The sequence below is a fragment of the Mizuhopecten yessoensis genome, unplaced genomic scaffold (genome assembly GCF_002113885.1).
Source record: "Mizuhopecten yessoensis strain PY_sf001 unplaced genomic scaffold, ASM211388v2 scaffold717, whole genome shotgun sequence".
Classification (NCBI taxonomy): domain Eukaryota; kingdom Metazoa; phylum Mollusca; class Bivalvia; order Pectinida; family Pectinidae; genus Mizuhopecten; species Mizuhopecten yessoensis.
In genome coordinates this window covers 91,677-163,765 of record NW_018403686.1, presented here as the reverse complement: position 1 = coordinate 163,765, position 72,089 = coordinate 91,677, and the positions used below count along the sequence as shown (strand labels likewise).

The 72,089-nt window shown below is 34.4% G+C and overlaps 2 protein-coding genes across 2 annotated transcripts; both read right to left on the bottom strand.

Moving 5' to 3' along the window:
* Positions 1 to 28,543: 28,543 nt before the first annotated feature.
* Positions 28,544 to 35,420, bottom strand: LOC110452010 (homeobox even-skipped homolog protein 1-like). The gene is made up of 3 exons (XM_021500268.1): positions 34,973 to 35,420; positions 29,698 to 29,855; positions 28,544 to 29,534 (listed from the first exon to the last, which is right to left on the bottom strand). The coding sequence occupies exons 1-3, from the start codon at positions 35,184 to 35,186 to the stop codon at positions 29,001 to 29,003; spliced, it is 906 nt and encodes a 301-aa protein (XP_021355943.1). The 5' UTR covers positions 35,187 to 35,420; the 3' UTR covers positions 28,544 to 29,000.
* A 26,407-nt stretch (positions 35,421 to 61,827) lies between these two features.
* On the bottom strand, positions 61,828 to 70,384 carry LOC110452153. Its single transcript, XM_021500518.1, has 7 exons — positions 70,037 to 70,384; positions 69,794 to 69,859; positions 68,744 to 68,872; positions 67,901 to 68,041; positions 64,081 to 64,228; positions 63,121 to 63,290; positions 61,828 to 62,784 (listed from the first exon to the last, which is right to left on the bottom strand). Exons 1-7 carry the CDS (start codon positions 70,350 to 70,352, stop codon positions 62,159 to 62,161), a joined length of 1,596 nt encoding a protein of 531 aa, XP_021356193.1. The 5' UTR covers positions 70,353 to 70,384; the 3' UTR covers positions 61,828 to 62,158.
* Positions 70,385 to 72,089: the final 1,705 nt, after the last annotated feature.

Sequence of the window (72,089 nt, the reverse complement as noted above, 5' to 3'; positions counted from 1 at the left end):
TCCGTTAAATTATTAGTCTGGTCTCCAATAGCAATGTTCCCAGACTGTCACCCTTAAGGGTACAGATGCAATTAATAATCTCTCCCCTGTCGTATAGCCACTGACACGAGCGAATGATGTTAAAAATGCCTTTTTTTTGTAAAACTAATCTCCTTTTATTTTCTATAATACCGTGCCAGATATTGAAATTATAAATCAAATTCTAAACAAGAAGACGCGTGCCTCATCAACCTTGTCAACCTGTGTTATGTACGGTATACTAAGTTAGACAGCATGTATGGGTATTGTAATATAGACAATGGGACAGATGATATGTGTAGCATGTGAAATGTTTGTTAGCCGTAGTTAGCCGATCGTACCTCATATTGGTTTTCCATAGTTTCACCATTCATAATTAGCATTTGTTTACCGTGGTATAACATTAATACCTACCACTTGCTTGCCTTGGTATACCTTTTGCACATAACATTTGTTTGTCGTGGTATAACATTAATACCTACCGCTTGCTTGCCTTAGTATACCTTTCGCCCATAACATTTGTTTGCCGTGGTATAACATTAATCCCTACCGCTTGCTTGCCTTAGCATACCTTTCGCACATAACATTTGTTTGCCGTGGTATAACATTAATACCTACCGCTTGCTTGCCTTGGTATAAAGATCGAACCACACTGGATGCACTTCAGCATTGTTTTGACGATTCTTTATCGTGATACAACTGCTGATTGTCTTACAGTTAGTGATTATGATACTTTTTCGAGATATAACTGTCGTTTGTTGAGACAAGTCATTTTAATACTTCACTGTGATATAGCCATTGATTGTTTAAGATTTAATATTATTAAAGCTGTTTGTTTTATGCGAGGTTTTTTTATCATATTTTGCAAGAACTAACTAATGATTGTTTTTGAATTGCATACCTAGTCAAGGTTCTACTACAATTAGTTAACTTACTTTAAGACGGCATCTTTTCTCGGACGTCTTATTTCAGCGAGTTTTACATTACTGAAATGCGCTAAATTATGAAGTGCTTAACTTATTTTCAGTAATCTGTTTGTTATGGTGTATAATGTGGATGCGCTAAATTTTAGTACGCTGAAATAAGAACGTTTACAGTATGTTAAGATAATTCTTATTTTCAAATATTTTCTTTTTAATTATGTATTATTAATATAAGTATTTTCCGTGCGTGCTACCTGAAGGTGATGACTGGGTAGTGTTGAATTTATTTTCAGTTTTGATCACTATTTTAGCATAAATTTTAATTTCACCTAAATGTATAATAAATCTTTAAATCTTTGATACGACTAGACTCTTGACCCACGGTATCTGTTTGATTTTACTCCACGGTAAGATGTTAAAGTTGAAGCTCTCCTGTTTCCTAATTTAGAATTTAAACCAAAAAAAACACATAAAATTATTCAAATTGTGTTAAGAAATGTTCGAATTAAAGATGAATTATAAATCTTTAAGCTAGTGAAGCAAGATTAATACGAAGTCTCAGTGTTCACTACAAAGACCTTCTACAACCCTCGATCATAAGCACACGTTTAAATGTTTATACAAATGAAAGAACTTTTTAAAATTATTACTGTATTCTGATGTTTAGTAGTTTTATATAATAATTTCTTATTTTTGTATGTAACAATGTGGATTGTACACGCTCTGTATTTACTTGTTATCTATTCTGTAATGTATATTATTAATATAGTACGTAGATTCCGTAATTGTATGAATCACGTGACGATGATGTGACATATAGGTACGTTAACACTATATTAATGTTATTTTTACTAGTTAGTTTTATAGATATTGTTTATGATTTTTTAATTGGCTACGTTGATTAATTTCAACGCCGATATTTAATGATTAAAATTTATATCAACGGAAATTTACGAACTATATCGGCCAATCATAATCAAGCGGTCAGATCAAAAGTAAATTCCTTGTTAGCGGTGAGGAGTTTCAGATTAGACAGCTGGTCATTCGGACGTAATTTGACTATATCCAAGCTCACCGATCTCCGACAAGAAATATAAAAAATACGCTGTTTGATATTACTACAAAAAATGTAGGAAATCAATGAATTCCTCCAAACCTTCCTTAGGACAAATGCCTTTGTGACATGGAGTTGATACTCTAACGAATAAATGGAATATGGACATGATACCAGGTGTATGTGTTTATTTTTACATGCGACATGTAATACACGTAGAGGTTATGCTATATCTTAATTGTATACATTTATAGCAAACGTTACAAATATCGTTGTATTATAGGACTCTATATATATCCATATATGTTTATGCATGAAATACAATTGAAAACATATATAAAGAATGAAGGAGTGTTACAACAAAAACACCTACATATAATACACAATTTTATTTTAAATGGATTTACTTGTATACTATGTATACATGTTTATACAAATCCATATCCTGATATTAAAAAAATAGCTGACTTATATACAATATATACCTATACAATTGTTATACTTAGTTCAATTGAAGTTCACTTAAATAGCAATGTAGATAGAAATTATTATTAAGTCAGAATATATATATGGATATATATATTGCCTTGTAATAGTTTATGTCTTTGTGGTGTGATGTAAATGTATACAATATGTGACGTTTAGTTATAAGTAATGTTTGGTTAAAAAAAACACTTCTCAGATACTGAACTTCAGAACTCATCCCAAGCAAGGAAAACAATCAAAGATGTGACTCCTGTGAGAGGATATGTTTACATGATATATGTATACTCATATGATATTTTACATGATGTATCTGTGAAGACAAAAAAAAATGTTACATATGTTATATATCCATTATATATGTACCAGGTAATTGATCTGTTAATAAAACAAGTTCGATAAACGCATTGAGAAATGTAATCGACGTCGATTTTCAATGTTAAACATCACCTATAAAACTATACCTATGTAGAAGCTTATGACTTTAACGACACTATCAAATTAAAACCACGAAACAGCAAGTAGTTTATTGTAGTGCGATTTTTTCGTAGACTTACTGTAGATATAACATTAACATAATCACGATATTTGCTAATTATGGTTTGAACGATCATGCCTTCTAATGCACTTATGTTCGTAACGTTTAATCATATTCACCTATAATAATAAAGAAATATGATAATTTATGTTGCATTCTAGATTAAGTGTCGTTACTGTCAACCCATTATTTCATATTTTAGACGTGTGTTAATTAAATAACACTGACGACTACATCACCTAATTTCCGTGTTTTCTATGAGTTTTTTGTATTCAACATTAATGAGTGCACTATTATCAGTGTTACGTAATGGGTGAATACATTACACATTAATTTATCTTTCTGATGGTTTGGCGGTGAAGTTTTGACACATATTAATCTCAAATAATTCTTACGTTAATGAAGAAGCGTGCAGGTAAACAGTTATATCCACTCAATTATTGTCCCATTATAAATACACATAATTTTGGATGGGACAATATTTAAACATTATGCAAACAACATACATATACTGTAAATGCGATTTTGTTCATCCCATTAACCTTAACATAATTGGTATGATTATTATGAAACTGTCTGTCTTTTGTCTTTTTGAACGTAAATGTGATTTTGAATTCGTTAAGATCTGCTTGTGGGAGAGGTCAAAACTTTCAACGGAACGGTTGACACGTTTTACATAAGTGTTTTGTTATCGTGTAACTCATCCTAATCAAACTTGTAAGAATTAACTGGCTTGTATGAAACCATTTCTTTTGTTTTATTTTGTTAGATGGACCATATTTATTTACATGTATTTAGTTGGACAGAAACTCAAATACAATGAGTAGAATATAACTTTTACTTTTTTAAATGAATCTGTGACAAACCATGACTCATCACTTATTCGTGCCATTATAAATGCCTGAAATTAGATATGATACATGTTAATGTTTAATAGCCAAATTAATAATACAAATTATAAGCAGGGGTCAGTATTACCTCATGGAAATTAATGAAATCATGTGTGATAAGATTTTGTGGCATATATATGTGAAATTCAATGTTCACTTTTTGAGTTCTCATTTGAAAATCCTATAGTATGTTAGAGTACAGAAGATGATGTGTATATGACGGTTTTTCTTTCGTCGAGCTGGTTTGGACAGCTTTCAAGAAGTAGACAATGATTGTATGTAATTTACGTAGTTTATTTCTTCACACCTTCAAGCCAATCTTTAGTGTTACCTTTCAAGTTTATATACGAATTAATTAGTTTTCTACTCCAGGAAGTCTTTTCTCCAAACATTTATCGGGCTTGCCTTGGGTTACGTTAAATTGGGGTTTTAACACCAGGGCAAGGGTTAGATAATTTCTAGTGATAATGTCAAAAGTGCAAGAATGCACCACTGTATTTCACTTAGATATGTCACAACAGGACCTTTAGGAATGTCAAGATCTGTTCAACATTCACCGGTACGCACTAGTTATAACATTTATGTGTGTGTTTGTAAGCGACAGTGGTGATAGTACACCGTTATATATGACAGGCATGCATCCCGTACATCTACGTACACGTCCATGTTTAAGTATCAAGTGCTTTTACCGACGACATCCATGTAATAACTTACTTTCAACAGTGAACTCTTAATACAACTTTGGTGGGAATGCATCAGTTTTTTCCTTAAATTTTTATATGCCCCATCTGTTCCAATTGTTGACGTCAAGTATTGATTGTATATCCTCGTCTGTGGATGCCGTGGAACATATCCTAGAAGCAAATGAATGCAAAAACAATAGAATTTCCAATGTTGAAAACAAAAGCAATCTATAATTTGTTGTAGTTCTCTACACCAGCCACCCACACATATTTCAATTATCATAGGACATGGAAGGACGGATCATAGAAACAATAATAAATAAAATTAATAAACAATCCCTTATGTAGATTAGTCTTTCAAACTGAGGAACGTAGGATTGATCACACCATAAATAAGAAGAACTCGATTTTCTCGGGTTGAAGTTATTGATGTATTCTGGTTTACGTTTTTCCCATAGTATTACAATGTAATGACAAGACCATGATGTAAATTAACAGTTAAAAATTATGTACAGTTGTCCACATTTTATTGACAACGTAAAATGACTTCGATCACGACCTACATTTTAACTGAATTAATATGCAACGTATTTTGAAATCGTACCTCGATATCGAGATGATAACAAAATACGTTTTAAGTAAGTGGACAGATATACACAATTGATTTCCGCTATATTCATTCATACGATGATTTCTTTTTCCAACCTTAGCATTGATATTTATTCTGAAATGACGAAAAACAACCCATCATCTGTCCTCAAAATTGTCTGAGATATAAGTTCCTTTGTCGAAAATCTCCCAGATTAAATCATCTTCCAATAGGACCCCATTTTATTGATATGTTTTAAATAATTATTGTTCTTTCGGCTACTCTATTCGATAACTATATCACCTGATACCCTTTCATCTAAAACTCTAATGGAAGAAAGACCAAGATAAATCTTTCGAATCCCATTCTAACTGAGGTGTTCCCATAAAAGGAAATAACTTTAATTTCCTCCCATCAACACCTTGATGTATAGACCATATTTACTATCAGTGCTAATAATGTCTCCCGGCCATTTCTCCCCTGACCCTGGAAGTATCAAGCTAATTTATCATCTAGTTACTGTGTCCAGTGTTTTCAAGAACATCATCACTGACCAGTGGTCAATTTATTTACTGAATACTTCAGAAGTTCGCTTCAAGTCCTTATATTAACCTTGGCATTCCAGCGCGTGACCTATTGCCATTACACCCTCCCCCCATACAAACGCTGAGCACATGACTGGAACCGCCTCGTTTGATCGGTAAAAGTCCCATAAACAAATGGATGAAAGGGACTTTATACGACACAATCCATATGATTGAATCTGTTATTGGAGGTACTTAATCGTTTTGGGGTTCTCTAAAGGCGGACAAACAGTCTTTTGATTTTCCCAATTTCGGTTGCTGATGCAAGTATGTTGCATATAGTATTTTATGAAATACCATGGTGATAATACAAAAACATATTATAAAAAACTCATAGCATATACATACTATGACTTTTCAAGACTAGAATTTGGAATTTTGCAGTATTCACAAAAATGACACAGACTGTTACAGATGCTCAAGCTTACATCATCCTACACCTATAGCAATTATCTCCAACTTTCGCTACCTGTATATGAACAATACACTCAGATACACTCGTTAAAAACATAATCTATAAGTTTTTGTTGTTAACTTATTTTGTGTTGGCTTTTCAACATAATATTTACTATTTCTGGAAACTAGGGTCTATCAGTACAGCCATTGTATTTTATCTCTAACATCAACAAAGTAATAGAATCGCTGCTGTAGCTATCCCAGGGCAAAGGTTTAAATTTCCCCGATTGCGCCTCTCTTGTATGTGTTGCTAATTCACTTTCTGGTTGTTTGCATCAAAACAATTTCCAGAATAAGAAGTTAAAATAGTCTAGTTAATTTTAATCATGTGTTATTATCGTCCACACTGTAAAGTACTGAGAGGTACCGGTCGTCACCAAAGGCTATTATGGGCCATTAGCTGGTCAGTATTAAATGTCCAGAGGAAAAACTACTGACCAATTTTAATGGTCAAACCAAAGAGTGGTCACTTTAGATACGGTACAATGGCGATTATTTCATTTTGTTATCTTAATCTCTTGACCACTCATTGAAAATCATCTGCTCATCTCGCCCACAACAATGGTCAAACCGTTTTATCATGACCGCTAGTCAACACTTTAACTATTACCATCTACAAATTTGGCATTAGAGCACGTCATAACACATAGATGGAGAAAGGTACGATACCGGTCATAATTATATTGAGAAAAGACGACGGTGTGGTACTGCCTTCTTTCAGCGCAATTTGCTTGCATAACCCTTTGTCCTGTTGGGATTTATTTGTTGTTAACCAGTTAGATATCTTAAGTGCAGATATTCGATGACTTCCGATAAGAAACTCCATTACAACATAACATAAGACCCCCAAAGAGCCATTTATTTTCCAGATAAATGTGTGATAGTGATTTAAGTAAGGGTTTTACTTCGAAAAGAAATATTTACTCAAGGGTGGCCACAATTTGAATGACAGAAGTACATCCTATGCATTACATTTCTTTCAGTGTTATCATTCTCGACTTTAATTGATTTCGATTGGATAAAATGTTATCGTGTGCTTCCAAATACAAAAGGGGTTGACTGCATTCTAGAAATGTAAATACAGTTTCCTACACAGTTATTAATAAATCTAATCAGGTCCAAATTATTTCAGTTACCCAGTAAATGTTATTGAATACATGTTAGAAAAATCACTATTGATAATAACTAAATAATTGCATCTGATTTCAGTTCAAACATGGTTTAAGCTTGGAAAGAGGAAATCATGTTCCCCTCGGTTGCTACGATCGATTACAATATCGAGAGCATATTTAACACTTTTATCTAAAATTCATGTAGTAAGAGGCTTCTTAAAGAAGTTCGTGCTAACAGCTTTAATTCACTGATGTTTGCCTTTTTTGAAAGACGAACGTGAGACATACATTAATGATTGCATCTTTAAAACTTGATAATTGCTAATTGCTGTTTCATAACTTAGATATACATTTAGCCCTGATAAGGGTCCAATACACAAGTATTATAATTTATAGATTGTATGAAAAATAAATACTAGCTATATTAATACTGATCATACATATACATTATGTATGTTATGTTTCATTAAAAAAATTAGCCTTTCATTTCTGCAATTGACATGACAATCGACTTCGTTTATAAAGTGCATGCCATCCTTTTCATTCATTGTTCAATCGTTAAGTCAATTTTCGCTTGGAGCAAAACGCTTACACTGATTAATTAATTAAATATGTCTTTCAATCTTTAGCAACTATATTTTAAGTAACATCTGTGAATAACTATCGTTTAATTATTATGAAAATAAGGTAGATTTATTAGTTTGATATCATACAATGTGATTTTTATTTGGCCGTTTAAGTTTCTGAATTAAGCGATGCTTGGTGTGTGAAAGTACAGAAGGGTTACAAACGATTTTGTTTTTCATACATCTGTGACATTATGTTTGGAATTAAGGTATAGTACATTTTATCGTTCCCTCCACAAACAGATAACAGCACGTCGGACAATCAGAAGCGAAAGCAGGTCTAATCTGTGTCGCCACGCACGTGTTGTAGTCCTTGATGCACCCGCCACATATTTCTCGTGATTTATGGTCCGATAGTCATCAACGTCTTCATTGTCGTAATCATGTCGTGCTGCGACCAATTTGCGACAAAAATGGCGTTCTTTTTCTTAAATTAGTTTCAATGACATTTTACAGATTATGAACTTTGAGGTTTTGTGTTTGAGCCCATCAAGGGGTTTGCAAAAGAATGAGAAGTGTTCCATTTAGTCATTTATCAACCTCAAAACTCGATCGCAGTACAGAAGTAATTTGAATTTTATTGCTTGATTCGCACTGATTTTGATAGGCCGATAAACTTTCTCAATTTCAATTTTCGTCTCGTGTTTCTTTCTCGACCCAAACTATCTGTTAATGTATCGACATTAAATCCCTTGTTTGACTCCACTAGGGAAGCGGTAGAGATTTGGAAAAAAGATTTGATAATCGATAATAATGACTGAAACAAATAAACAATTAAGACCTTACGGGGTGATACAACGTCACTAACTATACCAGATATTGTGACACATGCTATACCAGATAGTGTGCCACATGCTATACCAGATAGTGTGCCACACCAATTATAAGAACTTTGTCACACCCTTCATCAGATAGTTTGCCACATGCTATACTAGATAATCTGCCACACCCTATAATATTTTTTTTGTGACAGCCTTTATCAGACAGTTTGTCACATGCTATATTACATACTCTACCACATCCAATAACAAATACTTTGTAACACCCTTTATCAAACAGTTTGTCACATACTATACTATATAGTGTGCCACATCCTATAACAAATACTTTGTCACACTATTTATGAGACAGTTTGTCACATGCTATATTAGATAGTGTGCCACACCCTATAACAAATTATTTGTGAAAGCCTTTATCAGAGAGTTTGCCGCATGATATACTAGATAGTGTGCCAAACCCTATAACAAATACTTTGTCACACCATTTATCAGACAGTTTGTCACATACTATACTAGATAGTGTGCCACACCCTATAACAAATACTTTGTCACACCCTTTATCAGAGAGTTTGCCACATGATATACTAGATAGTGTGCTACATGATATACTAGATAGTGTGCCACACCATATAACAAATACTTTGTTACACCCTTTATCAGAGAGTTTGTCACATGATATACGAGATAGTGTGCCACATACTATAATAGATAGTGTGCCACATCCTATAACAAATACTTTGTAACCCCCTTCATCAGAGAGTTTGCCACATGATATACTAGATAGTATGCCACATCCAATAATAAGTATATAATTTGTGACACCTTTTTATCAGAGAGTTTATCACAAGCGATACTAGATAGTGTGCCACACCCTATAAGAAATACTTTGTGACACCCTTTATCAGAGAGTTTGCCACATGATATACGAGATAGTGTGCCACATACTATAATAGATAGTGTGCCACATCCTATAACAAATACTTTGTAACACCCTTCATCAGAGAGTTTGCCACATGATATACTAGATAGTATGCCACATCCAATAATAAGTATATAATTTGTGACACCTTTTATCAGATAGTTTATAACAAGCGATACTAGATAATCTGCCACACCCTATAACAAATACTTTGTGACACCCTTTATCAGAGAGTTTGCCACATGATATACTAGATAGTGTGCCACATGATATACTAGATAGTGTGCCACACACTATAACAATTACTTTGTAACACCCTTTATCAGAGAGTTTGCCACATGATATACTAGATAGTGTCCCACATGATATACTAGATAGTGTGCCACATCCAATAATAAGTATATAATTTGTGACACCTTTTATCAGAGAGTTTATCACAAGCGATACTAGATAATCTGCCACACCCTATAACAAATTATTTGTGAAAGCCTTTATCAGAGAGTTTGCCGCATGATATACTAGATAGTGGCCACACCCAATAACAAATACTTTGTGACACCCTTTATCAGATACGTTGCCACATACTTTACTAGATAGTGTAACACATGCTTTATCAAATACTTTATCAGACAGTTTGCCACATGCTATAACAAATACTGTTTCACACCCTTTATCAGATACGTTGCCACATGCTATACTAGATAGTGTAACACATCGTATAACAAATACTTTATCACACCCTTTATCAGACATTTTGCCACATGCTTTATCAAATACTTTATCACACCTTTTATCAGACAGTTTGCCACATGCTTTATCAAATACTTGTTCACATGCTATACTAGATAGTGTAACACATCCTATAACAAATACTGAATCACGCCCTTTATCAGACAGTTTGTCACTCTATAACATTGATTTGTAATCCTAGCATTGTTGTAATGTTTAGATATTGTACGAGTTAACATTTAGTTATGTCTAGGGAGTGAGATACACGAGGAAACATTTCCAACGGTAATCTGATAACATGATAAGCTGTACTAGCGATGTACGATGAAATAGTATTTTTTTCAAATTGATGGATAAAGGATGATTATTTTTTTTAAATCATAATTCCTTTGCGTCTTCGAATGATTGGCTGATATGCAAATATATGTACACGTTTCACCTTGCTAACTGGAATCAACCTATCAATATTTGGCGTATGATATTTATAAGATAAAAATGTTCGTTGTAACCGTGGATCACTCATCTGTTTTTTTCTTATTTTCCAATTCAAGCACTTACATTTTGAATTTGATAACATTGATGATGTTTATGTGAAATTCACTTGATAAAGTGCTAAAATAATTTTTTTAAAAATCCATTTGTGAAATCAATGTTATATAGCCCATGGAATGTAGTGGAATATCTGGTTTCTACAAGGTTTCTGATAGGTAATCTATACCAGCGCATTGTTGTAGCGAGTTTTTGTCTGAGTATTTCATTGATTGATTGATTGGTGGGGTTTTACGTCCTTGTTCCAATATTTTCGAGCCAGGAATAGAACCAGGAATTTAATGTGGTAAACGGATTTTTTTATCTGTAAAAAATAACAGTTACGGCTATTAAAGTTTAACTTTTCTATACTAACGTGGTTGAGCTTATATACACAAGTGGAACAAAATCAAAATAGAAACAAATATATGCATAGCGTCAACAGAGGAGGACAAAATCAGTTCGCATTATCAACACAAATGACAACAAAAGGAACCGAATAAATATATATCAATAGTGTCACGTAGATCTGCTTCACTATTTCATTATTAAAAGGAATATACAAATTATTTTCAAGAATTCACCAAAAAGAAGAAGGATAATCACATTTGTTGAGTATATTATTATTCTCTTTATTTCCTCCAATTTGAAATCAGAACCTATTTTTCTGTGTATATCCACTTATTACAGATACTTCTGTTTCAGCATGGAAAAGAATACACACAAAAACACAAGAAAATAAAACAAATCTCCTTGCTTTGTATTTAAAAAAACTTTAAAACGACAAAGAATCGTTCGAATGTTTACGATTTGTGTCATACGTGGAAATATGCAGGAAATGGGATGTTTCACATTTAAAAACAACAAGCTTTTAAAACCCAAACTTGGCAGCCGTATAAAAAATGAATGAAAATTATTCGATAAGGATCCAAATCCTTGTTGACCATCAAGAAATGTACCCGTTTTACCTTAACCTCGACATGACAAGGGTCACCGGGTCACAACAAGATCTCGTGTAGTTTCGTACGTCGCGTTATCTTGTATTTCATTGTCAGTGACCCGTATTTTTTAAAGGTTAATGGCTTCTCTTTACAATTGTGTAACTTCCAAAAAGAAGCTGATATTTCGATGATGGCTTTTTTGACTAATGATATTTTACATGACATAAGTTAAATGTCTTTTCAACATGTTGCTAACACATTTGAACAAAAAAAACTAAGCTTAAATTGTTCAATACATTAAATAATCATTCAGGAGGTTTAGAAACAAAGTGTGAGATATAGTATTTTAAACCTGAAGGTGAATCATTTACTGTATACGATTGATCTATAGTAAACAGCAGGTTTATAATGTACGTCTGTTCAGTGTGTTTTCCTTATGAAAAATTCAAGTTCAAATGTGAAACTCCATGAAACGTGATAGCCTGGTTTTCTACAGATAGTTTATGATGGATGTGTTGGGCGCATGAAATAATTAAAGGAAACAAAGAAACGGAAAGACATTGACTTTTAGCAGTATTAATATACCATCTTAACATTTCTAATACAAAGGTATCAATAATGTGTTAAATGACCTGTAAGACAACATGATCTGATAGCCTGTAACAGATTCAGTCGGCATGACAGAAATGTGTCAAGCACTAAGTGTAGTGTAGAAAACACATTAGGCTATTTAAACGGGTACGTTGGGTGCAGGCCCAGGATAGTTTTCACCAGATTATGTAGGTAAATGAATTTCTTTTATATGTGTTGCGTTGCAGATGGGCATTTTTTCTTGGGGGTCACTCGGGTACAATTGTGAGTCAGTTGTTAATGTATTTGATAGGTGTAAAATTCGCTAATAATGGGAAATGTCATTACGTTAATGACTTAGGTTTTATAACGCTAAGGCAGCACATGATGACAAGAGTTAAGACCTTGTAAAATAAACCGGATCGTTTAGATAGCATACTTTCTAATGCTAGCAGTGCACACGATTTTAATGGATATCCTGATGTACATATATATAACCACCGGTATAATTTATATTGGCTGTTTGAAGCTTTACAGATCTTCATAACAGCTATTTATTTGGTAGAAAAGAACTTTCACCAATACTAATTCGTCAGGAATTTGCAGACATTGTATTACCATTTTATTATTAAATCGTTATACTTTTGGGGTAAGATGGAAATATCAAAAACAGTGTGTTTTATATCTATAATGTGCTGCCCATGCATTAAGTGTAGAGATTAGTAAAAACATTATATTACGTAATCGTTTTAACATATACGGACCACCATGCTTGAAGAGCTAGTATTACTTTCTGAAGCTAGTAAATATCCCATCATCTTATTGTGTTATCCCCCCTCTCTTTGAATACAGATATAAGATAACATGATTGGCATGTAAATTCCCTAAACAATACTGTTTTTTTCCACATTTTGCACAATGTTATTTTTTCAAAATGATATGACTACAATACAAAAAAAACGATAAAAATTGAATATTGCCAACATAATTAGAAAGAAGGAAAATTCGACGTGCACATGGAATAGATATTCAGGGAGAGAAAAAAAGAAATGCATTACCCCCATCACCAACTCCAAATAAATAATTAAATAAACAAATAAATACAGAGTAAATAAAAAACAAATGGAGGAAAAACACACGTGGGTCTTGTTTGCACATCATATAGTTGAGGAATGTCTTATGAAGCAATGGTATTTCAATGGGAAATCGCACAGTTGAGGATCTCAAGCAATGATACATCAATGAAATATATCAGCTGAGAAAGAGCATGCAACGTTTACTCATTGGAAATCTCACAGATCAGGAAACTCTAGCAAGGTAAATGCAATTGATAAACTCATAGAAAGGAGGAACTCGATCAAAGTTGAAACGGGGGATATCTCAAATCGAGGAAAACTCAATCAAAGTTATAATTGGGAATTCTCAAAGTTACGGTTTATTAAAACTTAAGATGGTTGAAACAAAAGAGGCTGGACGCCATAACGCCGTTATCAAGCTCAAACTCAAGTGTTGTATTCAAACAATTTTTCTTACATCTTTGTTTTGCGTCAAGATCAAAAATAAGCACAAAACATAAAATAGTATTTATCAGCTTATAGTCTGATTTTGTGCATGAGAACGGTTCCATGACATCACAGTTTGTGACACAACTGTTATATTTACAGGCCCCAAGATACCGGCAATATTGTTACGATACAACAAATTAGATTATGTTCATATCTGCTTTAATCAAATAATAGATAGGAAAGTAATGTTTTAAATCATATGTATCCATCCTCATCCTCACCCGATCACGTGACAATGATACGTGTCTGTTGTCCTACGACAGGAGTAAAGATACCTCTCTGATGTATACTTGGTGTATGTCCGTTCACGCGAATGTCTTCTCATCTGTCAAGTTCTATTAACATCTGTGTGTGGGTATTGACTAACACGTCTCTGTTCTGTGAATGAAAATAATCTATTTTAGGAATTATTCTCACGGCTGTAGTAGGGAATAGCAGGTTCAATGAGCGCCCAGACATTTGTGAATGAAATAATTACAAGGGAATGAAGATGGGTACGCATTCTTTCAGTATCACAAACACCCATGATATATGTCGTTAAGCACGAACCCTGTCCTACAACGTCACATTGTACTGTCTGACCGGGAAACATTATCCGTGTTACGTACTGTCTACTAACCTCTGTCAATACAGACATTTATCATATGTTCGTATCCTACTATTTCAACCATTGATATTTTTACATGAAATGCCTTAATATTTTACACATTGCATTGTGTTAACATTGTGTGTTACACTTTGTGAATGATAATTTAATAGCGTTATAACCGTTTTCAAATTATACCATAGGGCTATACAATTCTCTTCATATGATAAAACTTTTCATCTAATATATAATCATTCAGTTCAACGTGGATTTTGAATGCTATAAATGTATTTTTATTTTTTGTTATTTTTACGAAATTATATTAAAACTTCATTGTAATTTAGGTCACACAGGAGTGTTAATGAAAAATGTATCTGACAGTGACCGATGCCCAAAAAAAATATTTCTACAATTAATACAAATTATCTACAGGGATCTGAAGAATTTGGCTGAACTTTAGCAATTCGTATTTGCCACCTTCAAACTTGTATACGATACATATCAATAATACTCAATCGTTTGCTTAACAGAGTACCACTACCTTGGATTTACCTGATTAAGCAGACTATTCTCCTTTAAACTCACATCTTCTTAACCTCCTTGTTTTTCTATCAACTATTCGTGCGCATATATATGTGTGTTCGTTGATAAGTTCAATATTTTCATCCTTTTCATATATTGTATATTATATATTATGATTCCACATGATGTGACCAAGCACTTAATATAATAAAGGACCGCATCAATTTTTTTCTCTCCATTTAACAGAAACCCTTCAAATGTTAGTAGATGTTTCTGTATAATTATACTGGTTAACACTAACTGGCATATTTGTTATTATTTATATCTAACTTCCTTGCACTCAGGTCGTTAATCAGACTTTGATAAGATATATCTCGTTAATCAGAACCGTGGCTAATCATAACAATATGTTTTCAATACTCATGTATGCAACACATTATGGATTAAATTCATGTTTCCTTTTTCTTGTCTATGGAAATTGTTCAAGAACTTTCTGGAAACCGACGTATACAGCAGGCACAGTTACATTGAATAAAACGGCGGTGGGCATCAATATTTATCTATTTCTCGTCGTTTGCCAGTACATTGTCTCTGCTTAATTAAGTGTTGAACACATATTAGAAATGAAAATGCAAGAGGCGATTAATTGAGAGAAACAGCGAGAGTAAGAAACAAAATATATTTATGGCATGTTAACACGCCATTAAGACATGTGTTAACAATTGCTTCAATGATGTGACATTGATCCCGTCAAACACCAAATATAATTCTAAGGCAATGGTTGATAACGACCGACTAATGTTATCGGAATGTATATATACCTATATCAAGTGCAGAATATTTTCACATCGAGTTCACATATGTCTATAAATAGTTGCATGAAAATTTATAGACATATGTGTAACTGTTTATTATTACTTAAGTCCATCCATCCGTAACGAACGCTGCATCGTAGTACATTGAGGGGAGTAGGCGCCAAGCGAAAAATGTCATATCATCTTTCTCATTTACTGGGAAACCTCAACTTCTAGATGTTATCATGTGAACGGTTTTAGAAATGTTTATATTTATTTGTCATACGCGTTAAGTGTATTTATTGATATTATCATAGTTTCACCTACTCATTTTTACCGATGCGTGTCATAACCTCTGATACAGTTTGATTAGCTATTCACATGATAGTTAAATAGTCGCAGAAAGTATAATTTATATCTAATGGTTAACACATAATGAATAAAACATTTAGTGGGGAATCCTGTTAATACGTAATAATATTTTCCGGTAATATGCTGCAATAACTATTAAGGAAACATATTTTGCTTGCTGTAAATTATTTATGTTTCTGAATAAACAGTCTGGATTAAACATCTCATTATTTAGCTGAACATCAGTGTGAAAATTATTTTAAGCATTAAAAACATTAAAAAAAATCAAAAATTAACTAATTCTCTTTTTTGATGTTAATAAAACAAAACAAAAACAAACAAAAAACAAAAGACAAAACAAACAAAAAAGCAACATTTTTTTTTTAAAACAAATCAAGAACAAATAACATGTTTTGTTAGTCTCTAACGAGACGCAAATGTAATAGAACACATATTTCCCACAATATCAACAACCATTGTCAGGGTTCATGTTAACAAAGTAATATATATTCCCCACAATATCAACAACCATTGTCAGGGTTCATGTTAACACAGTAATACATATTGAACCGCTTTACCTCTAAGGCACAAACCCAACACGATTTACAATACCACGGTCAAAAATCAATAACAAATGGCGCTATCCTCGTTGTTGACTTTTGCATAATCACACATGATCAAACGTTAGATATGTAGAGATTTCATCGTTATTATAGTATTTCTTTGTTTTACAGAACCAAAATAACTGCATGTAGTTTAGAATCACAGTAGGCGTTTGTTGTCCTCTCTTTAATAGTGTTGGTTTTCTGATATCGATTAAAATGCACAATCATCTTCTCACTTCAGTGGAATGGTTCACAAGTATTCGCTGGTAACAGAAAATAGAAAAATCAAAGAAGTTTATTAATTTGACAATCATTTCTATGTGTATTAAGTTAAGTTTTGTGTTTATAATCAACAACATATTCCCTGTAAATTTTGTCTGAAATATCCAATATTAAAATTACAAAACGCTTCTGAAAATTCGAATTCCTTTTAATGTATTAGCAACCTTCATCAAAATCAATAAATAATTATGACGATGAAGATGCTGTTTTCCCTTTCTTCCTTCTCCTCTGTCCCCTCCTGTATGAACATATAAAGGTTGAGGAAGATCTCATACAATCTTACATCAATAGGGAGCATCAGATCTGAGGAAAACTCTGGACTACAGATGTTTAGAATCCAGGATATTTGTCGAAAGTACATTAAATTACACGCTATTCATTTAGAAAATCTTCTTATAGTTCTTATATGCCTCGGTCGCGTACATATAGAAAAAACTCTAAATCAAACAAATGACTTCATTTACACGGAACGTGCGGTGGTTTTCAAATCAAAGTATACCTCAAAGGTGTCGCAGTGTTACATATTTGTAGAGAAAAAAAAAGTTTTTATCTGCAATGAGAATGCGAAATTGTAAGTTTCCCATCAGATTAAGAAACGACATAGATATAAAAGGTACATATAAAATACATATAAGTTAACAGAGGCTAACTATATAAACCTCTTATAACCTTTTGTTGACATCGTGATCAACTTGTCATAACTAGTGTATCTTCTACTTAGCACAGGTACATGATGACGTCATAATAAATAGACGTTGTCAGCTTAACATACTTTTCTACAATAATTAAACAGTTCCTTGCGCCGCTTATACATTCGTGGTTGGCTTACGTCTTGAGGAGGCACATTGAATTCCAAATATATTAGAAATAAACTTGCCGAAGGTATTTGTTTATGATATTTCTTGAAAGATTAAAACGTTTGTTATTTTATAACTGAATTATACTTAATAAACATATTCAACTTAAGGTGAATGATGTACTTTATTTAATGAAAATATCACGAAGTGTTCACAAAATGCTACCTGTTTCGATTAATGAAATGTGTTACAAAAAATTGTAGTTTCAGTAGACAATTGTCGTATTTCCATTGATATTTGTTAAACAATATAGTCATTTCTGTGCATTCATAACTGAGAGAAAATCGAAACTAAATGTTTTAAAGCTAACAATGCATCAAACGGTGTTGTGGTTTACCATCATCTACATTAACACGACTTAAATTATCCGTGAAAATTGTGTGAATGTATCTACATCATGTATGTGTCACCGTTGAGTCAGATGTAGACGATGAACAATTAGGTGTTTTAACGTATACCTATGGAAGTTGAAAGTGTTACGTAGAGGTACATTATTGGTTTCTGATTAGTCTCATTATCTCCCCCAGCTATCTGGTGAGAAACTGCCCCCTTCAACTCTCTCATAGCACTTCAGTAGATTTGATAGATTCCCTGCTAATGTTAAGAAACTATATAAATATATAAGTATTATAAATACCCTGTGTGCGATATCAAAGTCATCAAAGACTGTTATTAAACACAAATGATTAGTCTAGGAGAGGCATGCATAACTAAATAGACTTTCGTACTTTATCATATGTATTGATAAAAATGGTGTGAAAACCTCTTAAAAATGACTCAGCGATCAATATGTGAATATAATGAACCAATTTTGTGTAATTTTCTCTAAACTGAATTGTTTTTGTTTTCCAATTGTAGACTTCAGCATAGGGTGGTTATGTTTTTTAATTGTCTGTCACCATTTCACAGTTGCTTAAATTCTGGTGTGACGTTTACACAAGGGATTAATTCACACAATAAAATTATCAGAAAACGACAACCGATACAGGATCATGTATATGGAGATATCTTGTTTGTACATAATGCTATGGACTCAATTTAAACTGACAATGAGTCCACTATTAGAGGGATCTAAATAGAAATGTAAAATAATCACCTGATTATATGGGTTCAGATTGTTTTAGAGAGGAGGACTAAAAATCTGTCCATAATTAATAATATAAGGAGACAGCCTGAAAACAGTAAAATGCGTTATACCATTATTTTTTGTACAGAGTTATCACATTATACCATTATTTTTTGTATAAAGGTTATCACAGTATACACATACATGTACTTGCAAATTAAATAAAGAGCCACCTACTCGTCAATTAAATAAAATGAGCGTTTTTGTTTTCCCCTTTTTTTACCTGTTTTCCGCTTAAGCATTGATATTTTTTCCAGAATATTGTAATTTTTATATGAATGAAATACGAATTTCAGAAAAACATAATTATACTGGATGTATCATCAATACCTGTGCAATTCTGTTTGGTTTACTTATAATGTGTACGGGAACAAAAGCCAAAATGTTAATAAAACAATGTGAAAAAGTTAATGAAGTTGTGGCTACATATCAATTATTATAAGGACTCTTTTCAATATGTTTCTATTTCCCACAACACCGGCGCCAACATGCGATTGTTATGTAATTAAAGTGGTATCAATACTTAGTATTTTCACAGTCAATTTTATAATTTAGGAAAAAATATACAAAAAAATAATGATAATAAAATAATTTCATATGTTATTAACAGAGATTTTCTATGTTTTGATTTTATCTAAATGGCTCAATTAAAATATAATAACCTATGTTTCCGCTTTTAAAATTATCTTAACAATTGCAAAGAAGCCAACAAACGTTTTTTTGGCTTATTATTTCATAGTCATGGTCTGAGAAAGTAAACACATAAATTGATGTGACTTTCCTATCTATGAGTCACAGTTTACATCGGCTACAAACTTGTTTTGTAAATAAACCATGAACAATTTGCGATACATATATTGTCTGTCCTAAAAATCAGTAATAATTATTATATTATTACTTGTCACTCCTTGAACATTTTTAAACATTAATAAAATTATATAAAAGCAAAGAATCGTAGTTAACGCCTATTTATTAAAGATTTTCAGTTCTTATCATTAATTATGCAAAGATTCCTCTTTTCCAAATTAACTGAACAAATAACATGTTATCAATAGAATTTCTTTAATGAATTCTACAGACAAACGAGATAGCAACACAACAAGAACAGCAGACCCATATTTACCATCAACAGATAATGGGGTCTGCTTCCAAACTATAGTTTTGTTATATTTGCAGGTAATAAAGACTGCTTCCAGACCATCATTTTTTTGTTTGATGATTGCATTATGAGAGCTTGCAGTTTCTGTTAGTAAGTTACTTCTAAAGTCATAAGGAAGACGATTGTTTAGTAGAATTACTCTCCGGGAGTTCGTTAAAAACCTTACGTTCGTCTCCAATAAGGACATCTTGCTGTTTAAACGTTGATGGCTATGTTAAACTATAAATAAAATATAACGGTATCAATTTGACACGAATTGTGCAGGTATTTGAATGAAAATAATTCTGAATTTATATATTATGAAGCTGGTGCTTCATTTTGCAATGTAGATTACCACACCCGTCAATAGTGAACAGAGACATTATTCCCCAGACAGGTAAACCTATCTTGATTGACGGAGATTTGTGTCTGGTTCACCAATGTGCTAGAGGACAATGGAGCAATTAGTTGAGTCTAGTGACCACCGGCGATTGTGAAATGTCTACTGACCACTGGCTATCAGAAGGGACAGTGCTTTGACTATTTCCGCCAATATTTGTCACACAAAAATTATAAATGTGTGCCAGAGAAGCATACACCATTGACCGCGGTGGGGTGACACTGACGATAATGGTGTATAACTGACATCCACGGCAGTGTCTCCTCGTGATTTTATTAATATAGAAGATTATAGATTTCTTGCGGAAACGTCGGTCACACGTAACACTACGTACATGGTTATGGAATTATTATAAAACATTATTGAATAAAAGTGCTTAACGTTGGTGATCTAGGCTATGTTTTAATAGATACGGTTAAATGTGCCTGTGGTATTATAGTTCAATGTTAGACAAACACAACTGGTTGCACCTATTTTGGTAATAGATATAGAATGTCAAAAAGCGGATAGCATTGCATCATACAAATGTTGGGTCCTTCTAGGACTCATCTGTGATGCTAGGGGCAAACAATAGTAGATAAAAGTGTTAAACGTTGATGATAAAGTGTATGTATCAATAAGTACGAATAAGTGAAGGAATGTTATTATAGATAATAATAAATATATATATTATATATATGTATTGACAATGTAAAAGGTTTTCAAAATAGTCTTGATAATATTTATGTGTTGATATATAGTATTTACCCTATTTATAGATAATGCTTAATATATTAATAGATATTTTTAATTGTATATATCGCTTACCTTATTGAACATTATCGATACTTGGATTGTGCTTTTAACGAAATCAATGAAGGTATAAAAGTTAACACTTGAAAAATACCAGAAACGGTTGGTGCATTTGAAGTATATTATGACAGTGGTTATTCTGTTAGGCTGCAAAACGACTTCTGTAAATAAACATAATTAGTATCAGTATGTTAACAATAAGAGCAGTTAGAAATCAATGGCAAACATGAATTAATCTATTCAGTACGCTCATTGTATCGGCAGTCACGTATATGTAGATTGATATGTTAGCTGATGATAGGTGCATGTAAGAAACGCTTACACTTGGGATCCTTTTGTTTATCATGTTTATGTTTCAAATTTCTTATGCGTCGATATAACATTTTTAGAAATCTATACAAAACTTATTAGCATCAAAACAATTCATTTACCCTCCCGGAGTGAGGGTTCATGCTGTTTTCCTTTTGCTTTGATGTCTCATTATTGGCTCCTGTTATGAATCGACTTTTGTGAGTAGACTCTGTTATATATTTCCATTGTGTTTTGAAAATAAAGTTTATTTTCACTTTTGCTGAAACTAGTTTATTTTCCCTTGTTCGTTGAAACTGTGGTATATATTTTTATCTTTTGTATTGAAACTTTGCTATATGTCCATTGTTTGTTGAAACTGCTGTATGTTTTATCTTTGTGTGTCGATGTTGTGGTACATCTTGTCATTGTTTGTTGACTCTGAGGGACAGTTTGTGCTGTAAAATTTTGTCATTTTGTGATTGTGCTGTGTAGTATTTTGTCCTTGTATGTTTGTGCTGTAATATTTTGACATTTTGTGATACTGCTGTGTAGTATTTTGTCCTTGTATGTTTGTGCTGTAATATTTTGTCATTTTGTGATTGCGCTGTGTAGTATTTTGTTCTTGTATGTTTGTGCTGTAATATTTTGTCATTTTGTGATTGTGCTGTGTATCATTTTGTCCTTGTATGTTTGTGCTGTAATATTTTGTCATTTTGTGATTGTGCTGTGTAGTATTTTGTCCATGTGTGTTGGTGCTGTGGCAGATTTTGTCCTTGTGTATTGACGTTACGGTTGATATTTTTCTTTTGTGCTTTCGCTGTGGAAGATTTTGTGCTTGTGTATTGACCTTTTGGTAGAATTTGTCCTTTTCCTTGTTTGTTGGCACCGTGGTATACTTTATCATTGTTTGTTGGAACTGTGGTATACTTTATCATTGTTTGTTGGCGCTGTGGTATACTTTATCATTGTTTGTTGGCACTGTGGTATACTTTATCATTATTTGTTGGCGCTGTGGTATACTTTTTCATTGTTTGTTGACACTGTGGTATACTTTATCATTGTTTGTTGGAACTGTGGTATACTTTATCATTGTTTGCTGGCGCTGTGGTATACTTTATCGTTGTTTGTTGGCACTGTGGTATACTTTATCATTGTTTGTTGGCACTGTGGTATACTTTATCATTGTTTGTTGGCACTGTGGTATACTTTATCATTGTTTATTGGCACTGTGGTATACTTTATCATTGTTTGTTGGCACGGTGGTGTACTTTATCAGTGTTTGTTGGCACTGTGGTATACTTTCTCATTGTTTGTTGGCGCTGTGGTATACTTTATCATTGTTTATTGGCACTGTGGTATACTTTATCAGTGTTTGTTGGCACTGTGGTATACTTTATCATTGTTTATTGGCACTGTGGTATACTTTATCAGTGTTTGTTGGCACTGTGGTATACTTTATCATTGTTTGTTGGCACTGTGGTATACTTTATCATTGTTTGTTGGCGATGTGGTAGTGTTTTTTATTTGTGTTTTGACGTTTCGGTATCTCTCCTTGTGTGTTGGCGCAGTGGTAAAATTTGTCTTTGTGTCTTGACGCAATAACATATTGTGTCCTTGTGTGTTGACGCTGTGACATTTTTCCTTGCTGGTTGACGCTGTGATAATTAAATAATTAATGGGCATTGATATCTTTGCTGATTCATCCATCTTTGGCCCTACGATCTAGATCCGTTTTTCGTTGGTATATATTTACATATGGTGTGGGAAAGAAAAAATATCACTTTCATTTCTATCATATATAATAAGATTTGTTTTGATCTTAATGAAATAATGTGTGTTTATACTTTGTTTTGCATCATGGTTTAGACGTTTTGATTTTCTTTTCTCGAAAACTGTAACAATCACACTTAATATGAAGGAAAATGAATTAGAGGTTCATTATAATTTGAGCGTCTATATTGACTGAGGTCACGAAAGAATTTAAAAAACTGAAATAAGTGCGAGAAACCACAAAAATACTACAAAGTATTTCTTTTATTAAGAAAATATAAAACTTGAATTTCTTATGTGTTATTGCATCTTACCTATGAAACATTTGTCATTTCATCATAGGAAAAACAGGGTTGAACGACGATAACGTAGATGAACTTAAGATTGCTGAATATACGAAAAAACATGTAATGGATGCTTGCCAACATTGGTATGATTCCAATACTCTTGGTACATAAATTCATATTTAATTTACCTATAAATTGCCTCTTAGAAAATATTAGTAACAATTTCTCACAGTTGTTAGATGATAATCAAAATTTTTTCTTTTCTTGACACGCAATAAGTAATAGATACTTGACTAATGAGTGTGTTTATTGCGATGTGCAGGATGACAATGTATAAGATAACTCTACCGTAACGATCCAATGGAGCCTGACTGCACGACTGATTTCGCAAACACTTTCTTTAGAAGAAAAAAAACATATGTATTTAGAAAGTATTTTTCTACCGGGTCACGTACGCAAATCGATATATGCGTGTAAGCCGATGTATCACCAAAATCATCCCTAACAATCAGAACCGGTTGAACACCGAAATACCCCCCAACTATCAGAACTATTGGATGTCACTGTTAACTTTGAACGTCACTCATGTGAGCCTTGCACGTCACTCATCTTGGCCTTGACCTTGAACATCATTTCTGTTGGACATAAACGTCATTATTGTTGGCCTTGACCTTGAACACCACTGCTATTGGCCTAGAACGTCACTCCTGTGGACCTTTAACGTCACTCTTGTTGGCCTTGACCTTGAACACCACTGCTATTGGCGTAGAACGTCTTTCCTGTGGACCTTTAACGTCATTCTTGTTGGCCTTGACCTTGAACACCACTGCTATTGGCCTAGAACGTCTCTCCTGTGGACCTTTAACGTCACTCTTGTTGGCCTTGAACGTCTCTTATGTTTGCCTTGAACGCCACTCCAGATGGCCTTGAACGTCACTCCTATTGGCTTTGAATGTCACTCAGTTTTACCTTGAACGTTACTCTAGATGGCCTTGAACCTCACTGTTGTTGGCCTTGAACGTCACTCCTATTGGCTTTGAATGTCACTTTTGCTGGCCATGGACGTCACTCCTAATGACATTTAACTTCACTCTTGTTGGCCTTGAACTTCACTCCTGTTTGCCTTGAACGTCACTCATGTTGGCCTTGAACGTTACTTCAGAGGACATTGAATGTCACACTCCTGTTCATATAATTTACAATTTTTTGTTCCCTCTTGTTGGCCTTGAACTTCACTCCTGTTTGCCTTGAACGTCACTCATGTTGGCCTTGAACGTCACTCCAGAGGACCTTGGATGTCACAATCCTGTTCATATAATTTACAATTTTTTGTTCCATATTTCCTTTTTAATTATTTTAAACATTATAAAATAACCCACTTTATCTTTTTGTGATTCTGACGATAAACGTCCATAAATAACCGCCGTATCTCTGGTGCAATATCGTCTTTCTGAACAGTCTTTCTAAACAGCTAGCTATAGACAGTTTGGATCATTCAACAACACTCCATTTTGGTAATGCTGACAACGGTAATTATCAGTGTTCATTTTAGCATATATTTAGTTAGACTATGAGTTCACGAATGAAGAAACTTAAAGGCCTTGACAAAACCTCGTCCTCCCATAAAATTCGTGATCGATTTGGTTGCCAAGTAGATAAATCCTCGTGATGTGACCTACATTTGACTTCGTTTTAAGCATGACTTGATAATTAGCAATTTCATGGTAAGCATGTTAGATTGAGTCGGTTCCTTTGTTTAAATGTCTTTTAACTGTTTTGAGATAAATGATATATACAATATTTGAATTATCTTGTGCTTTCCTTGTCAGCAATGAATAGTCTTGTGATATTTGAATTTTCTTTTGTTTTGTTTTTTATAGTCAGTAATGAATAGTCACGAAACATCATAATAATTCATAGATATACATGCTAGATATATATATATCTGTAGATGAGAGTGAGTGAGAGTTAAAAACAAGCTATATAAACGAATCATCTATGAATAAATAATGTTTAGTAAACACACGTGGTCATTTTCAGCGATCCTAGGTGAAGGACGTACGTGTCCACTACTTTGACAATAAAACGTGACTATATTTTACCGGACATAAAACGTTACGTGACCTCAGAAAACATAAATACTCGATGGAAACGGTTTTACAAATTATTCGACACGAATAATGAGAACTGAACTAATACGCTATATCAATTCAGATGAATTATAAACGGATACATGTTTTTGTGTTTAACTTCATTGTCAATTCCCCAATAATTCATCATAAATGTTTACTTGCAGCGGCCAGTTACTTTTTGGCAGACATAAGAACACATGTAGTACACCGAAGTAACCCTATTCTTTCGTATGATCAAATCGCATTTTCTGCTTTCAGTTAAACGCGACTACCCTATCTTTTGGACGCTATCTTAAACAATAAAATATAAAAATAACTTACAAAGTGAAGGTCTATTTAATAAAAAATACATCATTATCAAGGTAAGATTCGATTCATGAGACAGAATGTGGAGGATATTTAATGATTCCCCGTTGATTACATTATAAATTTCACGAGTATAATACGACAAAACGACCAGTGCGAAACCAATACACATTTTAAAAGAAGAAAATGATGGTTTGTCAAAAGATAAAGAGAGTAATCTTTGGCGTTATATTGCAATGATTGGCCAATAACTAAAGTAATCTTTTCACACAGTGACAGTATCGCTTTTGATATCTATCTTCGTGTGAAAATATCAGTCTTTTTATTTTCATATTATCCAATACCTCACTGGCTAGCAAGAAATGGGAAGGTACACCAGAGGGATCATATATCTTAGTATGCCATAAATGGTGGTTGTGAATGTACATTGAACTTGTGTAATATTGCAGTTTAAGCTCTGAGCCAGATTTCTTATCATTATCTACCGCATCTGTTTAATATTCATAATTGTTACAAACTCTACGAAAAGGAGAAAATTATGTTTAAAGTATACAGATTTATTTATTTACCTATTTAGAAGAAAATTCATCTTAGAATTGAAATTACCTGCAATTCATTTCTTTTGCATCATTTGAGTCACCCAATCATTTCTACGATTTCTATGATTTAAGTGGCGTTCCTGGATAGGGAGAAAATATTTCTGTTTGTAATTATAAAACCCTGATCAACAGTGGTTGTCTTCGGTATAATTATACATAAATTTTATTTCAGGAACAGAATTCTATTTTATGTCATATATACTCCAGGTTGAACGTAACACACTACAAACCACAACAACAAAAATGGCTACTATAGATCATCTTATATATATTACTCTGACGTTTGAGTTAGGGAGGTATTGTAACTATATAATCAATAATCAGGAAAGACGTTTTATCATTCATGTCATCCTCTATCGGATTCGAAGAAATCGGACAATTTTAAAGTTGAACACAAAATACACAGATTTTAAGAACATTTTTTTTTTTATATAAGTATAGCCCTATATTATACATTTCATATATTGTAGATTTCAGATTCATCACAGTTTGTAAAGCAAACTTATATCCTTGATTAATTTCAATGTTGCTTCTTATGAATTTTGATCATTCCTTTGTAATTCTAAATGTCGTTGTCAATGTACTTGCTCCCTCCATCAAATATGTATATCTGTCACAATCCTAAAGTTACCATGTCCAAGAATCGTCATCTAGCCATTCATATATAACACTTTTTACAACAAAATATCACTAGACCACATCCCAAAGTAGAGGTGCTACACTCCACATCCCAAAGTAGAGGTTCTACACTCCACATCCCAAAGTAGAGGTGCTATACTCCACATCCCAAAGTAGAGGTGCTACACTCGACATCCCAAAGTAGAGGTGCTACACTCGACATCCCAAAGTAGAGGTGCTACACTCCACATCCCAAAGTAGAGGTGCTACACTCCATATCCCAAAGTAGAGGTGCTACACTCTGTAGACTCATGACGAATATATTGGATGTCTTTTACTGATGTGTAAAGTAATTATCACAAAATGTACGTTACTACTAGTAAATTCTACTACAGAAAAATAGCTAATTCCCAAAGGTACAACACTGTTAAATGTATTTTTCTCGAATAAATGAGAGGAAAGACTGTTATTACCATGCTCACATCCCCAATGACAATGATAAATCCAGAAAATAGTAAAACGAAAGTATGTTATGCGACCGAGATTTGACGCTCAGAAGTTGATCAATGTTTCAGTAAAGCTAGATTTAACTTGTTCTCCGATATACGAATCATTTCGGTGGATTTTATAAGAGTGTATGCATCAGTTATTGAATCAAAAATAACACATAGTTTTCACAACTCAAATTCAAGATGCTGATCAAATAATTATCTTAATTTTGTCTCAAAGTTATTTTCAATTCCAAAATGCAAAATGTGGGCGATATATTTACCATTTGAAGATCCGGCACCTAGCTCTCGTAATTGGCAGTTTCTGATGTATAATATACCATGTAGACAATATTCTATGTAGGATATAAAAAATGCATATGCATGAGTCAGTATCACGTGTAATTGCGGTGTTAAGTTATACTTTGTTAACAATGTAGTTCTATTGTAACTGAGGCCCCTCGCGATCTGACCTACAGTTGTGTCCATGGTCCCTCACGATCTGACCTACAGTCGTGTCCAAATCCCATGACACTGCGTCCCATCATAACAAAAACAACTTGACAGAAAGTTTAAGATTCATTTTGTTTTATTTTTCATTTTCATATTTTCTGTTTCAAATATATATATAACAAAACAACAGGGTAGTACATAAATACATTTTGTTTTAAGATATGTACATATTTGTGTCTCACTGCAATTGACAGAGCCTGTGCAGCTCTGTAAGTTTATCATTATATACATGGATTTACTTTACCCTGAATACAGCGACTGTCTCTATAGACAATGTGACGACATGGGGTGCATGAAGTCATCCTGTCAAAAAGTAAGCCATTATGAACAGATAGAAATGGCCACTAAGTCTTCTTTAAACATATGCACTATTCTTTAAACAACATTTTAAATTCCACTTATACTTAATTCAAACACTCATCATATTTATAATTATTACTTTCTTCTCCAAAACGTATCAAGCACACTCTCTGTGTCATATGTTTATATAACAATCACATCAACATTCATATATAGTCTCTTTTATCTCAGCATACACACAAAGTTTGTTTGTTTATCACCGCGACGAACTCTCCATTTCCCGTTTATGTAACAGGGGATGTGACGAACTGAGGGAGGTGGACAACAGCCCTGGTGCTGGTGGGGGATAAAGTCCGAAAGAAGGAGCCGGACACGTACACGGTTTTCCTGAATTCGCATTACATATGCTGGGAGAATGCTCCATCCAAGGAAAATGCATTCTGGGTGGGAAATGAAGGCTTGGTGGCGATGTGCTGAAGGACGGACTAGTGTCTAGACTTGGAATCGGTCTGTAGAGAGGACTTGGCATGGAAGATAAAACGTCGAGTCTGGGCGGAAGTGGACTTGATACAGCCATTGGGGTGAAGGCTGAACTTGTTGAGGGCTGGAGTCCATGAGGGAGACCCATGCTTGGATACGGAAGTGCGGCTGGGTGTTGGAGATTGTACGGGTATGAAGCGGCGGCGGCTGCAAGGTAGGCATACAGCTGAGGATCTGGGGGAATACCGTAGGGCCAGGTGAGTGCCATTCGTTGGCGTTTGTCCTTCATACGTCGGTTTTGGAACCAAACCTGTAAATGTGGAAAAGTAAAAAGTATTAAAGCATTGTCTTTTTTCATAAAACCATTGCCTCAATTATTTCTTACAAAGATAAATTTCAATTCTGAACTTAACTTTTTACATATTTGTTTATAAAATATTAATGTATCTGCGCTAGTGTGTTCGTGTAATTACCTTAATAGTGGATTCAGAAAGTCCCAGGGATGCTGCCAGTTCGCACCTCTTAGGGCGGGATACATAGTTTTCCTTCAAGAACTCTTTCTCCAAGCGGTTGAGCTGGTCTTTGGTGAAAGCTGTTCGGTATCGGCGGATTTCACGTTCTTGGGCAGTTTCTGGAATTACAGAATTAAAATAACAATTAAGTAGGAGTTATAGCCACACATGTCAAACACAAATTTGATATAAAATAAAACCACAAAAGGCTGTAAAGAATGACATTACAGAACATCTGTACCTTGATGTCAATTGTTTACTTTTTAGGTGGTTGTGTTAAATGACAGAATAGCATTTACACTGAAACACAATAAATGTCAGGTAGCACATAACATTACAATGAGAAACACGACCCAACTTTTAGTGTCGACAGAAATTGTCGTGATTCGCGTGTTCTCTATGGAACATTGGTGTCAATATTTAAGACATGCTAATGAGCCTACGCCTGACATAAAGGGTTGATCAGACAAGTACAGGTTAACTACCCCGAATCTTATTGGTCATTTTATGTCCCTGCTCCTGCTCAACCTGAATGGTCAGATGTAAAGTATTCATTAAGTACGTTTGCCACACGGGATACCTTATTGGTCACTATTTAAAACGCTATTTTATTGACCAGTTCATATGGTCAGTGTCGTTTGAAGATGGAGAAGATCTTAATCGAATTTTATCATCGAACATCGACATTTCGACTTTCATTGCCACATTTGAGGGCAGGTGCTCGACGTCAACTTGTTTTAATTTAAGAAAATCTTAAATATCTTTTTTTTTGTTCGAGGCTCCGCCTTCTTACAAAAGGTCAATAGGTACACTGTTTTGTCATTTTCTTTGAAGCTAGTTCAGTTCTGACTACCTTTAATACAAAAATCGGTTATGACTGTTCCCAAAAGTGGCTCTCGTGTAACCATGGTATATGTCTATTTGACCACGCAGGCGTGAAAACGACACAGCTATGATTATTCGACAAATTGAGCTGTTTCGTATGATCCATGGCGTCCTTAGCTGAAATTTGGATCGCGAGATCATAGATTTCTAAAAGTTCAAACAATAAATTTCAAGTAGTCAGTGTTCCGTTACTTTTATTCAAATGAGGAACAATTGATTCAGGTATGAAAAGTTTCAATTATATACATTTATTATCAGATAATGTATCGGGCTAGGACCAGATTTATTCTTTCCTGTCGTAAAAAAAGGGTCGATCATTTGGCGCGTAATTATTTGTATAATTTTTATCCTACATCCGTCAGTTCCTACCTACTAGCAATATTTGAACTGCAGTCTAGAAAAGTCATTTAAGGAAGCTGTCAGCTATGGGCATTTTTACCTCCAAGGTTTGAAGAGTTCTGATTAAAATCGTGATCTACTGCTTACGTAACTCAAGCGGCCGGATAATTGAAATTATTTTCGGTCTCTTTGATCCTCTAATTACTTTATCATATCAAAATATTCCCATATCAATTATTCCCAGACAATGTTGATATTGTGTCCCAATAAACCTTAAGCTTCACCTTGCAGAAACAGGTCGAACTATTTACCCGGCGCGGAGTGACAAATTGATTTGAGAGTTTGTGATGGGGCAATTAACACTGCAAACAATTACAAAGGGCTAACGTTTACTAATAGTTACCGGCCAATATTTGATTTTACCTAAAGCACAACCATATTACTTCTATAACCAATAAATCAGTACATCAAAACAAGAAGTTATTTATATTCAAATATAATAAATCTGTTTGCCTTCCCCATCATAGCAATTGAGTAAATCTGAATATATTTCAAGTCGCGGAAAAATCGCAAATTAAACATGTTGTATAAAGAAATGTATTTGCATTATATGCAGTTTTGTTTCATTTGCACATAATAATGTGAACGATATCATTGGCTCTGCTTTAGGTGTTGACCTTGTCGGACTAGTGGTTGGAATAAATGTGGCTAGATCTGTTCGGAATCGAACACAAGAAAAACACCTATTCTAACAATAATCGATTTTAATTCCAATTTGTCGGTTGAGCTAAATATTTTCTTTTAAATTCTGATCAGAAGAATGGGAGCTTTATACTAGAAAATTAGCTTAGAATAGCAAAGAAAAACAGGTTTTCTTCCAAATTGAATCTAAATAAAAATGTTTACGTTGTATAGAGAGCCATTCCAATTTAGCTACGTCCATAAGTATGATAATTCGTGAATTAGCCCCCTATTGGGACTTAGTTTGACTTTCATTACGGGTCTAAATACAAACATCACAAGTCCTGTTAATTCTATTCAAGATACCCTAACACGTATACAAACTCCCTGCGGTGAAAAAGAACGAAATCGATTTTTTGGCAATGAATAGAGAATTCGAACCTGTTTGTCTGGTCAGTGTAGCGGTCAAATGTTAGTACCCCTAGTGCCGAAATGGACAGTAAAAACGAGACTCGGACAATGGGAAGAAACCTAACTGGCCAATTGACCGAAGGACGATAATTAAATGCGCGGTAAAATTAGACAAGCTTGTAAGATTAGGTGCGGCGGTGCCTTTGATCCTGAACAGGTAGGCGCTAGATTTTCGTTTGGTCTATCTATGTGTTTGTATACAGAGTTGATCACTCTCCTGATACCGTTAACCGGTTTTCTACCGAATCTTTTAAAATGTACTTTTCCGTCAGATCAAAACTTGAATCCATTCAATTAAATGTATTAGTGTACAAAATTCAGTGATTACCCGTCGAATTTATAGCTCTATTTTCCTGTTTGCGTTGACCAGATCTACCTGTACATCAAACAGGGGATTCTTAATAAAATCGCTACCTCTAGAGTCTATTTACTTGTGAATACGACTTTTACTACCCACCCTTTCATAGCACATTTAACATATAGCATCTTAGCTGATCAGCTTCAATGAAGTCGTTACGAGCGCGCAAAGATGAAAGCAACCGTGTTTCTGTATGGGTGAGTCTAAAACGAAAGTTTTCCCGACTTCAAAAGAACCCATTAAACTTTGAAACGTTAAAATAAAATCGAAGCCTTTAAAACCGTGTTCATTACTGTATTTTTAGGAGTTTACTGAAAATATGTAATTTTCCACCTTACCGGATGTTTTCTGTACAGTACAAACGCTGTGACGCATTTAATCTAACGTCAGCTACATTTACTATGCTTAAAGAACTTATTCAACACGCTAAAGTTTATTTGTGAAATAACACCAATTCACATTATTAAACGTTAATCTTGTGAAGACATTATTCCTGATGTTGGTTAAACATCATGCAATGATTTGAAATCCTCCGTAGACCTTACATAATTTGTTCACGGATTCTGCATTCTATTTAAAATATAAAAGACTTCTTACAACCGAGGGAATTTCTCACTGAACACCGATGATAGCCGACTTTCATAATACTTGTGAATGTAACTTTTTGAGTGAACACGAATTATTTGTGCAAGAAGATGGAATTTTAATTTCCTTTTTTTTCTCAAAAATATTGAAATATTTTACTGCAAATAAATACTTTGTCCTAAAATTGTCCTTACATTTAAAATATATACTTTTTCACCTAATTTTACCAAACAAGATCCAAATAATAAATCTACAATATGTATGAAATATCGGTCTTACAAATTTGCTGTGCTAATTGATATACAATAATATGATGGCAAACATTTTAATGGTCATCTCACAATGACCAGTACCGTAATGTGTTTTTATGACAAACTGGTCAGTGTCATCGATGACCAGTGAAGCTGATTTATAGAGAACACGACAGAGACGGTGTCCGAATGTCCGATTTCGTGTTGCGACCATGTCCCGCGGACAGGGCGCTGATAGGACTACACAACGCCGGGCATGTAGTTCGAATTGACACTACAATCTCAACATACCATGTTCATGTAACTGTCCAAAATTACATACATCACTGCTGCCATACACTCATTTTTCATATTTTGAAATGCGATTGTTACGATATCTGCATCTATATGACTGCTTTTACCAATGTTTGTAATAATATCTATTAAAAGTAAACTGACATAATCAGAGTATTCGTCTTCACAAAGAAAGTTCTTGATTTCACCCAGGAGAATTTTGGAATCTAACCATTACAATAACCCGATAAATGGATAATTCTGCACGAGTGTTACAGAAAATTAAACTTTTATTCCAATAATTCATTTTGACACTAATTTTTTATAACGTGCTAAACTGTTTCTATATTTTTAACAATGCTCACGCAGCATTAGGTAAGAACACTATAGGTCAAAATATATCATCCTTAATGGGAAAATACTTTCCACTTAATTATATGGGTGATTTAATCTAATAGCAATGTAGAACATTAGAAGACATAACACCTTTATTCCCAATCCTGATTAAAGACAGGGTTGTGTGACCTAACCCGTTAGGGCCATAGAAAAACACTATCAATAATAGGATATGCTCATTGAAGTAAAACTTGTTCGTGTAAATAGGAAATTATTTGTTCTTGTCAAAAGTGATTTAATTTATACACATTACAAAATTCTTTGTGCAAGATAAAACTATTCCAAACAAAATTTGGGAATTGAACAGATACATTACATTTGTTAATAGACTTTATACCTATGTTTCCTACCTAGTTGTTAATTTATAGAGAACTAAGAAAACATTATTATTATTTGGCATAAACTTACACTGGTTATAATTTCATTTTAAGTTATTCGGATTTACTTCTAAGATTTATTTTATATAAGCGTGTTCTTCGAGTAAAAATTGTAAAGAAACTGACACTCATAAAAAATGAATGAAAGGTAAAAGTTATTTTAAGGTACACTAATCACATGGCAGCTATATTGTTAGAATGTGGCTGACTATCAGGGACCACTAGACTGTTAAATTGATGATGTTGATCCTGATTTGGTTGTATTGTTCTGTCGCCCTACTTAAAGGAGAGGCTGCCAGTACCTAAACCCCCAGGCTAGTTCTGGGCTCATTAAAACAGTAATTAATAACGTCTTAAAAAGGTTCCTTTTTAGAGTAAAAGTGTGTCTAATTTCATCGTCTAGTGACAACGCATGGAACAGATTTAAATGATCCGATTAGAAAAGTTGTGTTGATTATACATTTTTAATTTGTATATCAATTGACGATGCTTGCGACATCTTCGACAAGATGTTATGCATTTAGAATTTGAAGCATCTTGATGGAATCTTACAATAAAGAAGAAAAAAAATGCAAATTATTCAAATTAATGAAATTAATTTAAATAATTATGAAATTTACCTTTCATCTTGTTTTTGTAAAATCTGTTCGGAGTGCCTCGGTCGCTGCCGGAGCTGTCGGAGGAATGGGACCGAGGAGAGTCTGGATAGTCCATCGGTTTGTTCAGCTTGAATTCTCCAAGATCTTTTTCATCTGGAAATGGTCGAAGTCCATCTTCGTTACTGGACGTATCACTGGAGGAAAGGCTTGGAGAGTTAGGCAAGGAACCATCCATCCTAAAATGTCTCTTTTCGAGATATCAGATATTATAGAAATCCAAATTAGGTATTTCCACAAACGTTCTCAGTTATATCCAGTGCTTGTATTGTCGTAAAGTATGGTTCACAATGAAGATCCGGTAATATACAGTCACATCAAATTCATATAAAGATGTCTTGACATGTGTAAGTCAAGGTGAAGTTGTGTGTGCTGCTGTGTTGAGCTAGTCGAGTGTTTATGATGTCTGAGATATGATGACGGCCTTTTAAACACTCTTTCCGCGGGTAATCAGCCGTGACGAGTCTAACAACCTCATTGACTGGATAATAGCTTCTTTCAATAGCACTTAATAAATCACAAACAATCCGATTGAGAAATTACTATTCTGATCGGCGACAGATAATCTTTCTATGACGTTTGAGGCGGGTCTTAGCGGAGCGCGGCGGTTAGGCGTCTTCTGATTGGTCAGTACGAGGGATAGTTGATAGATCATTACGCCTCCGGAGGCGTGGCCTACTGCTCATCATTGATAATTGTATCACTGAACTTATCTAATAATAGGACTAACTAGGATTAACGTGCCAATATTGTTTCGGTATAATTATCATCCAGTGATTATTATGAATACAATTATTGTATTATTGTAGAATTAAATTGTCAAAGGTTTACTCAGACATTATTCCAAATCAGAAAGTGACATGTTTCTGTTCAATAGAAAATTCACATCACTATATCGTTTTGTTGAAAACATACCAGAGGAATAAAATATTATATATATATATGTATAAATATATGAAAATAATTACTTTACAACAGTAGTGAAACAAGTTATTTCAATTTTTATAATAGGAATAAAATATTGAATAATTAGCATTTCATATAATCTTGTATCATTATATAGTACATTTTGAATATCAAATGTTTAGAAAATATTTTAACTAATTTGTTTAATTTGGATGAAAAAACAATCAGAAATGCAATCTTATTCTATGACCAATCTACTTTTATTTCAATATTTTGATGCACTTAAGCTTAATCGAAAGGCAAATGAAATCGGTTCTTGTTTGAATTTTTTAAATTATTTTCTTCAGTTTATTGTTCCAATCAAATATATAATTGAATACTAGTGTTTGTATTCAAACATTGAGAGATGGAAGGCATTGTGTAACAAATTTACTCCACCTGCCATTTAGAAAATTTTAGCCTTATTGAAAATCGGTTCTTGTTTGAAGTCTTAGTTTTTTTCTGTTGCATTGTTTCATTTAAATCAAATTTATTACACCTAGAAAAACAGGGTTTTCATGCTGTGTAGTGTATCGAAAAACTGTGAGATGTAAAGGATCGTGTAACAATTTTATTACACCTGTCATTTAGAAGGTTAGCGATATTTACAGGTAGGTTACCTTTGGATTATACAGGTAAACAATTGTACCGAAATGATGAAATATACAACGGTAACCGGTTATACAAGGGTACAATATAACAGGTCATCATCAGCGTACCTAACCGTAATAAAACAAGCCCGGATCAAACGACTAACACAGGTACCAAACATCATCATCCCTTTGATCTTTACCGGTATTATTTAACTCTAAATGAGCGTAGATTTAACATCCCCACGTGAAGAAGTTTCCGGGCTATACATCTGGAAAGGAATCGTGGAAATCTGTCTATTTCTTTAGCTTGTACAACTCTGGGTGTTATTGTAGTTAATCTAATTTGGTTTTTATAACATTCGTTTCAATAGATAGGATAGTTGATTTAATTCATCTTTTACAATGGGCGTTTCAATGCATGTATACCATTCACGTTAAAAAAGACGCTGATGGGATTTTGTCGCCTCTATTGTGAATAATGTACTTTGGCAAGGGTTCGACTATGGATCCGAACAAAAACAGATATATACAACAGGTTTACGGACTTCAGAGCAATTTGTTGTAGGTGGTGCATTTTTACATTTTTAGTAAATAAAAATAAACGTAAATTAAATCGTTCGTCTTTCTGGTACCAACGCATTTAGATAACAGCCAATGCGAATGAGGAAATGTGTTTATATTTTGTTGAATTGATGAAAAATTGCACATGCATATTTAAAGACAGAAACTAAGAACAAATGTGAAAAATACTTGTTTCGTATGTGTATGTGTATACGCACGTGATCTTTATCAGTTATAATTTTAATATAAATTTGGAAAAAAATATCCACTAGTGCAGTTAATGTGGCCAAGTCAGGAAACCTGTTCTATTTTTGCTTTCAAAGAAACGGTTGAGGTTTGATTGAAGGAAATGAGAGAAATGTGACGTTTTGAAATTGAATTCGAATAACGTTTTAAGTTTTTTTAATTAGTATAAAAATTTCTTATAATATGCATAGATAGAAATAGCTAAAGACGTATAATATTACACAGTTTTACGTGTCTGTGGCGGTAAGATTTGCAGGCAAGAAACTCAAATGAAACAGATTTGACATCGTAAAACTATTCAGAAGTACGTCTTTATATGAAATATTGCCTTAGTAAGTTAGATATTAAAGTACCCGTATACAATCTTGCTGACAAATCTGCTATTAGCGCGGCGTGAGTTCTATGTACTCCGTGATTGTTTATTGACATAGGTCGCTGTCTATCTTGTCCCCCGATAAATGCCCGGGTTCTGTAAAAACACACGTTTCAATGATCGTGTTTACCGTTCGCTAATACCTTAGTCAGGTATTTTCACCACAACACGGAATAGTTCAAATCTCCTGGGATAAACCTCTAATGTTTAAACAATAATTTCATGAGAATTTTATCACAAATAGCTTTTCCGAATGACCTTTTCGAAAAAGTGGAATACAAGACTGAGTTTTATTACAAGGAAAAATTATTTACTTCAGTGCAGTTTCATTTTGTGTTCATTATACAATCGATCAGTTGATTAATTATTTTTTTAATGATTTGAAAGAATTTCTATGTTTATTTAATGTTTTGTCCCCCGATATGACCTGGCCTCCACGTTGAAAGTACAGACCAATTTAAAACCACAAACTGTTGTTAGTAGTTTGTATCCTAATGTTCACATACATATTTGATTAAAGGAGGTGAAAGGATGACAGTGTATTGTCACCATCCATTTCTACTTACACTTTGCATATAATAACATTAAACGTAAAGACATTGCCCCGACAAAAAAGAGCTATTCATATTTAAAACTAATTGTTATATAAATGACATTTTTATTCGGGCAATCATCTTAATGAAAAAAATAAGAACAACAGTAAAATCATAAACCATTACAATATTTTTAATAATTTCATTTCAAGGCACACTTTAAAATAAATGTTTTGTTATTTTTCTTAAAATTGTGTGCTTTTAATTTTTCTTTAAACCACCGCAATCTCCATCATAAATCTGCGTAATTACTCGGCCATATGATAGGGCTGGAGGTCCCTGACGTAAAGCCCGACTTTTTGTTCGCTAATTAGGGTTGGTCTCTAGTCTATACCTAACGTACAATACTGTTGACCACTTATTTGTTAAAACTATGACACCTCCGGCCGTACAATGATAAGGAATAATTCGGCCAAATTGACCTGATAGAGATAGAATCACCCGTCGCGTGGCTCCGGGTGGTTTAGGGTGTCGGACCTATTGAACCGGGACACGATAACACACCCGAGATTACCTCCCTTGATAGAAAACCTAACAACACTCAAATCTAATTATACATATTGTAAATTATTTATAACAAGATGGAAACTGAGCGGTTTCTTTGATGGGTCAATAAATGACTGTTACATTGGAGTAAACAGAACTTGTTTTGTAAAGGATGTTACTAGTATGTGTAAAAAGTGATTTATTTTTTCTTTTGGGGAGAAAACAAGTTTTATCTTGTTCAATTAATTTCTGTTCTTGCTTTAAGTGTTGGGACACCTCTCACGTCTGTTATAGAGATGACCTGTTCATTAACATTTTCGCCTGGGCTGGTTTTTGTACAGCCGTATAATTCATTGATTTATTTCATTGATTTATTTAGTAGATAATTGATGAATTTAGGCATTGTGATATACACGTATTCTGTTACTGTGCCAGTTATAAAGCTTTACAACTCAGTATCTAAAATTAATTCAACATCCCATTTTCTAAAAGAAAACCGTCAACCAATTAACATATTGCATAGGAAATTAGAGAAATCGTGTAATAATTTGTAACATGCCATCGTGTTGAAAATGGAAAAAAAGTAGCTGTGAAATGAATATAACATGCTAATTTATTTGGAAACATGTTTATTTTTCTGCAATACCGTAAAACGGATTGTAGTTCACCAATCCTAAGTAAATGGTATACTGTTATAGACGAATCTGGCAATTTGCGTCATAAGAGCTATCATATACATATATGTAATTTATATGACGGACAAAATATGACACTCAAATTAGTACACAGAAGTACAAATTGATGACAAATAACAATTTCATTATTACATGCCATTTTTATTTGTTAACCGTGAATAAAGATCGAGGCTATATACACGACCGTGTGTTTTGCCGGTCCTCCTTTTTAGCTACACTGTTGATATTATTTATGAGACAAACATGACACACGTATTAGTATGAATTGTCTGTAAAAGTATCGCAAACAAATGGGGTATTAAAATGCCATGTTGATACCTCGATCTGACCTTTATGTCTGACCTTGGGGGAACATTACCTGTGACACTGACAGGTGAGCGGCCGCCATGTCATGTTCCAGGGGAGATAACTCGGATTGCGTGGATTGGATTCGTACTAATTGGTACATGAATAAATAATTTCATGTTTAATTAATAAAATGGTTAATTTTGGTTAATCATTCTCTATATATTCAAATATTATTATTATTATTTTTTTTATACTATGACGGTTCATTGGTTCAACCCTAACCTTTACTGTATAACAAATAATTAATGCGACAAGATCCACATCGTTCAGACGTAAGGACAAATCCAACAATCTAGTTGATAACGATTTAAAAATGAAAAAAAAATCAATAGAACAGAATCAATTCGAAAACATAAAACCCCTTAATTTATTAATTTCATAAATTTAAAGTATTGGTTAATTTCAAATTAATGAGTTAAGTGTGTATATAATAAACCGTGCCACCACTCAAGGCTGTCAAGGTTACGGCAAACCTCGGGCACTACAAATCCACTATTGAACTTCTACACAACTATCTTTGCATTAAATTATATTTCATTCAATACAGATTTACTTTGTTAAGTATGAAGGGAAAGCAACACAATCTCAAATATCTAATGAAGTGTATTCGGAAACATCAAACTGTTCATTCTGTGAAGTTTGATATAAGGGACGTAACTCTGATCATTGTGAAACCAGGAAAATAGGTGTTCACAAAAATAAGGTGAATAACTGTAAACAATTACCATTTATTTCATCTATATCTTTTTTTTAATCTTTACTTCTTAGTATGTTGTATTTTATAAAGCGTATTCTAGCTTACCTGGGACGTACGGTCAGTAGTGTAATTGTGTAACAAACGAGAGTACAGTGAGGTATGGGCTTACTCCCATATTATGGTAGAAAAAAGCACTGAAACGCGTCCCAGAACTAAAACAGAAGTTAAGTTGTTTACGAATCAAACAGACATATTACAAAACATGACAGCTGTTGTCACATCATTAGACATGTCTAGTCCACAGATAAAACACACTATTTAAACGCGCAGGTGTCTGTGTGTAAGTGTGTACCAGAAATAGATGTGCATGTACCAGAAATAGGTGTGCATATACCAGAAAAAGGTGTGCATGCACCAGAAATAGGTGTGCATGCACCAGAAATAGGTGTGCATGTACCAGCAATATGTGTGCATGTACCAGATATGTGTGCATGCACCAGAAATAGGTGTGCATGCTCCAGAAATAGGTGTGCATGTACCAGAAATAGATGTGCATGTACCATAAATAGGTGGGCATGCACCAGAAATAGGTGTGCAAATACCAGAAATAGGTGTGCATGTACCAGAAATAGGTGTGCATGTACAAGAAATAGGGGTGCATGTACCAGAAACACGTGTGCATGTACCAGAAAAAGGTGTGCATGCACCAGAAATATGTGTGCATGCACCAGAAATAAGTGTGCATGTACCAGAAAAAGGTGTGCATGTACCAGAAATAAGTGGGCATGTACCAGAAGTAGATGTGCATGTACCATAAATAGGTGGGCATGTACCAGCAATATGTGTGCATGCAGCAGAAATAGGTCTGCGTGTACCAGAAATAGTCGTGCATGTACCAGAAATAGGAGGGCATGTACCAGCAATATGTGTGCATGTACCAGAAAGAGATGTGCATTTACCAGAAATAGGTGTGAATGTACCAGAAATAGATATGCATGTACCAGAAATATATAGGCATGTACAAGAAATAGATGTGCATGTGCCAGAAATAGATGTGCACGTACCAGAAATAGGAGTGCATGTACCAGAAATAAGTGGGCATGTACCAGAAGTAGATGTGCATGTACCACAAATAGGTGGGCATGTACCAGAAAGAGATGTGCATTTACCAGAAATAGGTGTGAATGTACCAGAAATAGATCTGCATGTACCAGAAATAAATGAGCATGTACCAGAAATAGATTTACATGTACCAGAAATAGGTGTGCATGTACCAGAAATAGGTGTGCATGTACCAGAAATATATGGGCATGTACAAGAAATAGGTGTGCATGTACCAGAAATAGATGTGCATGTACCAGAAATAGGTGTGCATGTACCAGAAATAGGTGTGCATGTACCAGAAATAGATGTGCATGTACCAGAAATAGGTGTGCTTGTACCAGAAATAGGTGGGCATGTACCAGAAATAGGTGTGCATGTACCAGAAATAGGTGTGCATGTTCGAGAAATAGGTGTGCATGTACCAGAAATAGATGTACATGTACCAGAAATAGGTGTGCATGTACCAGAAATAGGTGGGCATGTACCAGCAATATGTGTGCATGCAGCAGAAATAGGTCTGCGTGTACCAGAAATAGGTGTGCATGTACCAGAAATAGGTGTGCATGTACCAGAAATATATGGGCATGTACAAGAAATAGGTGTGCATGTACCAGAAATAGATGTGCATGTACCAGAAATAGATGTGCATGTACCAGAAATAGGGGTGCATGTACCAGAAATAGGTGTGTATGTACCAGAAATAGGTGTGCATGTAGCAGAAATAAATGAGCATGTACCAGAAATAGGTGTGCATGTACCAGAAACAGGTGTGCATGTACCATAAATAGGTGTGCATGTACCAGAAATAGGTGTGCATGTAGCAGAAATAAATGAGCATGTACCAGAAATAGGTGTGCAAGTTCCAGAAATAGGTGTGCATGTACCAGAAATAGATGTGCATGTATCAGAAATAGGTGTGCATGTACCAGAAATAGGTGTCCATGTACCAGAAATAAATGAGCATGTACCAGAAATAGGTGTGCATGTACCAGAAATAGGTGTGCATGTACCAGAAATAAATGAGCATGTACCAGAAATAGGTGTGCAAGTACCAGAAATAGGTGTGCATGTACCAGAAATAGGTGTGCATGTACCAGAAATAGGTGTGCATGTACCAGAAATAAATGCTCTTGACACGAAACGATAGAAATTGTATCTATGGATATTCCGTCTCCATGTTGTTTCTGAAGCTTCAACCGAAACCCAAGAAGCACATTTTCACTTTACAACAACTTAAAAGCAGGCCATATTGACATTTTACTTCAGAGGAAAAATTAGTGTTTTTTTTTTTTATTGAGAACTTGCAGCAGATTCGTTGTTTTTTTCATTTTATACACACTTTGATATAAGTCATAACTTACAAAACATGTATATAACCAGTCCATCAGCATAATATACACACCAACATATGTAGTAGTTACGCCGCATACATGCGTTTCGCTTCCCCACCGTGATGACACTGGTAAGACTATTTCTGATAAAACCCCATTAGGTATCATTAGTATACATATTACCATTTTTTATTTCGTAGATATAAATACATGATGTGAAAAGTGTTGTTAAGTTTTAGTAACTTAAGCAGACTCGTGGGCAGACACTGTTTGTTCAGGATTCATCTAAATAAATCTGGAAGTCGTAACATCCCCCGATATATGTGATAATAACCTAAACATAGAAACCTAAAGCATGGACACGACGCAGCTTGCCAAACAATATCAATCATTATGAACAAACAAAGGAAATACATTATCAGGTGACCTCTGACCTCTATATCACACTTTTAACCTCACACCTGTATTGCTTTTGAGCTGTTGCGTGTGACCCATAATTATTCGGACACCCGCCATCTTTCGTCGAAATTAATGAGGTATTAAATTATCAATTAGTCGTTCACAAAAGTCATTATTAATTACGTCAATTAATTCGCTAATTAAAAGTTAAGCACGCGAGTAGTTTTATAAAGGCGCTGTCCCTATGTGTGACAGAGAGGTGGATTGATGAGTATAATCACCATATCAACAGTACCCTCATCAGCAGTCAGAAATAACTATCTCTTTTTTAAAATAGGATTGGGATAGATAAACAGGAGGAGGTAACAGGTTACCCTTAAGATCCGCATGCACATATATGATCGTTAGCACGCCACAGTTGTATGATCAAAATTCGAACCCCTATTTTTTTTATATTTTTGGCGTCTTTATTATAAATTAAAACTAAAAAAAATTCCACAAGATGATATAAAAATGTAAGTTTATATATGGCAGGACTAAATGTGGCTCTATCTAGTACAACAAAAATATCATTGTTATTTATGCCTGTTGGATCAACATTTTGTCTATATTTTTTACTGTTAGATAATAAAATATTATTTGCTATTACTTATGAAGCTTTTTCAGGTGTTAGTAAACTATACCACTGTTAGTTACAGCTGATGACGGAAGGTTATGTGCTGTAAACCACACCTCTGTTATTTACGAGGTAAAAGTACCAGGTATTACTCGGACCAGACTCGCACCCCGCGATGACAAGTGAATCCATGATATACTAGGTCTAGGTATTCGTTATCCTCAATCCCCACCCTAACCGCATCAGTTGATATAGTACAGTACACGACCTCACACCTGGCTGTTGCGCCCTCCCGTCGATAGAGTACACGATTTAACACCTGTAAAGCAGGGTAACAAACTTTATTACTATATTAATTATGCGTTCACGGTAACGCTGCATTTCAATTTTGCATATATGTTGTTCAATTTAAGCAAAATGGTATTTCTAGTCGTTGGCAGAAATAGATTTGATGATTTTACTCATATCTGAAATAAGAAATTAAACACAATTACTCAGATTGAAATAAGCAATCAACTATAAAATAGAGATAATTTTTAAGATCATAACCCTAACGGTAGATAACCATCTTTCAGTGTGATTCGCTCCTGATTGAAGATATATATTTCGGCAAATGCAGAAAGACCTTTCAACTTTTGTTTAAAATTTAATAAGAGTATATAAATCACTAATTGAGTTCAAATTATAGATAATTACTTTGGAGAATATTGACCTTCAATATTTCCTAGATTGATATCGTTTACCGGGTATTCCCGGAGGACAAATTAACAGTCCAATCACATCTCGGATCTGATCTTTGGACTAATACGCTTACATTCCCCGGAAGGCAAAATACAATGAAATGTACAATATCTGTTTTAAGAACCATAAATAATGGTGAAATTGTAGATTTAAAATTGCTCAAAAATTTTCGTGTATTAATTCATGTAGACTTTGATGTTAACCTCAAAATACAACTTCAAACATACGTACAGACTCGTGTAACTTGTTTTTTATACGTGTGTTTGTATTGGGACTCATAAATCAATATCAATTATATTTATAATTTCATTTTTTGTCAAATACCTGTCTACGGATCATCTTCTTATAAGTAATAGAATAAAAATGTTTTAATTCGAAAATCTATTGGACAAAATTACGGAATTATATTTTTCTAGACTAAATTAGTGAATAAACCCATTACTTTGAAAATATTGTATTGATTTTTATTAACAATAACAAAAAATATGTAAATTAACAACTGCAAATAATGTACCAGTAATAAATAGACTACATATTACTATGGTTTTATACGTCATTGCAAATATCGATCTTACAATGAAACATAATTGGAGTGTAGACAAAAAGTAGTGTCGCTATTTGCAAACAAATATTTGTTTTTTTGTTGTTGTTTTTTTAAATATTTTTGGCGTCTTTATTATAAACTAAAACTAAAAAATATTTCCACAAGATNGGGTTTTTTTGTTGTTTTTTTTAATATTTTTGGCGTCTTTATTATAAACTAAAACTAAAAAATATTTCCACAAGATGATATAAAAATGTAAGGTTATATCTGGCAGGACTAAATGTGGCTCTATCTAGTACAACAAAAACATCATTGTTATTTATGCCTTTTGGATCAACATTTTTTCTACATTTTTTACTGTTAAATAATAAAATATTATTTGCTATAACTTATGAAGCTTTTTCAGGTGTTAGTAAACTATACCACTGTTAGTTACAGCTGATGACGGAAGGTTATGTGCTGTAAACCACACCTCTGTTATTTACGAGGTAAAAGTACCAGGTATTTACTCGGACCATACTCGCAACCCGCGATGACAAGTGAATCCATGTTATACTAGGTCTAGGTATTCGTTAACCTCCATCCCCACCCTAACCCTATCAGTACCCCCCTCCTGTTGATATAGTACAGTACACGACCTCACACCTGGCTGTTGCGCCCTCCCGTCGATAGAGTACACGATTTAACACCTGTAAAGCAGGGCTAGTAAACGGGTTACTATATTAATTATGCGTTCACGGTAACGCTGCATTTCAATTTTGCATATATATTGTTCAATTTAAGCAAAATGGTATTTCTAGTCGTTGGCAGCAATAGATTTGATGATTTTACTCATATCTGAAATAAGAAATTAAACACAATTGCTCAGATTGAAATAAGCAATCAACTATAAAATAGAGATAATTTTTAAGATCATAACGCTAACGGTAGATAACCATCTTTCAGTGTGATTCGCTCCTGATTGAAGATATATATTTCGGCAAATGCAGAAAGACCTTTCAACTTTTGTTTAAAATTTGATAAGAGTATATAAATCACTAATTGAGTTCAAATTATAGATAATTACTTTGGAGAATATTGACCTTCAATATTTCCTAGATTGATATCGTTTACCGGGTATTCCCGGAGGACAAATTAACAGTCCAATCACATCTCGGATCTGATCTTTGGACTAATACGCTTACATTCCCCGGAAGGCAAAATACAATGAAATGTACAATATCTGTTTTAAGAACCATAAATAATGGTGAAATTGTAGATTTAAAATTGCTCAAAAATTTTCGTGTATTAATTCATGTAGACTTTGATGTTAACCTCAAAATACAACTTCAAATATAGGTACAAACTTGTGTAACTTGTTTTTATACATGTGTTTGTATGGAGACTCATAAATCAATATCAATTATATTTATAATTTCATTTGTTGCCAAATACCTGTCTACGGATCATCTTCTTATAAGTAATAAAATAAAAATGTTTTAATTTGAAAATCTATTGGAAAAAATTACGGAATTATATTATTCTAGACTAAATTAGTGAATAAACCCATTATTTTAAAAATAATATATTGATTTTTATTAACAATAACAAAAAATATGTAAATTAACAACTGCAAATAATGTACCAGTAATAAATAGACTGAATATTACTATGGTTTTATACGTCATTGCAAATATCGATCTTACAATGAAACATAATTGGAGTGTAGACAAAAAGTAGTGTCGCTGTTTGCAAACAAATATTTGTTTTATGTTCCAGGTCAAAACAAAATACAAAATAATCTATTTACTATCCTACATAGATATGTAGCTGAATAGAGTAAAAATACGAGGGGTGGGCCCGAGACGTACAGTCGACTGTATACAACTATGCTACTGTGATGGTTTTGCAGTCAGAATTAATGCACATATATTATCTATCAGGAAATGTACATTCCTAGGATACATTTTTAAAAATTAAATCAAAATAAATCAAGATATACAAATCTACAATGTTTGATTAAAATGACATGAATTATTCAGACGAGGGTGTCGATGGCAATCAAATCAAAGATGAGACATCTTCGAAGAAGAAATGTCAACGATATACAATTTGTAACTGACATGTAGACTACGGACAAAACATAATGTCATCAGTGTAATTATGACCAAACATGATATCTATAATGGGACAGGACGACAATATGGAGGATTAGGAGAACCCCGGCGGTCGGGACAGGACGACAATATGGAGGATTAGTAGAACCCCGGGGGTCGGGACAGCCCAAGTGGATACACTCTTTTCCCATCCCAGACGTCTGGAAAAGTCAGACGATAATAACAGATGGCATATACTGTATCGGGTCCCGAATGACACTGGATATAAGTATGTACGTCTCTGTGTATATTATTTTTTCTTTTCCTCTCCTCCTCCTTTATCTTAGAAAATGATACATTTCAGAAAATCTTACATCAATAATCATAATTATGACCCTTTCCCCAGTATATACTGATACATTGTGGTTAATTCAACGATGTTATTGGAGATAACGTCTTTGAACTGTTTTTTTAATGTGTACATATACTGCATGTTTATGATATCTTTTTTTTTTGGCAGGGTGAGGGGGGCTTATTTTCAGAGGTAAGAAAATACTTATTGCAAAAAGATGCTTAGAATTGTTAATTACTAGTCTTTATCCTCTATACTTTGTTTTATGTGTACTGGAGGCATTTAGAGTAAATAAACAATCGAAACGTGATAGTTAAAATCTATAGATAAAAACAACAAAAACACTACTGAACAACAGGTAACGTATTACCGTGGTCTTCCTAATTAGGACACCCGCCGTTAACAACAGTATATGACTAGTTAATCCCCTTCCCCCGGGACATCGATCCAAACTGATAACATACACGCTCTATAGATATGATCTTATCACTAATATGCCTACATTGTTGTGCAACAAACTCACATAGAATTTAATCTAATTTGTCACAAAACACACCCAGTGTTAAATTATGGCCCACACAGACTTATGGCATGTGTTGTTTTATTCTCTGTGATTTCACCGACTTCCATTTATATACAGAATGTGAAGAAAGTAAACTGGTTCAACCAGTGCACATGGACGTCGTCTAGTTAGAATAGGACTTTTCGAACTGAGATCAATACAATATCCTCCGTGTTACTATACTATACAAACTCATAAACAAAATGTTTTAAATGAAGAACGATTCGTGACGTACTTAAGGAAGAAAACAATAACGATCGGAAATTGTTTATTGTCTTCTGCAAAGTACAGAGATGTATGTAGGTGTTACAGGAATAACATACATCCAGATGAGACTAATTTAAGGCATTTGTAACTCTTTATGTAAATAAAAATAGCTTACTGGCTCAGTAAGCCGCTCTACGGCACTAACAGTATTGGTTACTGATAGGTACCTTTGATCATACCTGAAATATTGTACTCACGATCAAGTACCAGTCATCACACCCGCAATCATAATTATATTCAGGTGCAGATATTTTTTGTCACTTGATGTGAACTAAAATGTAACCATGTTTTCAGGTGCAATATATTCAATATTATTCATGTGCATGATCACATGATCGCACATCAAAATAACATACGTCAAATTGTATCTGATTACAGATGAAATTACGTATTTAAGTGTTAGCGTCTTTGATTAAACATGAAATAGCATGTTCATGTGCATGGATCTTTCATCACACATAAGATAATGCTATCATTTGAAAGCTTATTTTAACACAAATCAATTAATCATATATTTAAGTGCGAGTGTACTTGACCATACATTAAGTAATATAAATATGCGCAAAAATCTTCGTATAAAAATATACACTTTAAAAATGTCTTTATGTGAACAAATCCAAAATGATTAGATGCTATATCAGTCAAGCATCTTTGATCCCATATGAAATCGTATTTACATTTTTGACAAGGCGCTATGGTTTGCATAATAATTTGGCTTTTAGAAATGAAATACCATACTTTTAAAATAACTAGGTATTAAGCATATGTGTTTGTATTATGGTGAAAAATATATATCGAGGATGAGAAAATGACGGAAAATATAATTATCAAAGGCCGCTTCCGCACAAGTTACTTTTTCCCGGCGGTTTCTAAGCTATTATATTGATCACGCAACACTGAACATTTGGACGTGTAAACATTTGTCACGTGACGTCTCGTTTTCATTTCACCAATAAGCTTGGGAAAGGTTTAGATACGTACAATTTGTATATGTATGCGTGTACCCTCACTCGATAAAACTAATTCGTAAGTTTGCAATAAGGAGGAGGCTTTTGGAAGAGCGTTACACGTGCATGGTGTACAGGACCCCCTCTTACTACACTTCCACTGGTTAGGTTTCCCATCCAGTTTCAAGAAGGTTAAAGTTCCCCTTCCAGTTTCAAGACTGATTAACAAGTAACAATTCTAGGTGCTTCAAGTTGGAGCTTTTCGAGAAAATCAATATACAAATTTTAACAACCACGTCCAAATTCACTTGCACAAATAATGAACTGCGAAACGAGTCTTCATAATTCGCCCTCCTTTATTACCATACCCAAGAGTATAAGACTCTGAGACAGAACAGTTTCTACAACTCGTGAAACAAAGAGAATACCCATACTCTTTAGACTTGGTTTCTTGATTAATAAGAGTTTATATGCGTAAACATGCAAATTTGTACTTTAAACATGGAATCTTAAGACAAATGTGCACACCTCCATATGTATAGTACATTGTCCCAGTCTTATATCATCAAGAGGAATTGATGGGTTGTGCTACATCTTGGAGCATTAATATATATATGTGTTTTATATACAGGACAACCCATCTAGATCGGTTTATATATAGCTGTTGGTAAAAGTGTAATTTTCCTCGTGATACATTTTGATAAATCGTTGAAATTCGATCTTTAAAGTGAAGGAGCTATAATTTGAGGAATTATGCAATTTGAGATGCTAGTTCTTGACAAACGTTTCGCGTGCTTTATTTCTGCGATCTATAAAGACATTGTCCATTCCATTGCTGTGTTATTTTTTGCCCTTTTTTACGGTTTGTTAATTTATTTATTCATTTGAAAACTTTTAAGGAAAATAAAATGTGTTTGCCTCTTATTTTAGAAAGTGCTCAAACAGCCAAATGCACTACAATGTGAAGGGCACCAGTGTCCCTAATTTAGTTTGTCTAAATCTTGTTTCACTGACGGGGTAAAGAAACCACGTACAGTGTGTTAGCAAAGGGCATCCCACACCTGATGTAATCAACATCATGTTAATTACACGATGACGTGCTGATGCTTGTAGAACGCTGTTACCGAGACAGGTGTGCTGAAGAGTAGGTACACCGTGTGTAACGTAACACGTGACATTTATAGACCTGTACTTTTACGAGGGCTACGGAGGACGCCGTGTAGTGATATCTAATATCAGATCAAGTCGTCTTTAACAATTAACATAGATAGTTTATTGTAAATTATTCACATCTTCATAGGTGGTATACATATCGCGCTGTGTTCCGGAAACATTGCGTCACTCCGACTCCAGACTTTATAGCAATTAAAGACAAGCTGTAATTGCTAATTATCATTATTGTATACGATGTCATTAGGGACGAGGAGTGACAAATGTAGCAGTAAAATTCTACTGGTTATAGGTTATGAACTGGGGTTTGAGTACACGTCACTCACGTGAAAATGCCACCAGACATATAAAAAATAATATTGCTATGAATGAAGAAATAGTTTGGCGGATACTGTCATGCGAATATAAAGGTTCCCCAGATTTTAGGCAGTGTCCCCGGCGTCCGTCCCGAGACTGGATAGGAAGGTTATCCCCAGCGTTTAAGCAGGGATTCGAGCATTTGTACCGAGACTTGATAATAAATTAATGGTCCCTCAGACGTGTTAGACAGGGTTTCAGAAGTCTGAAGAACGGTCCGCAGGCTTCCGAGAAGGGTTTTGAGACTGGAAAGAAAGATTTCCTCCGATTTTAGAAGTCTTCCAGACGTCTGTACGGAAACTGAAGAAATGTTCCCTCTCAAATTTTAGACACGGTTCTCGGACGTATGTACGAATACTAGATAGAAAGATTCCCTCAGATTTCAGACAGTCTTCCATGCGCCTGTACGGAGACTGGCTAGAAATGTTCCAACATATTTTAGGCAGGGCTCCGGGCGTCTCTATCTAATACTGGATGAAAGCGTTCCCCAAGATTTTAGGCAGTGACCCGGGGGTCTGTACCGAGACTAGACGATAGCGTTCCCCTAGATTTAAGCCAGGGTATTGAGCCTCTTACTCAGACTAATTAGAAGGAATCCCAAATATTTTTGGCAAGAAGCAGGATCCCTAGCATCTGTACCAAGACTGGATATAAAGGTTCCCTTAGATTTCAGCCAGGGCTCCAGGCGTCTGTAACAAGACTGGATATAAAGGTTCCCTTAGATTACAGGCAGGGCTCCAGGCGTCTGTAACAAGACTGGATATAAAGGTTCCCTTAGATTTCAGGCAGGGCTCCAGGCGTCTGTAACAAGACTGGATATAAAGGTTCCCTTAGATTTCAGGCAGGGCTCCAGGCGTCTGTAACAAGACTGGATATAAAGGTTCCCTTAGATTTCAGGCAGGGCTCCAGGCGTCTGTAACAAGACTGGATATAAAGGTTCCCTTAGATTTCAGGCAGGGCTCCAGGCGTCTGTAACAAGACTGGATATAAAGGTTCCCTTAGATTTCAGGCAGGGCTCCAGGCGTCTGTAACAAGACTGGATATAAAGGTTCCCTTAGATTTCAGGCAGGGCTCCAGGCGTCTGTAACAAGACTGGATATAAAGGTTCCCTTAGATTTCAGGCAGGGCTCCAGGCGTCTGTAACAAGACTGGATATAAAGGTTCCCTTAGATTTCAGGCAGGGCTCCAGGCGTCTGTAACAAGACTGGATATAAAGGTTCCCTTAGATTTCAGGCAGGGCTCCAGGCGTCTGTAACAAGACTGGATATAAAGGTTCCCTTAGATTTCAGGCAGGGCTCCAGGCGTCTGTAACAAGACTGGATATAAAGGTTCCCTTAGATTTCAGGCAGGGCTCCAGGCGTCTGTAACAAGACTGGATATAAAGGTTCCCTTAGATTTCAGGCAGGGCTCCAGGCGTCTGTAACAAGACTGGATATAAAGGATCCCTTAGATTTCAGGCAGGGCTCCAGGCGTCTGTAACAAGACTGAATAGAATCGTTCTATCATTGTTCTTAACGACAAACTATCAGATGAAACTGTTAGAATGTATAGTTCTTGTGACGACTATCTAATGAACGTGTACTCGAATATCATTATGCGTATGTCATTATTCGATAAACGTGTTTGCAATTGGCTATAACTATTCATGTGGCATTCTCTGATCAAATGTTTAGGAGTGTATACTTATCACTGTTCTTTCATTTTGATATTTCTGACAATCTGGTATAAATGTGTGAGCACGTTTCCTTGTTACAATGTATTATTCAACAGTTTGCGCCATAAAAAGTTAAAACCTTTTAGAGCAAAGAACAAGATATTTTCCCAAATATGCATGCAGGTGTTGTAATCCCGACCACACCAGTTTTACACGTGATAGACGACAATGTTCCGGGTCCGGGGCAGACGAGACTATTAGTCGCGGCTTGGAATGTAATTTGTCGCAGAATTAATTGTTGAAGGTCTAATCAAGAGCTTGCCTAATTACAACCAGCAACCCTGGATGGTGAACTCTTTTGTTTTATTTCTCACAAAAATTATTACAACCACCATCTGCCTAACTAGTGTTGTAATTACGAGCGACAGAGAAGATTATGTCAGGGGAAATGCGCTTCAACGTCAGAAGCTGCCTTATAGATAAAGGTAAACTTTCAGTAACCAAAATCATCATCAATGTTGAAATATAACAACTAAATAGCATCAACTTCGGATACAAAAAATGCCTTTATTCACTGTTGATTTGAAATAAAACTGAAGGATGTTTTAAGCTGAGTAAGCTAGATAAGACTAGCACCATGGAGGTACAAGTAACGAGGTCACCTTACAGTTATAATCGTTACAACCCTACTTCATACCGACACACTAAAATAATGATAATAGGAAAAAAGCCATTATATCGCATTTAACAAACGCTTTTCATGGTCGGATGATTAGATTTTATAATGATGTGAGTTTGTGTTTTAAACCTAAGTTATGGTTTAAACAATATTTTCAGGTGTTTTTTTCTTTTTTTTCTCTTTAAGTTAAAAAAACCCACATAAACAAGGACAAATTTGGAGGAGAAGACAAGCTCACATGATATATATAAGGCCGTATATATAATCTCTTCTGACGGGAAGGAATTTTAAGCTGAAAGAAACGTATGAGCAAATCACAAGCAAAATAAAACCATTTTACCTAGCTCAATATGCTATCTTTACCTAGCTAGAAAGAGTAAGCCTGTTATCTTTCTACATATAGCAATCTTTACCTCACAACAAAGTCATCATAACCTATCAACATAGTCACTTTCCTAGCAACATAATCATATTAACCTGGCAACAAAGTCAACTTTACCTGAAACATAGCCATCTTTACCTAGACATAATTATTTGTTACATATATATATATATCAGTTGTCTTCCTCCAAACACATTTACCAATGGTTTATCTATCTACACAAGCCATCTTTATGTGACTATAACAATCTTATTTTCCAGTCTATTTATGACTATTTACCCAGAGGAATACAGAATCTTTATAGTAAAAAAATCGTATCGTTACCTAACTGCATACCTTAACTCATTTACCCCTGAAGACGCATTTGAACTCTTCCAATTCAAAGGTTGGAATAGTTCATTATGAAATTTCAGGCCATCTTTATCTAGCTACATATCGTCACCTTAACTGCTAAATAGTCACCATTGACTAGCTTTATCAGTTATCTCAACTAGTTACAAAGATCAATTTTGCCTCGCTGTATAAGCCAACTTTACCTTGCTACATCAGTCGTCTTTATCTTGCTATATAATTATGCCACCTTTACCTTGCTACATAGAAGCCACATTGACCGGCAGGCAAAGCATCTTGTAACTTAATCTTTGCAAACACTATAACCTTTCCTGCTTGCAAACTGAACTAGGCTTGCTCGATAACCATGGGAACCCTACATATTCCTTTTCCAGTTTTCCCAAGAGACAAAACACTAGCTAACCACGCTTCTGCATTAATCTTTCCGAATACCACTAATGATAAGGTTACGGACCTGTCGCGTTTGTATTTGATTCCGAAACTACACAAAGATTCCTTATAATCAACGCTTTAACGCTGACTCTTCTAGTTTCTCAACTAAGCCATGCCCAACTGCTCACTAACATTCTTGGCACCATAAAAGCAGGGTCACAGTGAAATTGTGACACTGTATACTCCAGATGTGGAATAAATAGAATATGGATTTTGAAGATTCAAAGATCTTTTGATCAACCATGACCATCCTTTTCTCAAACATGTTTCTTCTATCACAACTTTTGATGTTTGACCATATCTCATACCAAATTGAGGGAACGCATTCGTTTTCTTATTATGAGAAATTACTTCCAAGAGAGGTGAACAGCGATATAGATAAACGGTTGTATTTTTTTCGGAGCTTATTTTGAGGCAAAATCACATTCAACGTGAACTTTCCCCTGCCTCTGTTGATTTGGTACTCAGGAGCTTACTTCAAATATTGTGACCTCCGTGATAGATGGCAAATGCTGCTGGATGATTTTTAGTTTTGTTTTCTCTTGTTTTTCTCTACCTGATTGCTCGATAAAAGGACGTGACATTATTTGGATTTGACCTAGTGAAAAACGGACATGACGGGTGTCGTCGATAAAGCAAAATTTGCTTCCATTTCCGGAACATCTGGTCTTATTTTCCTTGTATATTGAGTATCCATGTAAATCTTCCATTTCTTCACATTTTGCCAAAGTTCTCTCAGTCTCGAATTCGAACTATGGTTTTGTCGACAGTTCTGTATTCTCTTGTTGTTTGAAGTCACGTAAGCAATATTTTCCTAACTATATACGCTATCTTTACCAACCTACACAGAATCATCTTTACTTAGCTACATGACTCATATTTACTTTCCAGTATTACCTTTACCTAGTTACATAACTCATATTTACTTTCCAGTATTACCTTTACCTAGCTACATAACTCATATTTACTTTCCAGTATTACCTTTACCTAGCTACATAACTCATATTTACTTTCCAGTGTTACCTTTGCCTAGCTTTTTAACAATGTGCAGCTTGTTGTACACATTGTTTTTTCATCTGTAACAAGGATCGTGTTTTGATAGTAAGCACACATTATCTGCAAAAGCTAGTATTAATTTGCATGAATCTAGTGAAAATGGAATTTTATATTACAGATTCCCCTTACTAATTCTAAGAACATTGTTTTCGGAGCTTTCATTTAAAATAGAACTTTAACTTTCTTATATTCACGATATAGTTATATATAATTTCTTTTCCAACCATGAATAGACTTCGATATACTATGACCTCTCATGTTATACATATAAAGTAAAACCCATTTACTCAACCACACCGTATGACTGTATACAAAAACAACAGTTTTCATTGCTCACAAGTGTAATCTCACTTTATTTGTTATACAAACGTTTCGTAATATGGTCATAGTAATTTTCTTGAATATTCACTTTATAGACATTTTCGTGAGTTGATATAACATTGAGTTATATTCCAAATATAAATGCGTATACCTCTTCACGACGATGTTGTTTTTCCCACGACATTCGTTCGTTACATAGTTTGACGCTGTGATGTATTTATGAATGTATATATGTTAAGATAGAGCATAAGATGTTTATATAGAATGGCTGAGCGAATTAAGGGCGTTACTGGGGATTTATGATCGTAAGAATCTTAAAAACGTTAATCCAGACTTTTAACATAATGACAATATTGTGAAAGTCTGGATTAAAGTTTTTAAATTGCTGCCTTTACGCGCTTTTCATGCTCGTTTGTTTGTTAGGAATTGACTCGGAACTAGAATGACGTTTTTGTCATCATGTTAACGTGACGCCAATCGTCCAAGTTGTTCTGCTCGTATTGCCTATGCTGGTTTTCTGAAAACAGTTTTGCCTTGCTACGTATTATTAAATTATTTAATCGGATTGATTCATTGCATATTTTTAAGAACGACGATGGTGCTAACCAATTAGACTAGTTTGTTTTGTACTTTGTGAGCAGCAGTCAGACATGGTCTAAGACACTGGAGCCTACACACTGCTGTACACCATTATATCGGTCATATTACAGGCAACGAACGATAACTCTTCAATTAGGGAAATCATCTTTTTGTTTCAACACCAAATTCGTCGAGGAATAAGATTTCAGTCTATGTAAAATTATACAAGAGGATCAGAACAGGTACAAACGTCTCTCCTCCGAACACCTGGGGCTACCAGTAACACACCTGTACAACACACTCATCAACTCAGGTGAGAACTACATTATCGTCATGATTAATTCTCTGATAACTTCATAGGGAAGCAGCATCACAAATATTTAACACTTCAAGTGCAAAATACGTGTAAATCTGTGTGACAATGAAGCGACAAGAGTGAGCCAAGGTGTTTGATATGTCTTGATGGCCGGGGCAGGCGACAGACAACACCACCTTACTACGGAGATTGGAGTAGCTTGTTTGGCCCAAACTAATCCTTTGATGTAGTTATCTATCTTTAAACCGATCATTTGGAATGTCCGCTTAATCTGTGATATTGTTAGGTAGTTGGTTAAACAAGGGATTTATTGATCACTATTAGTGTCCTCAACAGCAAGAATTTGTCACGTTTGGGAGGAAATATCGTCATAAATCGCCGCAAAGTTTGCACGCGGTGGCAACAGAGGTCATTTGAGGTCACGTAAACAAATCGGAAATGGCTACCGCGCAGGTGTGAAGGATGTATGTTTGCGTGTTGACGAATTGGGACAGCACACCACCAATTGGCATTTATCTCAAGGGGTTATTGGACGCCATTTAGAAATGTCCACGTTCTCGTACATTGCAACGGTAAAGTTAAGAACTTCTCTAGTTGAAAAAGGCCTGCTCATCCCAGTGCTAGGAGCATGGGCCAGTTTTCAAACGAACATGTACGTTACCTGAAGTGCATTGTTTTATACTTAAACTGAGAGTGTGTGATATCTTAAAATTATTGATACTGAGGGTGTGTAATATTAAATTGATGGTGAGAATGGAAAATATTTGTATTGATGTTAAATTGTGCATTATGACTGATGTTGAGAGTGCGCGATATTTGACTGATGTTTACAGTGAATATTTGATTGATGTTGAGAGTTTGGAATATTTGATTGATGTCGAGAGTTGGGAATATTTGATTGATGTTGAGAGTTCTTGAGAGTTGGGAATATTTGATTGATGTTAAGAGTGTGTGATATCTTATTGATAATAAAGGTGTGTTATATTTTATTGTTGTTTAAAGTTGGTAATATTTGATTGATGTTAAGAGTGTGTGATATCTGATTGATATTAAAGGTGTGTTATATTTTATTATTGTTTTAAGTGTGAAATATTTTGTTGATAATGAGTGTATGTAATATTTGATTGATAATGAGAGTGTGCAATATTTGACTCATGTTAAGAGTGTGTAATATTTGACTGATGATTAGAGTATGTAATATCGGACTCATGTTTAGAGTGTGTAATATCTTACTCATGTTTAGTGTATGTAATATCTGACTCATGTTTAGAGCATGTAATATCTGACTCATGTTTAGAGTATATAATATCTGACTCATGTTTAGAGTATGTATTTTAAGTGTGAAATATTTTGTTGATAATGAGTGTATGTAATATTTGATTGATAATGAGAGTGTGCAATATTTGACTCATGTTAAGAGTGTGTAATATTTGACTGATGATTAGAGTATGTAATATCGGACTCATGTTTAGAGTGTGTAATATCTGACTCATGTTTAGAGCATGTAATATCTGACTCATGTTTAGAGTATATAATATCTGACTCATGTTTAGAGTATGTGATATCTGACTGATGTTTAGAGTGTGTAATATCCGACTGATGTTTAGAGTATGTAATATCTGACTGATGTTTAGAGTATGTAATATCTGACTCCTGTTTAGAGTGTGTAATATCTGACTCATGATTAGAGATATCTGACTCATGTTTAGAATATGTAATATCTGACTCATGTTTAGAGCGTGGAATATCTGACTCATGTTTAGAGTATGTGATATCTGACTGATGTTTAGAGTGTGTAATATTTGACTGATGTTTAGAGTATGTAATATCTGACTGATGTTTAGAGTATGTAATATATGACTGATGTTTAGAGTATGTAATATCTGACTGATGTTTAGAGTGTGTAATATTTGACTGATGTTTAGAGTGTGTAATATCTGACTGATGTTTATAGTATGTAATATATGACTCATGTTTAGAGTGTGTAATATTTGACTCATGTTTAGAGTATGTAATATCAGACTCATGTTTAGAGTGTGTAATATCTGACTGATGTTTAGAGTATATAATATTTGACTGATGTTTAAAGTGTGTAGTATCTGACTCATGTTTAGAGTGTGTAATCTCTGACTCATGTTTAGGGTGTGTAATATCTGACTCATGTTTAGAGTATATAATATCTGACTCATGTTTAGAGTATGTATTTTAAGTGTGAAATATTTTGTTGATAATGAGGGTATGTAATATTTGATTGATAATGAGAGTGTGCAATATTTGACTCATGTTAAGAGTGTGTAATATTTGACTGATGGTTAGAGTATGTAATATCTGACTCATGTTCAGAGTATGTAATATTTGACTGATGTTTAGAGTGTGTAATATCTGACTCATGTTTAGAGCATGTAATATCTGACTCATGTTTAGAGTAACTAATATCTGACTCATGTTTAGAGTATGTGATATCTGACTGATGTTTAGAGTGTGTAATATCTGACTCATGATTAGAGATATCTGACTCATGTTTAGAATATGTAATATCTGACTCATGTTTAGAGTATATAATATCTGACTCATGTTTAGAGTATGTAGTATCTGACTCATGTTTAGAGTATGTAATGTCTGACTCATGTTTAGAGTATGTAATATCAGACTCATGTTTAGAGTGTGTAATATCTGACTGATTTTTAGAGTATGTAATATCTGACTCATGTTGAGAGTGTGTAATATCTTACTCATGTTTAGTATATGTAATATCTGTAGAATATGTAATATCTGACTCATGTTTAGAGCGTGGAATATCTGACTCATGTTTAGAGTATGTGATATCTGACTGATGTTTAGAGTGTGTAATATCCGACTGATGTTTAGAGTATGTAATATCTGACTGATGTTTAGAGTGTATAATATCTGACTGATGTTTAGAGCATATAATATTTGACTGATGTTTAAAGTGTGTAGTATCTGACTCATGTTTAGAGTGTGTAACATCTGACTCATGTTTAGAGTGTGTAATATCTTACTCATGTTTAGAGTATGTAATATTTGACTCATGTTAAGAGTATGTAATATCTGACTGATGTTTAGAGTATATAATATTTGACTGATGTTTAAAGTGTGTAGTATCTGACTCATGTTTAGAGTGTGTAATATTTGACTCATGTTTAGAGTGTATAATATCTGACTCATGTTTAGAGTGTGTCATATCTGACTCATGTTTAGAGTATGTAGTATCTGACTCATGTTTAGAGTATGTAATATCTGACTGATGTTTAGAGTATATAATATTTGACTGATGTTTAAAGTGTGTAGTATCTGACTCATGTTTAGAGTGTGTAACATCTGACTCATGTTTAGAGTGTGTAATCTCTGACTCATGTTTAGAGTGTGTAATATCTGACTGATGTTTAGAGTATGTTATATCTGACTGATGTTTATAGTATGTAATATATGACTCATGTTTAGAGTGTGTAGTATCTGACTCATGTTTAGAGTGTGTAATATCTGACTCATGATTAGAGTATGTAATATCTGACTCATGTTTAGAGTGTGTAATATCTGACTCATGTTAAGAGTGTGCAATATTTGACTCATGTTTAGAGAATGTAATATTTGACTGATGTTTAGAGTGTGTAATATCTGACTCGTGGTTAGAGTGTGTTATATCTGACTCGTGTTTAGTGTGTGAAATATCTGACTCATGTTTAGAGTATGTAATATCTGACTCATGTTTAGAGTGTGTAATATCTGAATCATGTTTAAAGTGTGTAATATCTGACTGATGTTTAGAGTGTGTAATATCTTACTCATGTTTAGTGTATGTAATATCTGACTCATGTTTAGAGTGTGTAATCTCTGACTCGTGTTTAGAGTATGTAATATCTGACTGATGTTAAGAGTATGAAATATCTGACTCATATTTAGAGCGTGTAATATTAGAATTATGTTTAGAGTGTGTAATATCTGACTCGTGTTTAGAGTGTGTAATATCTGACTCATGTTTAGAGTATGTAATATTTGACTCATGTTTAGAGTGTGTAATCTCTGACTCATGTTTAGAGTATGTAATATCTGACTGATGTTAAGAGTATGAAATATCTGACTCATATTTAGAGTGTGTAATATTAGAATTATGTTTAGAGTGTGTAATATCTGACTCGTGTTTAGAGTGTGTAATATCTGACGGATGTTTAGAGTGTGTAATATCTGACTCATTTGAAAAGTGTGTAATATTTGATTGGTGCTGAGAGTGGGTAATATTTGATTGATTTGGAGAGTGAGAAATATTTTATTTATGTTGAGAGTATGAAATTTATACGTGACATTGAGGATGTGAAATATTTTATTGGTATTTGGGTGTGTATTATTTGTCTGATGTTGAGAGAATGCGATATTTGATTAATGTTGAGAGTGTGCGCATTCTGATTGATATTTGGGTGTGTATTATTTGGCTGATGTTCAGAGAATGCGATATATGATTAATGTTGAGAGTGTGCGCGTTCGAATTGATATTTGGGTGTGTATTATTTGGTTGATGTTGAGAGAATGCGATATATGATTAATGTTGAGAGTGTGCGCGTTCGGATTTATATTTTGGTGTGTATTATTTGGCTGATGTTGAGATATGGCGATATATGATTATTGTTGAGAGTGCGCCTTCTGATTGGTATTAGGGTGTGTATTTTTTGGCTGATGTTGAGAGAATGCGATATTTGATTAATGTTGAGTGTGTGCGTTCGGATTGATATTTGGGTGTGTATTATTTGGCTGATGTTGAGAGAATGCGATATTTGATTAATGTTGAGTGTGCGCTTTCTGATTTATATACGGGCATGTATTATTTAGCTGGTGTTGAGAGAATGCGATATTTGATTAATGTTGAGTGTGCGCGTTCTGATTGATATACGGGTGTGATATATTCTGTAGGATTAGGGATGTTAAATATGCTTTATATTTGTCGACATTATTTTTCAGTTTCAAAAGAAGCTGCAGCAATAGATAGCTATCATCATAAACAAATTTAAGAAACCCATCAGTTATAATTCAACAGCATTTATAAATTCACCTACTTCAATACATTAAAAAAGACACAAATAAGAACAAAAACACAAAAAAAATCAAGATACAAAAAAAATTATTGCTTAGGAGCGTCTTTGTTAATTTAAAAAGAAGCAAAATAAGAACTGCAATTGAAACATGTTTTTTGCTGAAGTGTGACATTTCTTCAGGCCCAATTACGAAGTCGCATCCTTAATGACCGCCTCATGCATATGTTATGTCGATCGACAAAGTAGAAACATTGGTCCTTGTGATGTTAATTATACAATATTGATGATACGAAGATCTCATTCACATTAAGGGAAAATGGTTATTAAGTAAGGCTATGAGAATGTACTTGACGACACCGACTGGTCAGAGGGAAGATGGGGGAGTGGCGGATGTGTTTGTGACAAATGTTTCAAAATGCTCCGTACTGAAGCTCGTTTGTCGAAGACTGACTGGTGGGAATGGCGATTCGGAGAGTTATGTGAGGACCGGTGAGGATTGTAGGGCAGACTGTGTGCGGTTTGGCAGTGGCGATAGGGCTGGGGCGAGTCGGAGGTGTGGTGAGTGGGAGACACATCCCCACTGTTAGGAGTATTTCTTTGAGGATAGGAATCGATGGTCTCCATGCGCTCAAGCGAATCCTCCGAAAGTATCCCATCATGTGCCATTTGCATCTGCAAATCTCGACATGTTCCGAAAGATTTCCGAGATGGTGACGACCCTCTTGGACGTGTTCGTGAATGTAAAGGTGAATTAACCGAGTCCATGGAGTCTTCGTCATTGGAGAGCTCTACATCTGGCAGCCATGACGGTCTTTTGGTGAAACTCTTCAGTTCTGGCGGTAGAGATCTAAAGGACCTGTAGGACCCATGAGCTTTTGGAAGAGCTCCTTCCGACTGAACTAGCCTCTGTGGGTAGTTCATTTTAGGAAACGGGGAATCTGCTCGGGGATTGTTCCTGACTGCAAAGAGGAAATAGTACACACATGTATATCGAACTACTATTGGACAATACAGGGTAACAAACAACCAACCAAGTAGGTTGAAATCATGATGATGTATTTTGTTCTTAATGGAGAAAACTCCACATACAACATAACTCAAACGATGAGTGACGTTTCCTATATTACCATGTTCAACATCGTGGTTTTTCGTCGGAAACCAATCGATTCAACACTAACACTTCAACACATCGCTAACAATGTGCATTATCTTGTGTTTGACTGATCCTTGTTTAAATTATATATTGAGTGTACGCTTAATATACATTCATTTTGGACGGTTGTGTAAATACTTACATTCTTCGAGAAGTTCCTCATACTGATTTGTCTGCCCTTGTAAGTCAATGCAAGAGCAGCACCAAAACTCCCGACAGAAGGCGTTGCTAATTTCACAAACATCCGGTGGAAGTTCAGAAATAGATCCACCATTTTCAATAATATTCTTACATTTTTTAGTATGCTTCAATCTGAAAAAAAACATAGTAATCTTATTGCAACATAAACCAGTAATTAAACATAACATTTCTTACGATTTAAATTCTGTTTAATTCCAACTTATCATTATTATTATTAGTATGCCAATTTTAAATACCTACGCTGCATTGACAGGCGGGATATATAAATCGAATTTCACTTCCATTAAGACAGTTGTATCCGGTGTAATTCTGATCCAACCAAGGTAGATAACGGATATGTCACCCTCTCGAGCGTTCTTGTAACATTTTACGTTTTGAGTTTGCTGAAAACTTTACATCACCAAAAGAAATATGGAAAGAGAGATGTTCTCCCCTTGTCATCAACTCAATTTTGTCCTGTTTTACCTTTTTCAAAGTAAACAGAATCTTTCCACGCATTGGGGGTAAGAAAAAAGGCAATGGTGGATTTCAAACGTTTGAAGTGCCTTCAAAAACGTATCTCCATGTCCTTCTTTATTGTGATGCCATCTTGTAGCATATCAAATGTTCATTACTTACCATGTTCATTGTTTCCAATGTTTTTCAAATGATCCGTGCATAAATTAAATCATGTTGTGAAACGATTCTTTTTTTTACTTTGATGCCGCTTTAATTCTCATGAAGCTTTTCGGTTTTCAAAAAAGTCCGCTGGCAACTATAAATCTTGCGACTCTTTTCACGTGGATGACACATTTGCATACATTTGTCTTGTTATGTCTTATTACGATCGTTTAAAAACCTAGGATCGCTCAAATGCTTTTTACTGTTATTTGTTCCATATTGCAGTCGGAATATAGCATACCTCTCGTTCCACACTCGACAGCTGTGAATACACAAACTCAGGACAATGACGCCCAGCAATGTCCCGACCACTCCCACAATGACGTAGACTGTTTTGAGGGTGTCCCCCGAAATGTTCATTCCATCAGTACTATCACGTCTATAGGATTCTGAAACATACAAATGAACTGATCTGATACACTTATAGTGACATATAACTTATAAACAACTAAAATTACTCTTGTATGAAAGAGAGTGCAAAAGTGTTCAAGAGGAACAGAATGTTACTAACAGTAGTTGTATTTGACTCACATTGACTACAATTTTCTCATTCATAACACGGGTACAAACACCTGTTAGACTACACCTAGAAGACTGCTCAGCAATTTGGTCACCAATACAAATATGTCCAATCATAACGAAAGGCTTCCAAAAAACCCCAGAGGTCTGCAAAATGTGTCTCGTCCAGACCGAATTCATTAATTTAGTTTAAACATATTTTATTGCCAAAAAAATGCAAAAGGATTGGGCACTATTTACTCATTCATTGCAGTTTATATAATGTACATCTCAATATTCAACATATAATGCACACATTCATTTTTTACTTTTATGTACAAATTACAGTAGATTTTAAAATTTGTCATGTAAATGGAACAATCCAGCACAGCCAGCGCAGTGATATCCTGGCACTATTCCATACTTTCAGCTATTCAACAGTTCGTCACGTCCCGTGCTTTGTGGCTTTCTCCTTTTCATACCATCCTTTCTAGAAAATTTGTTTCCACCGCACTGACTGTAACTGAATGGCCCATCACATGCCTATATTACATACATCAAAGCACACGCACACTTCTTGCATTCACGCTCTCGTGCACTTAAAAAAGAAAGTTAAACATTGCAGAGGATTACTAAAATAATAAGGAACACACGTTTTGCCATGTAATACGGACCCAAGCTAAGAACTGAATATGAAAGATAATGAGGACTGTTGCAGAGAAGCGGAGGAACGTGACCATATTAAAACCTGCGAGTACTCGATACATACTGTTGGACATATATAAAAAAAAAATCGTCACTCGAATAATCTTCATGGCCATACAATAATTTCTCTATAAGTATTAAGAGGTAAGTATTCATGAAGATTTCTAAACATTTGAAATCTTTGATCAGTAAATATACTGCGTGTAAAAAAGAAATGATGAGCATTTTCATTAGGATATCCACATACACAAATAGAGAGTTGATTAGGTTAACATTAAAGAGATCATCATTTAAAGGGCTTCATTTATGACGGAGTTTGGTTAGTAAAATATTTAACTAACGGTCATCGGCTAAATAGAAAACAGGCACTTTAAATGTTTCATTTTGTTTTTTGAGGCAGTTTGTGAAGGTCTTTAAAGAATGTGCAGTTTTAATATTAGTGTCAAGCTCATTCCATAATCTTAAAGTAGAAGGTATGAACGAGTTCAGTGAAGATTGTAAACGGAAATTAGGAATGGAATAGTTCTCAAATTATAAGGAGTTAAAGTAGCTACTAGTGGCGGGAGAAGGTCAGTTAGGTAAGAGGGAGTCATATTGTTGTGAATTTTGTAGAAAAGTTGAAGTTTGCGGCGGGTGCGACGTTGAGACAAGACTTCCCAACCAGTTTCGAAGTAAAGAGGGGCACACCTAGCAAAAGATGTCAGGCCGGTGACAAAACGCGCCGCTTCTAACTGGAGTTTTTCAAGTTTATTTGCATCGGCAGTTGTACAACCGTCCCAAACTTCGCAACAGTATTCAAGCAGAGGGAGTATAAAAGTAAGATAAATTCTGTTTAATGTCTTGCGATTTAAAGTATATTTTAACTTGCGGAGAATTCCTATTTGTTTCGTAACAGTTTTACAAATGTTATCAATATGGTGAGTCCATTTACAGTTAGCATCTAGGAAAATGCCTAGATGTTTATGATGTTCGATAAAATCAATATTAACATTATTAAAAATGAGATTGACATCAAGCTCAGCATTGGTATTTGAAATTAGTAGCGCTTCAGTTTTATTAGGATTAAATTTAACAAGCCAATTTTCTGCCCAGTTATGAATTTTTTCAAGATCTCGGTTAGTAGTAGTTTCTAGTTCAATTGCGGAAGGAGAAGAGACGGATAGGGAAGTATCATCAGCAAAAAGACGAGAAGGGCTGACAAGGTTAGCATATACAAGAGAAAAAGAAGCGGACCTAAGACAGAACCCAGGGGCACACCAGCATTAGTTGTTTTAGTATGAGAAGTAGCATTGTGAATGAAGACTTGTTGATGGCGATTCTGTACATAATCGGATAGCCAGTTTAAAAGATTTCCATTAATTCCATAGCTTTTTAATTTGTGTACAAGACCTGCATGCCAAACCCGATCAAAAGCTTTGGAAATGTCGCAAACAACAAGACAGGTATGATGACGGTTTTCTAGATTTATACATACATTATGATAAATTTCAATTAGTTGAGTGAAATGGCTGAAATCCAGATTGGTATTTATATAACAATGATTTTTCTAATAAATAATTATGCAGAAATTATGTAATAACTTTTTCAAAAACTTTCCCTACAGTGCTTAATAAAGCTATTGGTCTATAATTACTGGGGCATTGTTTATCACCTTTCTTAAAAATGGGCATGACTAAAGCTTTTTTCCAGGAATTGGGATAAATTCCTTGATCAAAGAGACTTTCTGAATATAAGAAATAGCGGAAATGAAACAAAGAGCTGTGTTTTTAAGCATTTGGTGACTAATTTTATCATATCCAACAGCTTTACCTAATTTTAGAGACTTAAGGATGTCAACAATATCAGCTTGTGTAAAAAATATATTATCTATACGACTTTGGGATCTCATATCAACTTGTGGTAAAGGTACACCTGAGTCGTCTATAGTAGAGATAGACACAAAATAGTCATTTAAAAAATTAGCTTTCCGTTCATCATCTAATGCAGTAGAATTAGTAATAGGGTCTTTTAGAGGAGGTATAATGTAAGATACATCTGCACTTTTAGTTAATCTCCGAACCAGTTTCGAAAAATTCTTTTGTTTAGTATTTGCATAATTATCTAAAAGTCCATTAATATCATCATAAAAATGTTCTCTTGTCCTACGTTTGAGATTGTTGACATGATTTCTATGTTTTTTGAATTTAGCTAAATTCTCTACAGAAAAAAATATTTTTTATTTTTTTATACGATCTATTTCTAATCCTAATTTCACGGCGTAGTTCAGTAGTAAACCACGGTTTATCATTCGGTCCAACAGTAATAACCTTAGTTGGAATACAAAGATGGGCATATTCCAAATACTTATCTGTAAAAATCGAACACATATCGTCGCATGTATAAGCATTTCTAAATACGTATTGCCAATCGGTGTTTTGTAACAGGTTACCGAATTCATCCGGATGCAAGAGTTGCGCTCTTGATACACACGTCTTATCTGCTGCTGAGCCAATATTTGTATGGAGAAAATAACCCTTGGATATTTCAATCACAACACGTATTACAAGAGGTAGAGGCCGCACATGGTTTGTTTTTAACTATTGACACTTGCCATTGTGCCAATATCTTCTTACTAGCTCTGGCTAAGGAGATTTCTCTTTTAGCTCAGTTGGTAGAGCGCCAGCCTATAGATAGTCTGGGATGGATTTTTCGTTACTTTACTACGTCCTTTTACACGGACCATAAGGACATTTGTGTGTGCATCAAACCAACAGATTGTCTTTTATGAAATTTTGCGTGACATCCATAAAACCACCGGCTATGTCATGTATATTGAGAGAATAGTCTATAGATAGACAACCAGCGAAAATTTGACTCACCTGGCACAAGAGTGTGAGTTTTCTTGCTGACCTCACAGAACTTGCCCCCGTAGCCGTCCTTACACAAACAAAGGAATCCCTTGGGCGTGGCCACACAGTCCCCGCGCTCCTTACACGGCAGAGAATCGCACTCCTCGATCTCTGCCACAAAATAGAAATGTGACAGTGAAAACAACTAAGACACCTATTTATTAAATAATAACCAATTGTCGTACAATTATTCATTTTTATGAATATATATCAGCCAAATCCGACCGGTACTTTCCATAAGGAGACTCATTTGATATGTTAATGTAGTATTTTAAAAAAAATAGGAACGCAAATATGCTTCACCGTGATGTCCCTTTAAATACCTGTCATTTTCGTTATCAGATTCTTTGGAATAATTATGGACCAGTAAGAAAATAAAAAGTACAACAGACAGTTACTCCATTACAGATGTAAGAGTGGCATCTTAAACAAATGAGTTTTACATTAACTTCAACAAATGAGTTTTACATTAACTTAAACACATGAGTTTTACATTAACTTAAACACATGAGTTTTACATTAACTTCAACAAATGAGTTTTACATTAACTTCAAACATGTAAATTTGGTTCATGTAGTTTAGGAAAACTTCACACAGAGAAAATAAAAGAAGGGAATAAAGGGCTGTGTCCTGTTGTAGGCCAGAAAAACATGGTCGCAAGATTTCTTGTTCACCTATACCAGAAAGAGCATTGAAAACAGAATTCAACAAATTTAAATACTCTTATCTGAAGTTTAATAAAATCAGGGACGGCCGGGAAACCTGTCTTTACCTCGCTCACATCACTTCCCCCGGAGGCCTAGCTGTCCTTACCTCGCTCACATCGCTTCCCCCGGAAGCCTAGTCTACAGTCACACCGGAAGCCAGGTTGTCCCTCCCTGTTCCATGTGCAGGTCCCTCCATGGGCACATGGACTGGCAACACACGGATTCCCCACTGCATCTGTACTTACAGTAAAATATGACTTTGACATCAAAATAAAGGTGCAATTTGTTAGATGCACGGCGAACATGTCAGTTTGATAAAAATCTGTTTTATTGGAAATATATAGTTAATAGAATATAAGTTGCTTCTTGGACAGTAGAAGTTACTTGGTTTTACAACTCATTGGGTGAATAGTTGTCATATTTTTCACTTTTGCTTCGATTTTGCGGAAAAAATATTTTAGTATTCCACATCATATGTTTGTTCATGACTTGATAGCAGCAGCTTAATGTAAACTTTCAAAAGTGCCTGTTTCACGTAGTAACTTTTTCAAAATCGTATCAATATATGAATTATTTTTTCTGAAATCAGACCAACTAATTGAATCTAGCCGCAAAATGAACACAAAATATGAGACCGTATGTGATGATTCTAACGTGTCATGTTCAGTTTTTGTGTGCGAAGGGCAGTAACTCTTATGATGCTTGAAGAAACAACTGTTTCTGAATAGAAAAAATATACAACAGAAACTGGTAATATGTAGTATTTTTCTTTTGTAAAATGTATTTTTCTTCAAATATTGTATTTCCCCAACCGACTATTTTATATAGATGATATACTGATAAGAACTGCCAGAGTTGGGGAGCCCTTGGGACAGCCATCCAAACAATATGGTGTATACAACCAGGAGGGCTCTCATTCATTTTTCTCGCGTCAGTAACTGATAATTATATCTAAATTCTAATAAGTTAATTTGATAACATATTTTTATCAACATTCTACTGTGAAATTTGATTTTGAAATAAAACATTTGATAGAGCATACTATCACATTTCTTGTGGAGCGAAACACGAGGTCAGAAAAAAACATGGAAAACCAAAAAGAAGTAAAATTAACACAGAAATCGGCATGTCACTGTGTAGCTGATCACACTTTCACCTCCATGTAATCCTAATTCTCTCTCCACCTCCGACGTCATAGCCTTTGACAGTTTCTTTTCTTTGACTGAAATTATATAATGTTTTAAAAAAATACTTTAGATGTTTGAAAGTTTACCTGTTGTGATATATCGGGTTTTAGAAACAAATCTGAAGTCATTTCTCTCTCGTTATTGTGCTTCTGTATATCACATCTATTCAATGTGACTTAAGATTATTTATTTACATTAATGTTTTCAGTTACCTTTGTCATCATCATCTTTTTCCTTTTTGCCTTTTCTGTGTTTTTTCTGATGTCGTTTTTGTTTGGCTTCTTTCTTTCTTAAATTATCAGATACACTATCAATTTCTTCGTCATCCAAGTTTCTGGACGGAGACCGCTTTCTTCTGTCGTAATTGGCCAATTTTATGTTGTCTTCATAATACTTTTTATCATCATACCTATCAAAATTTCGAAGCGCTTTCGTCTTCGTTTGTGCAACATTATTTACCAGTCGAAACTGTACAATAAACAGTAAAATTACAATAGGAAACCATTTCAGCGATTCATCCATAGTCATGTTCGGCCATATTGTTTATGTCGTCAACGTGACGTGACGTCATTTTATTATGACGTAGTTGCTCTTCCGGGTTATCGTAAAGGTCATCATATAAATTCACTGGGCATTTCCGTTCTCCGAGTGGTTACAAATAAATTGTCGTTCACAAAAGCAAACTATAGGGAAATTGAAGTGGATACAATTGTACAAATGTATATATTTTAATTAACTGCTGTATGAGCACCTTTTATATATATTTTAAATCAAAGTCCTTTTTATAATCCACAAGATTTATGATAGGCCTTACTGTCCTTGCTAGTCCTGTGTGAAGCCGGTATAACGTATAAGGAAGCAGTACCCAAATCGGATCTCTTTTTGCAAAAATAAATAAATGTGTCAACAAATCAGTTATAGCAATTAATGATGTAGTCTTAGAATAGATAGCCATGCACCATTTTTTGTCTACAGATGATTAGTTTTTAAGTTCAAATAGCGCAAGAAAACGTAATTCAAACTCAAATGTCAATGTTTTGATTACGTTTTTAAAAAATGGCGCGTGCGACGACTATGCATTCTGTTTTGGACTATAGGAATAAATTCACAATATAGAAATACTTTTTGTCATATAAATTCTAAAGGTCATCATAAAAGGTAAGGTCATCATAAAATGTCATCGCCAAAATATGCTGAGAAAAAAAATATTCATTTGAAGTGAACGATACTGCAAAATGCAAACCTTGATCCGTTTTGGGTCCCGAAATTCGCAAAAACCGGAGAAGCTGATTCAGAGCGTTCTATAAATATCCCAAGTGAGGCCCGGGTGTTAATTTCGTTTGCAAGAACACCCATCGATATTCTTTCTTTGATACAACCATAAATTAATATAATTCCTCCTCAGATTGTTCAACTTATGATGATTTAAAAAAAATGATGGTTTGGTGATCCGATTTGGGTACTGTCACCTTAGTTCTCGATTTTCTGGAAACATTTTCTAAGCACAAAACATAAAACGTAAATTGACTGTGGTGCATAGGAAAACAAAAACAAAAACTGCTGCGATAAAAAATATTGTGAATTTTTAGGAAACTTTTGGAAAATAATAACATGTTTATTTGTATTTTAACTTAGTTTCCCAAATGAAATGTACTGTTACTTTATAATCTGCCGCAACTGTACCAAAATCGGGACAGTACCAAGAACAGGACACTTGTGGGAAAACGTTCCAATAAACTGTCTTTCAATGCAAGGAAGTACTTTTATGTTTACGGATACGTTTCATGACAATTAAACTGTACTAAGCTCTTTTGGCTCCTGATTATCGTTACATGAAAGGAAAGATTAATTTCAAGACTTTCCTGATTCACGTGCCGTGCGACGCTGTTTATTTATTACAAATATCCATGGTAATGAGATAATGATGGCGAGTTTAAAACTTGCCAATAGTATTTATCGACCTAAATCTCTCGAAACGTTGTTTTGCAATATTGCCTGCATTCGAAATTTATCACGAATTCGTGACTTTCAGAGAATTTCCTTAGTATCGTAGGTGGGTCAAGTATGGATTGTATTATAAAGAAAGAGAAAGTTCGCGCTTAAAACATCAAAATGGCGCCATGCTTGTGTTACAGTTTAGTACTGGTAATGAAAAGTCAAGCTGAGGGTTACGACCCGGTACGATCTACCTCCTCTTCAAGAGTCAAGCATGGAACGTTAGCCATTGGCTAGTGAAGATGGCTTAGCGGGTGATGTAGACGGTCT

Bases quoted from the DNA above. Each gene is read 5' to 3' on its own strand.
- LOC110452010 (XM_021500268.1), bottom strand. From the start codon at position 35,186: ATGGATGGTTCCTTGCCTAACTCTCCAAGCCTTTCCTCCAGTGATACG. The intron at 29,856-34,972 runs GTAAATTTCATA...CTGTAATTCCAG, and splicing joins TTACAAAAACAAGATGAAAG to AAACTGCCCAAGAACGTGAA. The intron at 29,535-29,697 runs GTAATTACACGA...CCACATTTACAG, and splicing joins TTTCTGAATCCACTATTAAG to GTTTGGTTCCAAAACCGACG.
- LOC110452153 (XM_021500518.1), bottom strand. From the start codon at position 70,352: ATGACTATGGATGAATCGCTGAAATGGTTTCCTATTGTAATTTTACTG. The intron at 68,873-69,793 runs GTGAAAGTGTGA...CTGTAAGTACAG, and splicing joins AGAATTAGGATTACATGGAG to ATGCAGTGGGGAATCCGTGT. The intron at 62,785-63,120 runs GTAAGTATTTAC...TCCTCTTTGCAG, and splicing joins TGAGGAACTTCTCGAAGAAT to TCAGGAACAATCCCCGAGCA.